Genomic DNA, 72,089 nt, shown 5'->3' with positions numbered 1-72,089 from the left:
AATCATCCAGCTGTTGCTGCTCGCGAAGGAGACGTTTTTCATCCTGGGACATAGAAAGAATTTGAGGGTAATGTACGATTTCAATGATACTTAAAATAGTACTTGCATGGTTTATTGATTACACAAAAAACATGTTAAGGCAGATAAATGAACAACAGTGACCCTTGTTATATAGGATATTTTCATGTTCCTGCATATGTAATGTTTCGGCAAGGCCAAACCGATGTTCACACCCGTATTCCATCGATCTACCTAAGGCATGCGCCGTAAACGGTCCGATTCTGGAGATTTTTAGAATCTGGGTACTCCGATTTTTTGTACTAGAACTTACCATTTAAACCATGGATGGACATTCGTGATAAAACTGTTTTGAAACCACAAATGTACGTCGTGTTCTCAGGCGCTTCAGGGCATTGCGGAAAACTATGAGGCAATCCGAATGTAAAAACGCACAAATATCTTACCTATAGAAGGAAACCTCTGAATTTTGTCCCAGTTGTAAAACATTGAATGGAGACGTACTAATTTCAAAAGATAATAATACATTTTTATCATTTTTTGAGAGTGATCCAACTAGAGACTTAGAACTAGGTTCTTAGAATGACTCCCTGTTAGGATCACTCTACAGTTGCAGACGAAACTAGAAATGTTACCTGCCTCAGACCCGTCATTCAATTGTTTAATGTACGGCTCTTGCTAGATGCTAAAAGACAGTGAATTCCCCCATATCACTGCTCTCCGGCGCCCTGACACTTGTTGTCTAGCAAGCCCGTGGCCCCTTTCCATAGTGTCATGCGACTACGGTTGAAATTGTTGAGGAGGTTTAATATATTTATGCAGAAACCGGAAGGAGAAAGGTTGGAGACATTTCCAAACGTATGAAACTGTCGAAGTTCAGTAGAAATTATCTGACTTGACAAGTTATTTGTACCTGTGGTTTGAAAAGCGGCATTTTCATTGTAACCGTCTGTGACTGTCAATCGGGAAATTTTATTTTCATTGATTTTATTTATCACTGACGGTCATATGAATACGATCAATGAGACGCATCACTGGTTTGCTTGCGAGGGGCCGCTGCTCCCGACAGCTGATTCTCAGCATCTTTGCACCGTTTCGACATAGACTCACGGCTCTATTCTATGCGGCGTGTGACGTGAGACGACTAATCTCATCTCACTCTGCGTGACTTTTCTCACCCAATTCTGAAGTCACTTCGGGTGACGTGAGACGCCCATTTAACAGCAATCTCAGCTCACCCGAGTCGACTCTAATAATCGAGTGAAAAAAGTCACGTAAAGTGAGGTGAGTTTAGTAACCTCACGTCACACGCCGCGCAGAATAAGGCCGTATATGCGGCTGATGAAAAGTTTTAATTCTTATGTATAAAATTTCAGGTTATCGTTTGACTATAGTTATACTAGCCGCTCGAAACGTGTGTAACCGTTTTACCCTAATTCCTCCCATAACTTAGGTATAAAGTTAAACCTAGCTCTACATTTCAGAAAGAGGCTGAATGCGGATGACCAAAAGTAGTATTTCTTATGCAAAAATTTTTGGGGAATCGACTGAAGATAGTTAGAACGGTTGCACGAAACGTGTGTACCCGTTTTACCCCAACTCTTTCCATATCTCAAGTGGAAAGTTAAACCTGGCTGTGCTTCTCGACAAAAAACTGAAGGTGGCTGATGAAAAGTAGTGATTCTTATGAAGAAAAATCCGGTGAATCGGTTAAATATATTTAGAATGACCGCACGAAACGGTTGTATCCATTTTACCCAAATTTTTCACATAATACATGTGTGGAGATATACCTTACTCAACATTTCAGAAAGTAATTCAATCAAAAGTAATTCTTTTATGTAACATAGTCCAGGGAATCGATTGAAGATAGTTCAAATAACCGGACAAAACATGTGTATCCGTTTTACCCCAAATTCTTTCAATAAGTCAAGTGTGAAGTTAAACCTGCCTGTACTTTACCGAAAGAGCCTGAATGCAGTTGATGAAAAGTAGTAATTACGGTTTCGTAAAAAATTCACGCAAACTCCCATATATCAGTAGCTTTTATAGTCATGGAGTCCACATTGCATTGGTGTTACACATTTCTAATGGTGGAATGCCTTCATTCACAGAAATAATATATAACAACTCTTCCAACGGTAGATTTGAAGATAACCTGTAAGACCGACTTCTGAGTTTTTATTGTAAATTTTGTAAATTCGGTGAAGCCGCCCCCTATGAACGGGTGGTTTCAAAATTGTCCAATAAAGGCCGTTCGTTGGACCAACGTTGGACGACGTCCAAATAACCATTCAACAAACGTCCATCGTCGGACTCGTGTTGAACGATTTTGAAACAATTTTTTGGCCTTCTCAACAAAACAACATATCATATGCGGTGATTTCAACCTCTATTGGTATGAATGAATCCTATATTTCATTGGATTGTCTGCTCTAAAGATATCACCAAGGGACCGTTCATAAATGATGTCGCGTATTGACAGTTGGGGAAGAGAGTGACGTAACTGATTTACCGAGATGAAAACTAAAAATGATTTTGAGACTTGCTAGTGGAGCGGGAATAATAAAACCAACAATTTGAAATGTGCTTGGAGGGATGTGTGCTTTGGACTATTCTTTTCTTTTCTACAGGACATGGTATATAAATGGCCCCGAACAAACCCATAACGAATATCACGTAACATCGATGACAGTGCAGTGGGATTAAGGCCAAGTATCCTCTGGGTCGCGCAACACTGTGAGCCAACATCAATTTAGGCACAGAGAACATCCAAAGGTAATTGTGATGTAACCCCCAGAGGTGGTTCTGTCGTTATTCCGTTTAGTACGTGAGCTTTACTGAATCGACAAGGGACCACACAATTTGTGTCCAAGCGACCGTCATAATTATATTGGGATATGCCAGTGTGGTATTCTAGCAAATATTTGTTCAAATGGGTAACAAGTATTTTAAACTTGTTTGTTCGAGCCTGGATGTCCGTTCTTTGTGACTTAGTTGTAACATATTTAATTTTTTAAATTATTTCTGATTATCAAACAAAACAATCATTAATACACACAGGAATAATAACTGGCAGAATAGTTGCAGATAAATCAGTATTCCTGGACATTACTCTTAAGGGACCATTCATAAATTACCTAACGCAAAAATTGCCCAAAATTGACTCCCCCCCCCCATGTAACAAATTGTCACAAAATTGTCCATCCCCCTCCCCTATAACGTAACAAATTCCTGGAATTTTTTTTTCTTCGGTGAAACCATGTTACGTAACGATCTAACTCCCCCTAAAAGCGTTACGTAATTTATGAATGAACCAGCGCTTTCTGATTTACTTAATAGTCGATTTATTCCGCTTTAGACCTAGGGGACCCAAAAGGAGATTAGGAAGAAGACACAAGCGGAATCAATGCGAAGTTTCAATTGCATGACTGACGACTTAGCACGCGTTGTGAGGAATACATTGGACTATACATAATAGAGAACTTGACGTTACACACTTCGAGACAAAAAGGCGCAAAATTTAGTGCTCCTCCCGAGGACCGGTGTTTACTGGGCAAACAGTTGCCACTTCATCCGACTTTGCAAATTTTGTCTCGTGGAACGGAGACGGTATATGCAGGAAGGAATTGACTAAGTAGTACATTAGAAATCTTGAAATAATTACCTTCTTTTTCTGCCGCAGTGTGGCGCTCTGCTTCTTTCGCTCCTTATCAGCCCGAACAATTTCATTACAACGGGACAAAATGGTATCATGGTCGAATTCGGTGATATCTTTTGGCTTCTTCATAGCGATCTTAACGACCTTTTCCATCTCACTATGGGTGGATTCTTCAAGACAGTCATCAACTTCCATAGGTTCAACTTCGGCTGAATCCTCCTTATCCGCTTCGGCTGAAACTTCTTCATCCGCTTCGGCTAAAACTTCTTCAACCGCTTCGGGCACTGCATTCGGTTCTTTCGAAACGGATTTATCGGTTTTTCGTTTCAGCGGCGAACTTACGTCCTTATCCTGCGGCAATTTACTCGGTAGCGATGAACGCTTGTCCGATTTGTTGGCAGATGTGGTTGGATCTAGTGAAAGTCGTTTATTTTTTCTCGCTTGTGCCATTGCTGCCGGATTGGCAACCAATCCAGGGGATTTACGATTAGTTTCCAGTTTTGTAGGTTTCTCTGGTGCCGTATCTTCCGGAATCATTGGATTAATCGTGTTGCGTTTGGCTTTTTTCGACGCAGATGCATAGAAATCAGCGGAAATCAATGCGGGTGTTGGTAAAGATTTGCGCGATTTTGGAGATTCTCCGCTGTGGTTCACATGGTTGTCTGCATTGGATTTTTTGATTACTGGACTTTGGGAAACTGATTTCTCTGGCGAAATTTGAGGCGATTTAACTTCCCCTACTGAATCATTCTCGGAATACTCTGTCGACGAGTTCACTTGTACAGTCGAGACATTATCATTCGAAGCAGTATTTGATTTGTCCAGATTAATATCCGCAGCCTCTTTTCCAGTATCTTGATTTTCGTCGTCACTAGAATCCACTGGTTGAATGATACGTCTTCTTTTGTTTGAACTTACGGGTTCTTCGTTTATCGCTAAATCATCACCCGAACCATCCAGCAAATTTGAATCCTCCTCGTCAGTCACAATGAATGAATCGTTTTCATTTTCTTCTTCCTCACCGTCCTCGTCGATATCAGCACTTTTTTCGCTATCCTGGCTACCAATGCTTTCTCCGTCCACCGGAATTTCATTATCTTCCATTTCAGCTCGAGTTTCGCTATCCAAAGAATCACCTGACTGGTAGCCATCCGCTTCCATTGCTTCATCGTCCACTAAGCTATTCCGCCTAGATGTCTCCGACTCTTCCTCTTCGTCGTGTTCAATTTTCTTTGACGTTTCAAGTGATTTGCGTTTTAATGATTCATTCAACTTATGGGCTTCTTCATCCCGTCGATCTTGTTCCTCCTGCTTTCGTACACTGAAAACATCAATGCCCTGGCCACTGGTTCCCTTTACGGCATGACTCCAAGATTTGGCAAGCTTTGAATCGTTCACCTGATCGTCACATTTGTCCGCCTCAGGTGTTTCGTTGTCTAACGCTTTAGGTGATTCAATGACTTGCAGCGATTTTTTCGGAGATCCCACCAATGGTGAGGGTACCGGTGTGCTGCTAGATCCTTCGCGTAGACGGGGGAAACGAGACTTGGGCTTCTCCGGTTTTCTAGGTGTTTCCAAAATGCTCATCGACAGATCGACCTGTTTCAAATTTTCTTTAACATCGTCCACAATGTTTGCCAACGAAGCATCCACACTAGTATCTAGCTGCTCACCGATTGGATCCTTGGTTACATTCGAAGGCTGTGAGCTTGCAACATTTTCCGATTCTACCTTACGAGTCGTATCCTCCATCGTCGGTGATTCCGTGTCTGTTTCTGCTATCTCAAACATATCTGACGTCTGTGAAATAAAAATGGGTTGCAAAATTTAAAAGTTGCTAGACAAAGGTTACTGGAATAAAAATCATATCAATCGAAGCAAAATAGCGTACTTTGCTAGGTAAGTTTGGTGGGAATTGATTGAATCATTAGATTTGTTCCGATACGCTTGACTCTTGAAGTCAACGGAAACAGGTAAAACTTGCTTCTCTTTACTTCCCACCAGAGGACGAAGAAAAAAGTAATAGTTAATACAGAAACACTTTGCTCCGGAGTAGTCCCGGTTTCTTCGATTACCCGAAGAAATTGGAAGCACTCCTGGTGAAACCAGATATTTTTTTCGCTGAAGGAGGACACTATTCATATGCTTAAATTTATATATCTAAAAATATTCCAGATAAAATATATGAAATGTACAGAATGACCCCAAACGGTTCGAAATTACCAACTTACCGACTTTGGCACCGCCGGGTCATCCCCTGAATCTGCCCTCTTTACGTTAAACCTCAAAGCCTTCTTATCGGCAGCTACGATCGGGGTTTTGGGATACGAACTATGATCTTGACAGTCCGATGTGGTTTGTTCGTCGAATGTGACATTCCTTACGAGCAACTTGTTACTAGATGATGTTACTGTTTGCTGCTGACTGGAATTCGTTCCCTTGATTGGAGTAATTGCCTCATCGGTTCGGTTCAATGTGTCCTTCTGCGCCGAGCTACTGGTGTTATGTGTTTGAACTTCTTCATTAGAAATGTCCGTCACTAAGACTTTGAGTTCCTTGGCCGAAGTGTTACTGTTGATACTAGTTTCATTGTTTTGTGGTGATGCTAGAGTATCCGCAATATCCACGTTTTCCTGTTTAATAGGAGATGTATTGTCATTTTGCGAACTTGTAGACGTGTTCTTGCATGGTGGTGTTATGTTTCTTGGAACCGGCGAGTTAGAAATAGATCTATTCCGCAATTTACGTATGTCCAAATCAGACAAATCTGCCTCTGCGGAACAATTAGCTGTGTCCTCCTTCTCGTCGTCTTCGGCGATTGTTGGCGGAGCAACGCTGAGACGAGATCGTGGAAGGGTTGGAGTAGTAAGAGATGGCAAATCATCGGAGGTAGCACTATTCCGACGGGTGACCCGTCGGTTTGACTGTGGTGCTGTTTTTGGAGTCGCAGCAACATCTTCCGAAGGTCGACGTTGTGGGGTGCGACGAACCTCCATTGATGCGTCTAATAAAGCTAAATTTTCTTCCGACAGTGAAGCAGCACGTGATCTGCGACCAGTTTGTTCCTCTCTATCTCTCACTTTCTGGTTCGTTTTGATTGTCACCGAGGGAGTGTCCTTTCTGCTTCTAGTGGATCTGGTGGTAGTATCGTCATCGGTAACGGAAACAGCTGAACCATTCATTCCTTCTTGTATGGCATCCAGTACTGCTAATTTTTTACCAACTGCCGGCTTCTTAGGAGTACCCGTTCCAGCGGATGTGTCCAGATCAACAGAACGTCGCCGTAGAGCACCGCGGGTGACTACAAAACAGGAAAGCATCGAATTTATCCTATGAGCACCCATTGCCGTAGAAGATATTGTAACGTTTACATACCTCTAGTCGTCCTTTCCTCCTCTTTGTTCATTATTATCGCAATTTACAATAGGTCACTCAAAACAAAACCTCTGAAAAATGTTGCCTTCTCATCGGAATCCACGTTTTTCCTGACGCAAAACAAAACAATGCGCCTTCACGTACGGTGCGGTTAAATTTGACAGACACGCAGAGATGCCAGGTACTTTTTTCAAATGTCTGCGATAATAATTTTAAAAGTCTGGGAAGAACAAAAATGTCAGGAAAGCTAGTGTAACCAAAAGCCTTTATATTCAAAAATCTGCAAATATCTGCAACAAAACTAAAAAATCTGCAAATATCTGCAACCAAACTAGAAAATCTGCAAATATCTGCGTCATCGAAAAAATCTGCAGCTTAAATTAAAAGTCTGCGAATTTGCAGACTTGTCTGCAAATCTGGCATCTCTGCAGACACGAACGGGCGAAATTGCGCATTGAATTTCGCCCCGTTGTGCGCTTAACGTATAATTAACGGATGGAATTTGTAAAGTTAGCACCAGGGATGCCAAGTGTTTTTCCAAAAAATCTGTAATATTTTTTTAAAAAGTCTGGAATTGTCTGGATGACCCAAATTCTTAAGGAAAAGGTGCATTCCTCACCGATGGGCTGTATTTGTTACATTTTAGTAATGAAACATGTTTGTATATTAGTAATTTTATCGGCTTATTAAAAATTCGGTGATTGCACTGCTAATCTGGAAACGCCAGAATCCTTGATTTTCAGTATAGAGTACATTGATTAAATTTGAATCTCAGAGTTTCCAGAATCTTGGACTGCTGGAACTTCTAGCTGATAAAATTCAGCAAAAAATTTGTTGACTTTCAGCGAAAAAACTGTGGTATGTTGTGTTTCCAGTTTTCTTAAAAAGTGGTTTATGTATCAAGGAAGAGTTCTTGAAACTTATGTTGTTATTTTTTAAAATGTCTGGATAAATCTGGACAAATGCCCTGAAATCTGTATCAAACAAAGGTAAATCTGTTTGTCTGGACGAGGCTTGAAAATCTGGATGAATCCAGATAAATCTGGAAGGTTGGCACCCCTGGTTAGCACGTTATTTGAAAAGGGCCAAAAGACAAAGAACTACGGACCGAGCACGGGTGCCATATGTTTTTGTGAAATAGTTGTAAAAAATATTTAAAATGTGTAAATGGTTTAATTATAACGAATACAGTCGTTCCGATTCAGTTGGTAGAAAAATCGGGAGGTTTTGTATGGGGCACTTTCGAACGAATCTCGCATTCGTTGTAAGCAAGAGTTACCTAGTTAAGTTCAGCCAGAAAATGAGCCGGAATGCATACTGGTTCTAATTTGTATTCCTGTTCCAGTGACACAACCGATTCTAGTTTGAATCGGTTGTGTCCCTGGAGCCGGAATACTAATTACGAAAAATCGCATCGAAAGCTGATTTTTATCACATTAGAGCCTCCAAACTAGACAATTAACATAATAATCCTGTAAAGCTCTTCATCACTATCGTCGCATCCAAATACTTATAACATGGTAAACGCACAGACGTCCATCTTCAGCATTCAACTTGTGTAAAAATCTCGAAGGTAGTTGGGATATCCAAACCAGGAGCGCTACTGTCGTCATGTTTTTTTGTGGCTGAGATCGACTGAATTAACAGCGGTTATTCCTCTACCCAGTCAAACTAGTTCGGAACCGGTTCGGACTTCCAGCTCAAATGGATGAACCGATAGAGTCGGAATCGGTTGTTTTCTTTGAGCAAGATTTCATACTGAATTCATTCATGATTTCGTACCGGTTCCGGAATGGATTTGACGGATAGTTGGGATAAGTTGGTTTGGCGGCACTAGTGTTTATCCTATATTAATTCAAATCCTTACACACGTTTTTTTTAAATATGTTTGTTCCATCATGGATTCTGTGGTAAACGCATCCATTTCGATTTTCATGAAGCCAAAAATCTCCCAAGTAACAAGAAAACTCTCGGCATACACTTTGGTAAACAAAATTAGCCACATGGGACAATTAGGCGTAGAACGGCAGTTTAGCACTGCGTCGTATTGAGTGCTTGCTTCTCGAATACACACTGCATTTAGGTTCGTAGACATAAAAGATCTTCCACGTAAAAACAAATCAAATTACGTTCGTCTGTCTATGCGTGTCATATTCTAAGTTATACCACAGACATAACACTATGAGGGAATTCCCTCAAAAAACATCGATCCAGCAATTTTCCCAGAACACTAGCTCCACCTTTTATTCACAGTCCCAAACACTCATTTACTGGTGGGTTACCCATCAGGTTTGCGAACAATTTGTCACTAGTGGTCTATCCCCCATATGCTAGTTCATATGTCAGTGGCGCCATAATTTCAAATGTGGCCACAGTCCCAACTACAAATATATTCAAAATGACATACACTCTGCTGGCTATTCTTCACGAGAGCGAAAAATTCAGTTACTGAAAGGAACATCGCGGATATGGTAACAAAATCGCTCGGAAAGAACCCTGCCGTTGTGAAAAAACTTGTGCCAGACTGGAAAGAAGTAGCTTCGATGCCTTTTATTTCGTTCAAGGTTGGAGTAGATTTAAAACTGAGAAATGCTGCATTGTCACCGTCAACTTGGCCGAGAGGGACTTGCTTTCGGGAATTTCACGAGAAATTTAATGTATGGGAACCTGCTGAATAAGTGTTAATGTATATGTAAGATTGTGTATATGAAATGTAATGTAAATGTGATATGCAGTGACTTGATTATTGCCACGCTGACCGGGACGAGTACACCCGGTCAGCGTGGCAAGCAGAAAGTTAGCAAAAGTCGAGTAAAGCGAAATTGATGCTGGCAGAGTTTCTGCGAGCATTTTGCGCGATTTGTGCGAGAATTCTGGCAACCAATTCGCTCAAATGCAACAACCGTTTCTGACAGAAGCGGTTAAACCAACCGATGCTGCTCACTTTTATTCAGAATCCAGTCAGAAATGTACGGCCAAGATCTCTGTACGCTTTCTGCCACATCTTTGGCAGAGTTTTTGCTCAGTTCGTGCTAAATTCTACCAGGTAGGAATTGCCAGGATCTTTGCACAGTTTATGTCCGAGTTATGCCAGGGTTTTGCTCGGTTCCTGTCAAAATTTGCCAGAAAATGCGAGAGAAACCGAGATCGCCCTAGCTCAACTAACCGACAGGATACGCGCAGAAATCTGACAAGGCTGCCAAACCAAGACTTACAGAAATCTAGCAGAGCGGTCTCTGCCAGAAAATTTGCTCACTGGGCAGAGGCTGTTTTCGCTTTGACGCATGCATCCTTTCTGTATAAGGACTTTGACTAGCGTAGGCCTATTAGGATCTTTTTAATAGGTATTCCTGACTTTATTTCAAGGATGCCAGATAAGCGACCTTTAAGCGGACCCTACACGGTTAAATAAAACAACCTGCAGAATAGGTTCTTTTAACTTACTTTTGAGTAATGCGTCGCTTTCGCACTTCTTCGCAGTGAGCAAATTTTCTGGCAGAGACCGTTCTGCTAGATTTCTGTAAGTCTTGGTTTGGCAGCCCTGTCAGATTTCTGCGCGTATCCTGTCGGGTTAGTTGAGCTAGGGCGAACTCGGTTTCGCTCGCGCAAATTTTGACAGGAACCGAGCTAAACCCTGGCATAACTCGGACATAAACTGTGCAAAGATCCTGGCAATTCCTACCTGGTAGAATTTAGCACGAATCGGACAAAACATCTGACACAGATGTGGCAGGAAGCGTGCAGAGATCTTGGTCGTACATTTCTGGCTCGATTCTGGATAAAAGTGAGCAGCATCGGTTGGTGTAACCGCTTCTGTCAGAAACGGTTGTTGCATTTGAGCGAATTCGTTGCCAGAATTCTCGCACAAATCGCGCAAAATGCTCGCGGAAACTCTGCTAGCATCAATTTCGCTTTGCTAAACTTATGCTAAACTTTCTGCTTGCCACGCTGACCGGGTAGCAGTGACACCATTCAAAGAAAATCAACAGTGAGTATTTCCAGACTTGGTTTTATTTCCTATTTAAGAACTATTCGACATAGATCTTTCATTAGGGCTTAAATCGCAAATGTAAACAAACTGCGTTTTCGCTATTATGACATTATGCGACAAAAATACTACACGATTGAGGTGAAAACTAGTTAAAATGGTTTTTAGTTCGATTTATAATTAAAGAAAACAAAACGGCGAAACATGCATTTTCTTCGAGATTTCGACTTAGGCCCTTCTTCTCATATGGAATATAAAGGCTAAACTTACATTTTTTGACAGAACCGGGCGTACGGTTATTATTCACAAAATTATTCTTTAAACGGCGGTTCTATTATATAAATGATAAGCAATATCTACTAGGATCATGTCTACTCGATAGTTGTTGCACATAAACATTCGAATATTTCGATATTTTCATGAAATTCGAAGAAAAGATGCACGCGCCCTATCATTTACATTGGGTTTCTATGCGCCCATTTGCTGAGCCCTATTAAAAAGTATACTGTCAAGCTCGCCCATTTACCCAGCCCTACCCAGCAAGACAGAGTCAGTTTAGCCCTTTTACCGCGCCCTTCTGAAAATTATGTACACCGTTTAGCCCTTCCGCAAATGGTGGTTGCTGAAGGGCGAAATCACGACTGGGATGCAAATTGGGCGTAAGCATTTTTTTAGTTTCTACCCACTAAAAGCACATAGGAATTAAATTCTTTGTTATATTGTCATAAGGTTTACCCAAAGATGCTTCCGGAAAAACATGATCATAAAGTAATTTATACCTACAATAAAAACTACATTTAGAAAAGCATCGCCGTATATCGAAACTGATTTTTCTCCATTTGAGTACATTGCGACTTTGGCCCTATTGAAAGATCTGTGTCGTATTGTGTTTTTTACATCCTAGATTGCATAATTCACTTCCGGTGAAAATTTCAACGTGTCGACATGTTGGTTTTCACCGAGTGCTAGATAATTCGCTTTTTTCACCTTGATTGGGCGAATTACTCGTGCTGTGGTGGACCAATTTTGTGGCACTGCGAGTTTATCGTCGGTTAGTCACAGAAAGTAAAGTCCATTGGACTATAAACGAAGATTAACTGGCAATATAGCTTTATATGCTGTGCCATTTTGGGCTTTGTTTCACAAACAAGCCAAACAGAAGCGAAGAAGAAGAAGAAGATTGCATAATTCAGTGATCGAAACCCAAAACATCATAAAGTATTTGAAATTATTAAATTAAAATGTTTTTGCTATTGAAATTGACAAAATGATAGTATCGCCCCTTTGGCGATTGTTTACTTTTTTGGTCCCACCTATCAGCATTGAAGTATCGCCCTTACGTTTTTTTACAATAACTACCATTTTACACAACCGATTTCGTCCGGCTTTTTACAATAACGATCATTGTTATTATTTACAGCTGGTATCAGCTTGATAATCCTGAAAAAATACGAAAAAACAGTTTCGCCTCTTAACTGCTAGCAAAAAAAGTATCGCCCTGTTTGTTTGCATGGAGCGTGGAGGGCGAAACTTTAAATAAACAAGCAAAAATACAGTTTCGCCCGTTGTATATTTTGCTGTAGTTTAAGAAAGCAATATCGTAGAATCCAAATTTTTAGGTTAATTTGTTGCGTTTCAAAGCCCTCATTCGCATGTATGAAAAAAGCCTTATGTTTACATTTGTAAGTATCGCCCTTTTCACAAAAAAGCGTTGAATAATTGATCAATATATTGACCCTGTAAGCACATTTTGAAAATATTGAAAAATTCGATCGTTAAAATCGACATTACTGCTCAGTAATGACATTACCAATCAGTAATGACATTACTACCCAGTAAAGTTCAGCCGGAAATGAACTGGAATTCTGTCTGGTTCCAGTTCGTACACGGGCTCCAGTGACACAACCGATTCTAACTAGAATCGGTTATGTCACTGGAGCCGGAATACGAACTGGAACCAGCCAGAATTCCGGTTCATTTCCAGCTGAGCTTAACTGGGCGGCGCCTTGTGTAAGGGGCCCTTTGCACGTTCAATATTTTTGTCAATACTAGGGAGTATTGACAAAATTATTGCATGTGTAAAGCAGTCCCTACACAAGACAAATATTGTCAATATATTGACAAGATCGCTTCAATTCATTTAGCGGACCCTACACGAGCAGAAATATTGACAATAAATCATATCAATATATTGATGGTGTAAGGCCATCTTGAAAATATTCATTCTGTAGAATTTAAATGGGATTGAAGTAGTCTTGTCAATATATTTATTGACAATATTTCTGTCTCGTGTAGGGTCCGCTTTACACCAATATATAATTTATTATCAATATTTCTGATTGTGTAGGGCCGCTATACACAGATTTTCAATGTATGTGCAGATTTTTAAAACTTCCGGTTTTTTGTTTTAATGCACAGGTTAGCAGTTTTCTGTTATAATGCACAGACTAGTACAGATTTCTCAATTTTAATTTATTGAAATATATATGCTTATAGACACCGTTTGGACATTTCGAATGAATTACACATCATTTAATTTTCTCTACTAGCTCATTACTTCGATAAATTCCGCTGGGATGTCGACCTTGCACAGAATATACCCATTCTTAGTTCGAAAGAATACATGTCCGCGTGGGGGTCTTATTTTCAAAATTCTGTATCGAACCGATGTTTTCTCCGGAGGCTGTTCATACATGTGGATATAATGCCGGCCCATCTTTTTCAGCGCATCACCCATAATCAGTGGCAGCGCGTGGTTGTTTGTTGCATGATATAGGAACTCTGGTGGTTGTTGCACAATTTCATAATTTTGACAAAAGTGAATACTGTGTCCATTAACTGCCCGTATTTCTTTATCGCGAACTTCGTAGCGGCCCTTCTGATCGGCAGCTATGAGCTCCTGGATTCGTTCCATATTGGCGCCGCTAATCTGTTTGAGGATGTCGAAGCAAACAAAGCCATCCGGGTCCATGTGCTCGGCGACGGCTGCCGAGTGGCGTAGAAACCAGGATAGTTTCTGTGGCGTTAATTTACGATCGGCTGATTGCCTTGAGTGAGAAATATTTTGGAAGAATACTTTTTCGTTGGGTATCAGTGGGATTTTCGATTTTTCCATTATGTTGAATTCCTGAGTTAAAATGAAGCATTTGTTTCAAGCTATGTGCTAATATTGTGAAATCTTAATGGTGTGGTGCAGCTTTTGCCACTATTTTTTTCCTGAATTGGTCTCACTTTTCATCATATCAGTTTGATCTGGATGGAAAACTACCCTCTTGTTTTTTGCCTCAGAAAAAAAATCTGAAAACTCGACTTCCACGATATCCTTTTCCGGAAAATTTTTACTAGTCGAGACACAAACACTGAAATAGTTTATTTTTTTGTATTCCTTTTTTGACACGCTAACCCACCGTAACCCGATAATGGGTAATAATTTTGTTCATCAACCAGCGCTGCAAGATACATTCATTTTTACGGCTATTTTACCAATTGTTATATTTCGACACAGATTTTTCATTAGGGCCTAAGTCGCAATGTACTCAAATGGAGAAAAATCAGATTGAATATTCTACAATGATTTTCCAAATGTAGTTTTTATTGTAGATATAAATTTATTCCTATGTGTTTTTTTGTTGGTAGAAACTAAAATAATGCATTTGCCAGTCTTGATTTTGCCTTTCAGAATTCGCCGTTTGCGAAAAGGCTAAACTGTGAACATGATTTTCAGAACGGCGCGGTAAATGGGCTAAACTGACTCTGATTTCTCGACAAATATGTCAAATGGTCCTAAGTGCAAATGAGAGCCTCTCTTTGTTTACTTTCTCTTTAGATTATTACGGCGTCAGCATAAAGCTCTTCAATATTGTTTCAGGATATATCGAAAAACGCTGATTTTGACTAGCATGTTATGCTAAGAGTTAATGAGCAAACGTATAAACGGACGAGTTATTAACGAAAAAGAGAGTAAGCAAAGAGAAACTGCCATTTTCACTTAGGACTATTTGACATGTTTGGCTAGATTTACAAGGTAGGGCGAGGTCGACATGATACAGTCGTGATTCGTTGGTTGGACACTAACACAACCGCTTTGTAGTTGGACCTCCGTTAGTTGCACACTCAATTCTGAAACAGCTGCGTGATTAGCAAATTTCGAAATCGATATATCAGTAAACTGAAATTTGTTTGCTGATTTTCAGTCAAGTATTTTTCGAGTCTCAGCTGTCACTTTTATTGGGATCTTAGCAAAAAACTTAGATCTCAGCGTCGTTGTCTCAGCTATCGAGATTTCGGCAAAAGATGCGAACAAACTGAGATACGGCAGAAAAAATTAAGAGTGTGGACCATTGTCCAATTAAAAAGCATCTGAATGCCAAAAGCTCTTGTCAAATTTACTTGGACAATCTATCTATCAATCTTTTACGCTACTATAACGTCTTCTTTGGAGAGTTTTTGTAATTTTTCAGTCGGTCCAACTAGCGAATCAAATTCGTTACTTGGACAAAGGTTTTGGCCCAACCAGCGAACCACGACTGTATTTTAATACGGCTCAGCAAATGGGCACATAGAAACCCACTGCTATCTTGTAGTATATATACTATATATAACTATAGTTAAGTCGCATAATGTCATAATAGCGACAATTCAATTTGTTTATATACGTGATTTAGGCCCTAGTGAAAGATCTATGTCGATTTATATCTTTATTTCGATCGTGTATCGTTTTATACTCTCTGATTGTCTAAAAAGAGTGTAGTGATGAGCATTTTGAAAAATTAAAACGATTTTGCTGCATCGATCTTTTCAATTGGCGATTTGCGGCAAAACCAAAATTAGTCATGCGACACCTATGATTCCGCTCATGAACTGGCAAAGTGATACAGTTTGCTTTTTTTCACCCGCAAGTGAGTCGTAGCTTACAACAAAAACTTCATTTTCTTCTCGGAAAAAGCTTACCACTGCCGAAATATGAATGAAACGAGTAAGAAATTTAGTTTTATTTGAGATTATTCTGAAATTACAGCCATTTGCAACCATTTGGTTCATACACTTCTTCGATTTGTTATCGGGGTATTATTGTGGTTAAAAAAATCGGTTCATAAATGAAGTTCCATCTTGAAACCGACACCCAATCAGTACCAATGTCAAACTCCTTCATATTTTGGACTACGTAGGAGATTCAGTGATGACTATCAGAGAGAAGGATCGGCTGTGTATGATACAAAGCTGACACTTTCCTATTAGCCGGATATATTCTTTCCTCGCGTGATCTGGAGAGTTTCATGAATTTACACCATCTCATGAAGGTTTATCTTAACTTAGGAGGAACGGTAAATGATGTGCGGCAGGTACTGTGCTCAACTAATTGCATTTCGGAACAGCACACATATAGCTCTGCGAATAATATTAGAAACCACTATGTTTTACACGCTTTTCGCAAGATGTTTTCTCATCATCTTATAAAATGATGGTTTTTCATCATTTTCATAAACAATTATAGACAAATTGATCGGTGATTTGGTGTTTAAAAGTTATTTTTTTACCAATGTTTACAGAAAATATATGCACTATGACAGAACAGAATCAAATCAGCAATACTTTGCTTCCAGCGCTATCTGTGAGCGGTTTCAACGTAGAATCGCCAATTAAAAAAACAATGATGTCAAACAACGAACCGGGAAAGATCACAAGGGGAAAGTTTTCGTGATCAAAATCCGGCACAAAATGTTGGCTCCAATTCCGTTATCAAATTCAGAAGGTGAAGTAGTTTTTAGCAAGCAATATGACAATATACTTTGTAGAATTTTCTCGTTTCCATCCACAGATCGATTGTCATTTTGCTGCAAAGCTCAATTACCTGCTGCGACATCTACAGATTAATAGCGTAAACAAGATAAGGGGGATGTTTGTGTGTTTTTCATATCTACGCTAAGTAATTTGATACAATTTTTTGAAAGTTAATGTTAACAGTTTTTGGTATATACACTCAAGCTAAACATAAGAAATCTTCAAAAATATGAATTCTGTACGTCTAGATAAGGGTTCATAACCAATCGATTTAAAATATTTAAACAGCCCATCAAAGCGTAACGAATATAAGTTTACTTTTGGCAACAATTAGCTTTCATTTGGAGCATTCACAACTTTCTGCGAGGTGATTTTATACCGGTTCTGAAAGAAAAAATTAAAAATACGCTACAGTATCCCTCATTTGGGGAAAAAGTCGGTTGCCATCTTGAAGGAAATTAATTTTCTTCCACATTACTTCCAGTTTTTTATACGAATATGGTCAGTTTTATTAAAAAATGCAAAATCTACATAAACTTTTGAAAATTTTCTACCAATTTGACAGTTTATACGCAAAACATCCACCTCAAGCATGTAGCGCCCCCTATATAATTTTCTTGCGTAAATATGCCAATTGAGGTTACAACAGAATCACGGCTCACAGAAACGAGGCTTGCTACTTCGCGAATTGACATTTTTCGGTGACGTCAGAGAAATCGTTGAGATAAACGGGTTTCTCAAAAGTTGAAAATTGACAATATTTAAGCTCTTGCGGTGGAAAAAATTGGCAACGGTTTATTTACATAAATTACGCCATAATTACACTAGAGACAGTGAATAACCATATTGTATGTGATTATTAGCGAAAATTGGAAATTTGGCAACATGCCATAGAAAACAACCGTAACCTATTCTCAGCAAAGGTTTTGGACACCGGCATAGCTTCCTTGTGATCTATCAGGTGCCGATCATTCGTTAGCAGGAAACAATATATGAGTTTCATCTAATTGTTTTCGCCGACAATTTCTATGACGTCCGATCGTCAAATGTTTACACTCCAACGAGCTAGCCTAATATATCTGAGCCATGAACAGAATGACAGAATATTGGTATTCAAACTAAAAAAAGCTTTTCCTATTCCTGTTTGAAATTAAAACTTTATCCTGTTCCCTACATAGCTGGATGCCACTGTTGATTCAAAGGCTTATCTTCAAAACAAATATCGGGGTTTCCACATTCATCGATTATAAAGTGCTATCGCGAAAAGCTTCTTATCGGGTCGTACACTCATAGAATGCTTGGTCATCTGAGAGGTTTCAATACCCACACTACTCATGCTTAGTAATGGTATTTCTTTCTTCGTTATTTCACTTGTTTATATCACTCTATTTTTTCGTTCGTTACCACTGCATTAGTAACAAAAGAGGAGTTAGAATTATTGTTTAAGTTTGTCATTTTTAAACAAGAAAGGTTATTGAATTAAGCAGGGTCGGCTACCCAAAGGGAGTACAGGAGAATTCTGAGAACTAGATATAACTAGATTATTCTTAAAAAAATATGAATATACTTATAAGGGAGATCACAGCTGTCCAGGACATCCTTGGGGAAGACACGTAGCTAGATCATGCTCCCCATGAAAATTGTTGAAAAATCCCCTAAAAACTTTGTATGGTAGCTGGATTTGGTTAAAATTTGGAGCGATCCTTCTTAGTGGGAGTAGGATTCAGCTAAGAATTGGGTCCTGTGTCCACTATGCCTCGTTCTCCTTGACGATTAGTTGTGGAGGAGAGCTTGGCTCGTTTGACTTATCATCTACAGTGGGAACGGTCGGTGAGTTGATTCATTTTCGTTTAGCTGGGGAAGCGAAGCTACTTCTTAACATTTAGCTTAATCCTATTGGCGAATCGACACCGTAGACCTCACGAACGTCCGGACGCGCGCATTTGACTACGTTACGGTGGTGGAACTCTTCTGAAAAAGGAAAAGGTGGTGGTCCGTGACTTTCTTACCTCGATGGTCGCTTTCCAGCCCGACCAAAACAAATCACTAACCGCATGGCCGATGCACAGCAGAATCACCACACATTTAACATCAAGAGGAGAGCGGTTTGCTTTAACTTTGCATCTGTTTGCAAATGAGCTGTCAGGAATCGTAATAACAATACACTCTGCGGTGCAGGTAATTTTCTACCCAGTGCTTAAATGTCACTCTGACAAGCTACAGAACAGACGTATATCTCGAGCGTTTGATTTGTGTGAAAGCTATTCGCGTCATCGAAGGTATGGTGTCGCCATCTACAAAAGTTGTGGCTGTGGGTGATGCAAATGTAAACAAATGATGTTAAATTTTTGGTCAGTTTTCAAATGGACCATTTTCAAATTTACAAGAATATTGAGTTAAGTAAATAAGTTAAAGGGGTTAAAGACTTCCGCTAAACCTTTCTGCTAAGGAACCAAACCTTTCTCAAAGCTTTTTCGCAGAAAATATGGAATAAGAATTTCACGTTTTAGCATAGGTTTTCCTCTTGGTTAATTGCAAATTGTGATTTTTAATATACAAATATATTAAAACGTGATTTTAATGGTATGAGCCAATAGAGCATCAGCCCAATAACGCTTAACGGATATAGTTTGGTAGTTTTTTGCTAGAGAACGTGAAGAAAAGTTCTTATAAACTGGTCGAATTTCACTGAAAGTATAACTATTAAAAACACTCGTGGTATGAAAATTTGGAATTTACCGCATTTTGCTCCTGATGACAAGTGGACACATCTGCCTAGCCAAAAACTACCTTGATAGCGTTCAACTGCTCAAAACCCACCAGTGTTTCTTTCAAGCAAACTATATGCAAGTATATAGTCCTAAAATCTTATTCGCCATTACTGTGATATCCTCTTCGTGGTTAAAGACATCCGTCTGCGTGGATAAAAACTGCAGATAACCTGCACATCAGTATATTTTTCATAGCTCCTGGCGTTATAAATATGACTAACGAAAAATACACATTTCTCTATAACAAATTAATTGTATTGAGAGAAATTTTACCATAAGTTGGATACATATTGCTTTTCAATCTGTAAATAAAATTTTGGGCGAAAAGGTGAATTTTCAATACATTTTATCATTTTGAAAACTTATTTCGACACAGATCTTTCAATAGGGCCAAAGTCGCAATGTACTCAAATGGAGAAAAATCAGTTTCAATATACGGCGATGCTTTTCTAAATGTAGTTTTTATTGTAGGTATAAATTACTTTATGACCATGTTTTTCCGGAAGCATCTATGGTTAAACCTTATGACAATATAACAAAGAATTTAATTCCTATGTGCTTTTAGTGGGTAGAAACTAAAAAAATGCTTACGCCCAATTTGCATCCCAGTCGTGATTTCGCCCTTCAGCAACCACCATTTGCGGAAGGGCTAAACGGTGTACATAATTTTCATAAGAGCGCGGTAAAAGGGCTAAACTGACTCTGTCTTGCTGGGTAGGGCTGGGTAAATGGGCGAGCTTGACAGTATACTTTTTAATAGGGCTCAGCAAATGGGCGCATAGAAACCCAATGTAAATGATAGGGCGCGTGCATCTTTTCTTCGAATTTCATGAAAATATCGAAATATTCGAATGTTTATGTGCAACAACTATCGAGTAGACATGATCCTAGTAGATATTGCTTATCATTTATATAATAGAACCGCCGTTTAAAGAATAATTTTGTGAATAATAACCGTACGCCCGGTTCTGTCAAAAAATGTAAGTTTAGCCTTTATATTCCATATGAGAAGAAGGGCCTAAGTCGAAATCTCGAAGAAAATGCATGTTTCGTTGTTTTGTTTTCTTTAATTATAAATCGAACTAAAAACCATTTTAACTAATTTTCACCTCAATCTTGTAGTATTTTTGTCGCATAATGTTATAATAGTGAAAACGCAGTTTGTTTACATTTGCGATTTAAGCCCTAATGAAAGATCTATGTCAATTTGTTTTTTGCATCACAAAAATGCGTTATGTTGAGGACGCAAAATAAACATGTTCTACGACATTTTTCATCGTTTCTTTATCAAATTAGCTCTTTGATGATTTTTGTTTTGATTGGTACTATCGATTTCATATATTGCGCACTTCCCACCAACCTGGACTCCGCACTTTCAAAGTGCGAGTGATCAAACTGCTACTGAAAACTGCGAGCTGTCAAAACACATGTATTTCAAGTGATAGAGATGGTACTTTCATAGACAGACCAGTCGAACTAACCAGTCTATGAGAAGAATTTAATAGAAGAATAGTAAGTGCGCAGTGCGGTTAGAATCCAGTTTTTAGTGCCACAAACAATATTCATGAAAAAACCGTAGTGGCGAATCAGGCTACCACCCAGTTAAACTCATTCCGGAACCGGTTCGGATTTCTGAATGGAGTCAGTATAGTTTCAAACTCAAATGCGACAACCGATTCCGACTCAATCGGTTGTTGCATTTGAGCTGAAATCTATTGATTCCATTCAGGATTCCGAATCGAATTCCGAAAATCAGTTAAACTCATTCCGGAACCGGTTCGGATTTCTGAAAGGAGTCAGTATGGATTCCAACTCAAATGCAACAACCGATTCCGACTCAATCGGCTTCAGAGTCGGTTGTTGCATTTGAGTTGGAATCCATACTGACTCCATTCAGGATTCCGAATGGTTTGACTGGGCAGGAGCGTAACTGAATTTGACCTGGTTGGGCCACACCTCTGTCCAACTAACGAATTTGATTTGTTAGTTGGACCGACTGACAGAAGTCAAAAAATCTCCAAAGGAGACGTTAGTAGTGTAATTGCATCTATTCACATCTCTAATAATTGTCAGATTGATTGTCAAAGTAAATTTGACATAAGATTTTGACATTCAGATGCTTTTAGTTGGACAATGGTCCAACTAAGCGGAGGTAAAACTAAAAAGCGGTCCAGTTAAAAAGTGTCTAACCAGCGAATCACGACTGTATTGGATAATTTTGAAATATCGATTTCTTAGGTGGGATTCTTCTATCGAACATTGCTCTCAATAAATGGATGGCTGCAACGATCGTATGACTTGTTGCTGCATCAAAAGTCTTCAAAATCTTGTGTAACATTTGAAAGCAAGTTCGAATTTTGGCACTGCGTCGTATCGAAGATTTTGTGCTTGCCTAGAAAAACTCTAGAAAGCGAACTGCGGAGACTCGGGTTTAGTTTTCAAAAAAGGAATCTAATCGAACATCCTTATAACATTGGACGTGTTACTATCGTTACAATACAATGCCAAAAATGGTGTTTTTCTCTCTTTCTAGGGTTTTTCTATGCTTGCCCCTCGCTTGTATACTTATTGGTTCTAGCATGGATGTCTATTACTTGTGATATCCCAGTTCAACTCATTCCGGAACCGGTTCGGATTTCTGAATGGACTCATTATGGATTCCAAATCAAATGCAACAACCGATTCCGACTCAATCGGTTTCAGAATCGGTTGTTGCATTTGATTTGGAATCCATACTGACTCCATTCAGGATTCCGAATCAAATTCCGAATGGTTTGACCGGGATGGAGTCGGTTCTTGGTTTTCTCATGTATTGAAAGTAAAACACTAAAATCATCTTCCATTTTTTGTGTTATATTTTTGAGTGTCGACTTTCCTCGATATACAGCGAAGTACTTATATACTAAAGCTAATTAATAATAATTTCAACATTAACTAAAGAAACAAAAAAAGTTTCTAGATTTTTCGCTGATAAATATTTTTAATTATAATCGTTTTTTTTTCATTTTTACACAAGTTGGTTACCGATATCAATCTCAAACATAAAATAGGATCTTGGAAGTGCTGTTAGCAGCAAGTGCATTTTTAACTTGTGCCATTATTGTACTTGCTTCTTTCACTATGTTCGCGCTCTGGAGCCTACGAAAGACTATGTTAAACTCATTATTAATTTAACAAACAGAAATAACACGATGCAACTCGAAGGCGCAAACATAGTATTGCACGGGTCACTAACAAAATTTCCCTCGAATAATGAAACCAGCGAACAATAGATCATTCTGAAATGGCTTCCGCGAAAAATTTAGTGATAATCTTTAGTTTTGTATATTAAACAAACTTACGAGAAAAGTCACCGCAAATATTTTCGAAAGGATATGTGAGCGTGTTGTTTATGTTTGTTTAGATTGAAAAATTTTGCATTTATTATTGTTCTCATTACCGCTACAATGCAGTTGCTCAATTTACATCAGTGCAGGTAGTTGAAATATTCGGTTCAACTTTAACACAGCCTTTTTCGATAGTAATTTTACAGTTATATTGTCGAGAAAAGAAAAAAAAACACTATGGTTTGGGGCTCCGATGAGTAAAAAAGATTTGATGTTTCTTTGTATTGGTAGGAAAATAACATTAATATGTTAATATTGATCCGAATCCATTGTTGAGTTTATTTTTAGCTCGCTTTTAATTCTACAGTTGCTTTATATTTTAATCTTAGCGTACAGTAACTTAAATAGTAAATGAGACTAGAGTTTGCTTTCTTTATAGTTTTTTTCCAGTTTGAAATAAGAGAAACAAATATGGCGTCGGTGAGTTTCTTTGCGACTGTGATGCTCTCACAAGCTGTGATTGATGCTACCAGTCGCTGTTCTGATGGCGCTAAATGCATCCAAAGATTTAAATTATTTTCTCAACAAACATGCTTTGTAAACAATAGTGATATGGGCGATTCGTTCATCTTGTAAATTTATAGATATATTTCTCCTTTCACGAAAAAAAGTTCAACACACGTTATTTCAATGCATTTTTTTTCAACTAACAGAGGAAAGCCGGTTTCTTACGGGCTACTATTTACACAGGTCGTTTGTTTTATATAAAAGTTCATAAATTAGCTCTCACGTTAAAATATTTTTGTATCACACAAATTTAAGATTACATAATAGAGGGACGAAGAAACTATTTCTAACTAGCTTAAACCTGATCATGAACGGGAACTGGGGTGTGCTGACCGTACACCGGAACTATTGACAGTGCTGCAGGAGGGGAAAGAGCTGGGAGCAATGGTGCTAATGGGCGTCGCCGGAATCGGTGCCGACGATTGAGTGGGTGAGGGCGTCGAGGAAGAGGATGATAGTGAAGAAGGAGAAGATAGTGATGACGGCGATGATGGCGGTGAAGTCGGAAGCTTCAGTGTCAACCGAGGAGGGCACCGGCCGTTGCTAACGTGGCTGATGCTACTTCTGGTAGAGCTGGTGCTACTGCTACTAGCAGTGCTACAACCGCTGTCCCGGTTGTTGTTTTTACTATCATCATCATCGGCGTCCATTTCCTCGTCGTGTGGGATAAACTTACTGCAGTTATTGATGAGAAAAAATGGCGGTTGACTAGGCGCCACTATTGGCGATGGAGGCGGAGGTTCGAGCTTTCCGTCAGCGATCAAAGCTTGTTCCAACTCCAGCAGCTGGCCCATGAAGTTCAGATTGGGTGAGATGATTGGCCGGGCCAGCTTCACTATCTGGTACGCCTCCAGCAGGGAGATGGCTTTGTACCGCATGACATAGGCTATGGCAATCGTGGCACTACGACTGATACCAGCCTGACAGTGCAGCAGCACGGTGGAACCCTTTTTGCGGGCATCCTCTGCAAAGAAAGGAAAATGATACAGATGTTACAAATCTATTGTTGCTATCGATAACGGGTTGTGTTCAGATCTAAAAATGTACATGGTTGATGACTCCTCCGTGGTAGCAGCTGGTAACGCAAGAGTACGACAAAGCAGTATTTTTTTATCTTATCTGTGTTAATTTTAGAAGGCAGGAAATCAAATGGTAGACCAAAAAAATTACGGTATTCGAGTGGATTAATATCGAGTTTAAATATTTTTTTAACGTTCTAAATCAATTTCTATTTCCTTAAATACGTCGAGTCTGCTGTATAAAGACTCAAATATCTTAATTGTTTGTTTACTATGGATTTATCTGTATTCTCGTGTCCGATTGGAATGACAGTGACATATAAATGGTAAACATATAAGTTGGCTTAGAACAAAAGGGGCACACTTTTCTATGTGTGAGTGCAGTTGTCCGATTTTTTCGAACGTAAGGCTTTTCGCAATTCTGTGATGTAAACTTGTTTCAAAAAGACAGGATAATTTTTATTGAGACATTCACCAAAACGTACACGCCACACCAACTGCTTACTAAACGCCGCTCTAAGGTTGTCAGCGACTTTTTTGTATAACTAATACTTGTATTTGATATTTGCAGTAGTAATAAGCCTCCCATTTTGGTTTGAACGAAAAGACAATTTTTAAAACAGAATTTGATTGATAAGTATAGCCAATTAAACCAATTTTATCAATTCTGTAATCTAAAAAGAATAAACAACTCATTCGCCCTTCCTTATGCAAATTTGCAACATTATGACAGATTGGCTAAGCGCGGTGTTTCATGAAGCGCGGCCGTTCCTTTCGATCAGGAAAGCCCGCGTGGAATTTTGGGGAAATGCGCCAATAGCCACCTGTTCTAAATATTGTTTATTTTATTATGTTATTGTTTATCACATTCGTGGCACATATTGTCTTTTCTGCTGTCAGTCGTCACACATACTAATGAAAAATATTTAAAACTGTTCAATTCGTGTTTCAAATTGTAGAAAATTATCGAGCATGTCAAATGGTCCTAAGTGCAAATGACAGTTTCTCTGTTTACTTTCTCTTTCGCCAATAACTCGGCCGTTCATACGTTTGTTCATTAACTCTTAGCATAATAAGCTAGTCGAAATCAGAGTTCTTCGATATATCCTGAAACAATATTGAAAAGTTTTATGATGACGCCGTAATAAGAAAGAAAAGAGAGGCTCTCATTTGCACTTAGGACCATTTGACATATTTGTCGAGATTAGTCGTCTATTCATCTGCTTTTCTCTTGCGCAAGTTCTTACAATAGGAAAACCAGCTATGACTGTGTTGTATAGGATTACGGCTAATGCGTAATCAGGTAACGGATTGCAAAAATACCACACCATATGAGTGGGTGATGCTCATATTTCCCAGCTAAAAAAGGGCGCATGAACCATTCTGGCAGCTACACTTTTTGTCAGTTTAAAAAGTAAGTATATAGGTTTAACTAATTTAAGCATCAGAAAAAAATCTAAGAATAGTATGATACATCTGAAAATATTAATCATTTCAAATTAGAAATATCCTGTAAAACATTTACAACCACAAACATTTGGTTGTTACAATCTTGAACTTATCGATTTAACAAAGATTTGTGCAGCCAGACAAACCCGAGCGTCGCTGTAAACATCATCAACATCAGTGACAATAAGAAAGCAAAACAAATCGAGGGCAGTCAAAGTCGTGCACAGAGAATAGTACACAGGCGAAGCATGATTCATCGCGCGAGTACTTTTTTGGCGTTTGCGAGCTAGTTTTTTTTCATTGTCGTGGCACCACTGCTACGATAATAGTGCTTCTTCCATCGTTGGTTCGCGTTTCTTCATCGCTTATACAGTGCCGCGAGACAGAGGCGAAGGTCGCTGGTTTGGTTGATTGATTCGAGTTTTCTTGATGCTATATGAAATGGACACCAAGGCGAGCCATTGTCAATATTTGATTCTTAATCCAAGTTCCGGCCGTTCCAGCGAGACCGAGAGATGATTAATCGTACAACAATGCGTTTGGTACTCAATGATGTCACTGCCTGGTATGGTGCGGTCAAGAATGCCATACTAATCTTCCATGGCATGGGAAAGATTGTTTTAATTTGTTTGGGCAGTGTCATAAACTGTGCACAGTACTCAGCGTATGGCACGTGATGTGACTACTTTGGCCACTAGCTGGTATGACAGTTCGTGTCAGCTGCGAATGGCAGCCGGATGATTCATCATAATGGGATGATTCATCTCGGCAGGACATCTCATCCGTTTAATTTTTTTTCTGACGATTCGTCCTTTTTTCACCCCTTATAACCAGTGGATGTGTAATAGATATCGCTTACAGAGAGTGTATTAAAAAGCGTAGATTTCAATCTGGCTGTTTCCCTGTTCCCTCCATCCTGTGTACGTTTGTCGACGACGGATCAAATTTCCGGCAATGTTTTCATCCCACGTAGCAGCATACAGCTGTGATTAGTTTTTAATTTTGATCCTGCTGTCATAGCGATTGTAGCGGCAGGGGATAACAACCACTCTTGCACATAACTGAAATCTGAGAAGAGGGATTTTGTATTGTTTGATTCTGGCGTAAGAGCGTCTGTCAAATTCTCCGCGTTGTACGTGGCGACTGAATTTGGTTGGGCCATTAGAGTTTACTCACAGATTTAAGGAGCATTTGATTTCAACGACCGGAAATTGATTAATGATTCGGCGTGTGGTACGGTGCCTGTAAACTGGCTGGCATCACTGTCAGAACACGTCACTAATTACAGCAGCAGAGAAACGAATTGAGATCAGCCGGCGTAGTCGTGTAAACTACGCAGTCCGGAATCTGTTTCAGATGAGGGCCTACTCCGTAGTTAAATTAACTTAAATGCGGGGGTGTTTGTTTGATCTTTCCTTCCTCTGCAGTTGTCAAAACCGTCCAAACAAACCGAACGCGGAATGAATGAGTCATAGTTTAAAAAAGACCGAACGCACAGGCAGACAACCGACCGTCAGGCGTGCTTGATCGCGTACCGGCAGTAGCAATTTTGTTATTAAAACCATTCGACTGTTAAAATAACAATAGGAGGTAAGTGGGTAGCACAAGAAGAACGCGGGAACGAACGAAAGCATGGTGGTGGCCTATCAACTTTTGTGTGCCGTATCGTTGCGCCTTCCAGTGTAGAGTCCGCTGCTAGCATTTCCTGTTGGAAGTCGTCTGCATACACAATTTTTAGGTGACTTCAAGTAGCATAATTCTCACGCGTCGATCAGAGGGCATGAGGGTTCAAAAGAAGGTAGCACGTAGGTATGGTTTGGTTACGCGTGAAATTGCGCTTTCGACTACACATAGTCGATAGAGAGAAAGTATGAGTCATGCTGTGCGCACTTTCACCCTCAGATGCGAATGTTTCCCCTTTCTTCACTGGCTTTGCCCTAAAAGGGATCAATTTTAACATACTGAAAACCCAAAGGGATTTGGCCAAAATAGAATAATAAAAAGCCCATAACCCCGATCGACACGGGAAGAAGACTCACTCTATCAGTGATATATGGAAAAGGGCTTTGAATGTTTTTACGTAGTCACTTTTCTGAGATTGTTGGCTGCTGGAAATGGTTTTTTTTCTGCATTTACTGAGGATTATTTGGTTTAACGATTCGATCCGAACGGGCTTATGTCTGTCTATGCTGTCGATTGTATGCGTTTTGCGGATTTTTCTTCGCATTCAATGGTATAAGGCAAGGAATTTATGTTTATGAAGACGATAGTATAATGTGAAATGAGTTTTCCTAGAGAAGACTACTGTCTTTAGGCATGAGCATACGGGACTAGGGCCAGGAATTTTGGATATATATAAAATCACTTTAGCTTTTTGCACTGGTGGCACCACCATTTAAATCTTTGCTAAATTCAAAACTACAGTAAATGGACAACAGTATAAAGCAGACTATGAACTTCGACTCAACGCACTGGTGGCACCACCATTTAAATCTTTGCTAAATTCAAAACTACAGTAAATGGACAACAGTATAAAGCAGACTATGAACTTCGACTCAACGTGTTTGCTATTACTCTATTCTCGATCTAAAGCTAGATGTAGACCGCAAGATGGCATTAAAGTGCAATGATGATGTTTTTAATTTCATCTGTCAAAACGCATCTAAAAGTAAATTTTGCATTTTATAAACTCAATCAATATTATAATTAAATGTTATTTCGTCTAATAAAAAAGTAAAATTGACGAAGAAAATATATTTTCTACCTCTGAAAAATATTTAGATGATAAATTTATTGTTATTGATTTCGTTCTTCCGGTTTCAGTTTATAATAAAATGAAATTCAGAGATTGAAATCTCGATAAAAACACAATAGTGGGCGAAAATCACTGGATTAAAGAGTGCAGGTGTTGACAGTCGAGGTTATCCACTGATAAATCCAATTTTTAGGTAAACATTTTCCGTATCTAAAATAACCAACCTATCCTCTATAATAGAAAAATAATTCCGGATCTCAAAAATTCGCAATAAAATAACGATTTCAACTGAATATTGTGGTGTCAAACGAAAGAACGAATGTTTTCTTATCACCTGTAATTAAACTTTTTGTGAAACTATGTAATGTTCATCTTAAAACATATGAAATAGAATAACCATCCTATATCATCAATGCAACAAAATACCACAGAGAACAGACATCCATGATCGAACAAAAATATTTAAAAAATGTGTGTAAATTTTGAATTAATATACGAAAAACACTAGCGCCGCCACACCAACCTATCCCAACTATCCGTCAAATCGATTCCGGAACCGGTTAGAAATCCTGGATGGATTCAGCATGGAATCTAGCTCAAAGTAAACAACCGATTCCGACTCTATCGGTTGACGCATTTGAGCTGGAATTCATGCTGGAAGTCCGAATCGGTTCCGGACTAGTTTGACTGGGTAGAGGAATAACCGCTCTCAATTCTGTCGCACTCAGCCACAAAAAAACATGACGACAGTAGCGCACCTGGTTTAGATATCCAAACTACCTTCGAAACCGTTAGAGATTTTACACAAGTTAAATGCTGAAGATGGACGTCTGTTCTCTGTTAAAATACTTTCGTGATCATGTGACTGGTACCAACAATGAAATCTAGTTGGCGCATCGAGAGGATGTTTCACGTTTGAGAGCCAATTGGCCCTTTTCAAAAAATACGCGTTAAGTTCAGCCGGAAATGAGCCGCAATTCCGGCTGGTTCTAGTTAGTATTCCGGCTCCAGTGGCACAGTCGATTCTAACTACGATCAGTTGTGTCATTGGAGCCGGAATACTAACTGGAACCAGCCGGAATTCCAGCTAATTTCCAGCTGAACTTTACTGGGCGCCAGTTTGTTTTTCTTTGCGTATACACACACTGAGAGGCCCAGAAAATTGTTTCAAAATCGTTCAACACGGGTCCAACGATGGACGTTCGTTAAACGGTTATTTGTACGTTGTCCAAATTGGTGCAGCGAACGTCCTTCGTTGGACGATTTTGAAACCAATCGTTCTTAGAGGGCGCTATAGCTCTAATATTATAAACTCTGACTTGCCCAGTTAAGCTCAGCCGGAAATGAACCGGAATTCCGGCTGGATCCAGTTCGCATTCCGGCTCCAGTGACACAACCGATTCTAGTTAGAATCGGTTGTGTCACTGGAGCCGGAATGCGAACTGGAACCAGCCGGAATTCCAGTTCATTTCCGGCTGAACTTTACTGGGTGATTTTGAATTGAGATGTCTAAAACACCACGGAAAGTGTGAACATGGAAATATGAAAAAAAAATCTTCGTATCCAAACAAATTAAACAAACATGCAGGAACGGCTCACACAAAGGCGAATGCGGACAATTCGCACAAATTGACCAATTTCACCAATCGACTGCCAAATGACGCGTTTAATCGCCACTTCGTCCCTAAAATCCCTTATTCAAACACTGCGAACACCCACCCTAGCCCGAAAAAGGACAAAATTTGCCATTCCGAAACAATCGTAAAATTTAATTAAAATCAATGTTCATCGGTTCCCATTCCCGTTTCTGGACCCGAGCCTACGAGGGTTGTTCCCTTTCGAACGGTCCATCGGGGCAGCAGATGGTGTGTTTTATGGCTGCCACTGGCAGCGAATAAATACCGTCAATGAACAACAGCCATGGAAACGGTCCATACTTCCCAGTCTACTGCAGCTGCGTTTGGCACAGCCAAGATGATTCATTCATTTGAAAAACGCTTTTCATTCATTGCTGCCGTTGCCTTTCTGGCATCTCCAACGTCTCGCATGCTTCCGCTGGAGTGCTTCCGCTTCGCACGTTCAGTACAATGGGTGTCTATTTGTGATCTCGGGGCCGGTAAAAAGGGAAACTCTGTGCCTACTACTTCATCCACCGGCATCCATCGGCTAGAACCCGCGAGGACGACCGAAGAAAACCAGGGGTGGGCAAATTTTCACATATGTAGAGTGTAATAAAATGCATTCTTGAAATGATTACAAGCATTGCTGTATCCTGTTTCCCCCCAAGCTTCTTGCGTTCAGGTTCCACTCGTGATGCCACGGACGTAAAAGAGCTAATAAAATAATATTTATTCCCCCTTGTGTTTTTCTCGTTTTCACCGGGTAAATACTATGCGTGGCATGCGGAGAAACGGAACGAAGTAGCGGGAGTCGCATTTATTGAATAACAAGTAAAACATTTCTTCTATATTAGTAGCAGATGCAGAAGTGGTTACGAGCACATTTTCAGGATATTTCGATCCAAAGAGGGGAAAGATGAAAAATCACGATGCTTTTCCCCTTTGCAATGGATGAAAGATCCTGCAGAGCGCAATGACGTTTTGAAAATCGTTGGCGTCACCTGTCAAAAATGTGTTTCATTGTTGGTGTAAATTGAATCTACACGTCATCGATGCGTTAATGTGTGGAAAATCAGTTACGCTACCTGACTGGGGAGAAAAGTTTCCAGATGCACATACAACTCAAGTACAGTAATTTATCAACTGGATGGGTAAGCATTTGCGTGGGTATCGGAGCTGATCAAACGCATGTATAGGATAGAAACCAACAGGAAATTTGATAACGTAAATGACATCATTCCTGTCGCCATCTTCGGTATTGAACCTGAACGTAACGATGAAGAGTTAGTTACGGCAGTCATTAATCTTCCCACTGTTCCGTAAACGGAACTTCTTGTCCTGTGTGAGGTTGACGTAAGGGACCACAGTTGGTTGTGCACAAGCGAGGGTCGGTAAATTCAATAAACGTTGGATTCGCTTCCTTCGGCAGAGCGTTGATGACTGTAATTTTCTTAATTTTTCACGCAGAAGGCGTTGAAATTGTGTTAATTTTTATTGATCTGTTTTTATTTCATTTGAGAGAGGGTCGTTCGGTAGGATACATCGTTTTGTTATTGATGAAGTGTCTAGAGCTATATTTTAAGTTAAAAGAATGCTGGTACTGTTTGAAGCGAGTGCTCAACATAATGCAAAACATGTCAGAACTACGGAGTGGAGGCCAAAATAACTGTCGGTACAACATTCGTTCATTGTATGTGTGTCTATACCTGTACCTAAACAAGCATATCGGCTAAACAAAACTGCTCCGAAAACCAGATTTTCCACCTCAGCAGCAACGGTGAGCTGTGTTGTAGTGAAAGAAAACCTGATCTGTCCGAGTGGCTGAATGCTTGTCGTAGCGTAGCACGGGAAACGAGGCAAACGGGGAAAGACGGCAGAAACATGAAGGAACTCAGGAGAATGGAGAAACTGAAGAAACATGTTAGATGGTTGGCTGGCATGGACAATTTATTGCTACCAGCGGTTTCCTACGGCCTTTGCAGTGACGTCACGATCCAGCAAAGGTCATTCGAATGTGTATGATTTTGCTCCGTTGTTTTAGTGCACGATTCGTCGTCGGTTTCGCTCACACAACAATCTCTTTGATGTCGAGGAATGAGCACGACGTATATCTCGTCGCCGATCCGGCAGACTAGATCGATCGTTTGGTCGATGGGGCCGTTGAGCGCTTGCGTTGCGCACTCCACTATTTTCGCCTGCTGGTAGTGATTGCGATATGACTCATCGTTTCTGCTTCAACGTTCGTTCCGTCCGTCGACACACCCGCGTTGAGGTCACCGAACCATCAAGAAACCAAACCGTGACCCCTTCGAAATAAACAAGATATTGCGACTTATGATCTATGACTCACGTGCCACATTGCGACAGCATTTCGAAGACAACTAAGAGCAGCCGCATGTCAGGAAGCTATTAAATTTGTTCGACGTAACCTTCTCGGGAGACTTTCTGTCGAAGGAAAGTAACGCTCACCCTCCCGTCGGAACCGGAAGCACGCAGTTGCCTACAAGCTGTTATGAATTAGTCATCGCACGGCGAGCTGTCAAACACATTCGATTGCTATTATTTCATTGGAGACATCTTTTAAATGACGATAAAACCATATGTGGTGCGCTACAGTGGCTCTTATCTACATCTGTGCGTACACACAAGGCATCTTTGTTTATGCAATCCACTCGAAACACTCGTAAAACATTTTTTTTTGTCGTTTTAAGATTAAATTCCTCCTTAGCATGTTCTGCGCACTCCATTTGTTTGCTTCCCTCTTGAGGTAAGACATGCAAACACAGACGCCATTGTTTATCTACACCACCGCAGACCGAGCCAGTTACGCACTGGATGTGACGCCTAGTTCAAATTTATCACCGAGGGCTGTTTACTGGAGGTGTCACGGTACGCAAGAAGAACTAATAACCAGGAAACCAGATAACGTTCGATCCCTCGAAAATCCGGTACGAGTTAATCGTTCGGAAACGAAATGCCAATTATGCTGGTGCTCATCCCCGACGTCCAGAGTCATTATCGTAATGCTTTCGCAAGCCGCAAGATGTTCCGATGATATGGCCAGCTCTAATGTAAGATGAATTTGGGGGTATTACATATTACCGGGAGGGATAGATTTTTATTGTTATTCTAATCTTTGCCCTGGGTTTCCGCCGCTTACCAACCGCCACCGCCTCCGGAGCAAAGAGGGAGGTGCACCGAGCCATTAGAGTAATATACCTTTCGGGGTTTCACCCCCTCATTAGTTGCAGCTTTTGGCAGCATCAGCATCGTAAAAAAGCGAGATCTGATACGTTTGTCACCCGCTTCGAAGCCAGGATGAGTCATCGTTTGCGTTTGCCTGGTTTGGCTGGCTGCCGGCCAAAACCGAGGGAATGATCCGAAGGGAGAATACCGCCTGTGGCACTTTCCATCATCAGCACAACGACGCACGGCGGCGACGGTGACGGCTAGGACTAATCTGTGCGTCTGTGCATAGCTCCTCCTTTTTGCGCTGATCTTTGTTTTCCCATAACAAAGGAAAAACTTGAAGGGTTTGGGTTGTTTGTGTTGTTTTGTGGGATTTTACATTGACGGACGACGGTCTGACCTGGGGTGACGGATTCGAGATGCGTTTTTTTCGCACAATGAGGAGGGTTCTGAGAGAGTGATTATTTTACTTGCTTGTCGATCGTGAGCTCGTAGGTTACGTTCTCGGGGTTTGAGTTTTTTCTTTGTAATATATAGTCTAACGTAACATTGGATCTTTGTGCGTTGGAATATGAATGACTTGTTAGCGTTGCAAAGCAGCAATTTTACAATGGAAATAGCCTCGAACCAATATGCTAGAAAAACACACGGCCACACGTCCAATGTTATAAGGAATGGCAATGTTCGATTGGATTCGTTTTTGACAGCTAAACCCGAATCCAATCGATCCAAAATGAAGTCTCTGCAGTTCCCTTTCTAGAGTTTTTCTACAATATACCAATACCAACGTTCAATTCACAAAATAGATTAAAATATTACAAGTGTTTATTTCAGTAAGTGGCTCTCTTCTGAATGAAATGTGATTAACATTTCAATCTTAATTTAACGAAAAACGCCAAAAAGAAGTAAAGAGAACATAAAGAACGCAATTGCATCTGTACAAGATGGCGCCAGTATTCGAAGAGCCTCTAAACAATTCTTGGTTCCGTTCGGAGCATTACGCGCTCGCGTGAAAGGAAAGTGCTCGTCATCAAGGAAAGTGCGTCAGATATGTCGCATGAGTTAAAAATATAATAATTTAAGGTGTTGTTGAAGTAGATAATCGGAAAAAAACATGATCGATAAAGAGAAACAAAAGGAATCCACAAAATGCTCCGAAGCGCAAACATGATCGTTCCACTGCTAAGCACCTATATTAGCCGGAATGTAAAACTTCGATTCCACACTCTGGCGACGACGAGGACACCGAAGAAGTCATTTGCAAGTTCAAAACCAGACGCAGCTGCTGAAAAAATATGTTTTTTCAACATTTCCTTCCGCGGCTTCATGATTTTTTACATCATGTGTATATATTTGCCGCATTTACTTCGTTATAATTATATTTTATGATGCAAATTGCTTTAAGTTCATTTTATGCAAATTAAAATGGTAATCGAAAATGATTGAGTGCGAATAAGAACGAGATTGAAAATTCGGGTTGAAACAGGAAAAAGAAAGTCGCTGTGTTTACTACTTGTTTTCGTAAAATCGGAAGAAGAAAGGGCTGTATCTTTGTTGGCTTGTTCTGTATGTACTACTAACGAAGGAGGTAATGGAAAGACGATTGTTATTTATTTCTTTGTAATACATTTAAAGGTGTAAGTAGTGTTTATACCATCTCTTTTGGGTTCAGATTTATTTTAGCTGGTTGAAGCTTCGTTTATAGGTGGCCAAAATGTTTCTACCAAATATTCGTACCCAAAACAAGGGTAATGAAAAACAAATCCACTTTAGTACAGCTTATTGAAAAATATTCCGCTCTTTGCTAAAATTAAAATTGTACATTCCATTAATCGATCAAAATCGATTAAAAAAGTTAACTTCCTTCAATTTCTGATGGATATTTGCAATTGCTGCTTTGGTAGCCAGTCGGGTCTACATAAAATGAGTTTTTCTTGTGTTAAAGTTTATTGCTCCTGCAGCGTTCCTTAACTGTTGGCTAGAAAGGCATGCTTTGCTTCGTTGTTGGAACTTCCCTAGCGATTGTAATGACAAAGCTACCGCATTGTGCTTCTCAGACGAAGGTTCTATCATGCCTGCTGCACGTTCACTGAGCTTTCATTCTCCTGTAGAGGAGAGCAATGCTCGCTCGAATTATACTCCACAGCGAGAGTGACTGGTGCCCTCTTTGTGATTAACCGGAGAAGTGATATTCTAGATCTAACTAAAATCCACAAAACCGTCCACAAATGCGAAGAATGTACAGCCTAATGTGTACGGTGCAGACCAGTGATAGATATTAGACTTTGCCAAAACAAAGCACATCTCGGGTGAAAACATTTTTTTTTTTTTTATTCCGTTTATTTGACACGGCTCATTGCGTTAGCTTGACCGAGCCATGGGTCTTTTATATATTTATAATAGTATTTAAATATTCAAAAAACGCTAATTTAATGATGGTCTTTTAAATCTCGCGCGTGCAATTTACCATTGCGCGTGGAGATTTTTTTCCTAGGCGGGGAATCTTTAGCAGATGTCTGTGGGTCGCTCAGCTCGCATCCGTCCTCTTCCATTTTGTCATCGCTGTCATTATTTGATACGAGGTAGCAGTGTGTTCCGTTTGAAGCAAGTTTTATTCCTTCTTTGGTTGTTGTAGTCTTGTAATCACTGGATGTTGGTTTCGCAATACTGGATGTATCTGTTGTTTGCTGGCTTTTCGTTGGTTGTTGAGTAGGTTTTTCAGGTTGAGTGCAAGTTTGAGGTTCTACTGATGGTGTTGATGGCATGGATTCTGAATGTTGATTGCTTTCGGGTGCAGTTTTATTTTCTGTTGCTGCCTCTGCACATGACTTTCCGTAATGCACAGTTTGGTGGCAGTATTTGCAAGTAACAATTTGCCCTTCGTATGTGCAAAGTGACTTTTGACTGTGAATAGTACCTTGTGCTAGCTCGACGTATGATGGTATAGGCTTTTTTAGACGCATTCGCACCAGCCAAACTCCATTGTCGATGCCACGAAAGAAATTCTTCCAGGATTCCTTTTTCCCCGAAATCACTTCTCCATACTGTGCCATGTGCGTTTTAATGTATTGGAGTGTAGTGTCCTTCGATAGATCATGTATGCGTACATTGGTTGCTTTGTCATCGAGGTATACGGGGATCGTGTACTTGACGTTCTCGTGTTCGATGACATGTCTTAAATTATTTTTTTCGATGAATCGTGTTGCGTCGGACAATGCTCGAAACGACACAAGAACAACGTCTTTCACGTGTTGAAATTGAATAGTCGTGACCATTCCAAGGTCGATATTCATTTTTTTTAATAACAATTGTTCCACTTCCCGAACAGATGGCCGGATTGAGATACCACTAAAGTCGATCACCACTATGGCCGAAGCAGAATCTTTCCTTTGTTCACTCATTTTGATTGACATACACTATTATACTGCACTAGTGTAATGTGCTATTGTGTCTGTCTGATGGCTTGAGGAGCGACTACAGAAGACGACTTCTCTGGATGAAAGGCAAATACGAACTGGGTGAAAACATTGTCAGCTTAATTGAGCTGCTTGGCATTACTACAATCGGAGACGAATTAAAACCTGCCGGTTGCTTCGTTTGATGTTTTCGGTAGCGTCACTGAATATCGAAGATGAGTGCGGGTAAATGTAATCAATTCCGATTCAATGAATTGGAATATTTGTAACTCTGGTATAAACAACTGCGGCAATCCATCTTTGGGACAGTGCGGAATTTGGGGATGACACTCCGTGATTTGTTAATGAAATGAATTTATAATTTAAAATTCTGATTAGATTGTTAAAGATTGGCATTAATTAGCTCGGAATGGATTCGAATTTCCAACATTACTTGATAATTGTTTGGAATGGCCGAGGATGGTTTGAAATGTGTCGTGAAAAAAGAAATTAAATACTCTAAATTCACGCTTTGACAGTTTCAGTGCTCGATGAAATCAAAACAAAACATTGCCAGGAGCATAACAGCAGGAACAAATCAAAACAAAAACATAAATTTTGTTGCCAGAATTATTGAGTTCTACAAGATGACGACACGAATGAACTCATGATGAATGAAGTTCATGTTTGACAATTCTCGGTGGTTTGTTTACTTTGTCAATTGCGTGAGTGTGAGTGCAACGGGTGCTCATCTGTTACATTCGAACTCATGTAACTTCCATGTAAACAAACCACCGAGAATTGTCAAACGAAGTTCATCCGGCTTATTTTGTGGGGTTATGTCGGATGGTGTAAAACCTAATTGAAAAATTAAAAAAAGAAGCATGCAGAGTTGCCAGTTACATCAAATCGCTAGGAATTCGAGCAAAATTGGATTGAGATTGAATAAATTTGCTGTAATTTTTTTGAATCTTTTTAGCAATACTCGATTTGATAGAAAATTGTTTAAATTTACTAAAATTACAGAAAAAATACAAATTCATGCAAAATCGAACGAAGTATAACAATTATTCTGAAGTGACGTTCCCCTCGCCCACACCAGTTGTAGTCACGTCAAGGAAATTGGGTCAACTGAATCAGAAGCGTCCCTGCCTGTTCCACTTGGCTCGTGGTGTTTGTTTGTTCGTGAGTGCGTCAAGTTAATCGAACGCTCCCGCACGGAAAAGCTGCCTTGGTATTTTTCCGATGACGAATACCTTTATGTACACCGCATGCACGACCTGCTTTTTCTACCATTACTGCATTGATGCGCGCAGACAAAATAAGGACTCAGTCAGCGTAGATTCCCGCCTTCTACGATTTTTACCACAGTGACGTGTTTGTTACAAAGAAAGGAATGTTTTTATTCATACCAAACATTTTTTCACCACACACAAGTGACAAGTGTCAGGCGAAAATGGGTGAATAGCGTGCGGGACTGCATTCGAAACATTCCCCAAACGGGTATACCGCCTACTCCAAATAATCAGATGGACATTTCGAAGTAGCTGTGCGTGTTACTTCACCCTTGTTCGGGTATCATGAAAGCTGTTCTAGTTATAGCCCTTTTATTATAAGAGCTCAGAGAGCAAACTTTCCTTTTCGATCACATAAATATAAAATACTTCTGTTAACATTTCTCGACAAGCATGTGATTAGGGCGTATAAGCCAACTGTCAAAATTTCGCACAAACCGGTACTCACTAAACACAGATGCTAGTAGTAAACAAAAGATTACATTAACTGCTGCGAATTGTGTTCGTGTGTGCAGAACGTGTGAAACACAGATAAATCTGTGCACCTGGCATCCCTGCCTACAGACTATCGAAGTATCAAAAAATGCAGCCAAAATGAACTGTCAAATAGTGCAGCCAAACGAGTATGTGTTGCAGGTTTTGACATAAATCGAACGCTCGTTAGAGCAAAATCTGGTCTGCAGAAATGCAGTTACGTTCAAGGAAATTAACATATTGAGAATCATTTTCCACATATTAATTTTTCATCCCTGCGCTTAATTGCGTGGCAAAAAATATTTACCTTAACAACAGGTGCTTTCTTAACTGTCAATGTTGATCTACGCTATGCGTAAATTGCTTTTATTATTGTTCGACGACGGAAAATCGGTTGGCGTGCGGGTTATCAAGCTGACCACGCCGCGGCAGCAGCATAGATATTTCGACGAAAATCGATTTTTCGATGACTCATGTTCTCATATTTGAAATGGAATGGCTCTGTGTCGTAATGTTGCCGGTGCGGTGGGTTGGCTAGCTTCTTGGAGGGTTTCAACTTTTCTTCATCAGTGAGTATCGGCTGAATGTAAACATTGGCTGGGTAAAAATAGCGTGGAAGAAAAAGCACGGTTCGTTCCGTGGTTCGTGATTTAGTGCAATGATGAAAGTAACGAAGCAGTAAACGTGTGCTTCGGCGCGAACTTTCGCAATCGCATGGTTGTTCGTACTCATTTTTTCAGATCTGGTTAGAGTTGGATTGAAAACCATTGAATTGGATGGAGAAACTAATTCGTTACACGTAACTAGCTTATCGGTCGATTTGCAGACAGTTGCTTAAGGTTGTGCACGCGGACGACTATCTGCTCGGAGGGAGCGCTAACACGTGTCATCGTTTCCAGTGGTGTCTCCGGTGGCACGACCGTCACGTGTCGGGAGCCGTTTTTTCAAATAAATTGAATTCTCGTTTATTCGTTCGGGTAAATTTGTCCTGAATGGCATGCTGCGAGCGAATCTTATCTTGACAGCTCTTTGTGGTTTCTTTTCGTGTGTGGTTGTAAAATACAATACACAAAAAAGGAAAATATGTCTGAATTCAGTGGTAATAATGGCTTGATTGAAATGTGGCCCTTCATAGCCGAGTGGGTTTAACACGAGTTACAATTGGGAGGCAGTAAAGCATCCGATTGCGAAAGAAGCGCTCTAGCGATAATGACTTTGTTTCAGGAACAGTGAACGAAAGTGTTTTGCAACCGACGTTGATTGATTTGCGGCAATCAGCTACCGCTTGTCAGTTCTTGCAACGAATGAGTACCAAAATCACAACGCGTATGCGTCATCATCGCCGAGATAGTCATTAGAGGGTTGGGTGTTGTCAAACCGATATTTTGACAGCTCTTCTCGAAAAGGCCTGACGATGGTTTCGTTTATTTCGGTTTGTTTGTTCCAACTGGTACCAACTGTTGGATGATTGCATACCGTCCCCGTTCAAGCTGAAGATAAGAGCTGTGTAAACACAAATAGACGTTCCGGGTGCGCAGGTTGTATTGTTTATCTTTCAGCATGAATTTATGTTGTTCGAATCCACCCTTCTCGCATCAGGAAAGGATAACTCGTTCCTGCACCCTCGCGACTTCCTTTTCACATTAGCAGCGGAGCGTTAGGGAGGAGTATCATAAAATACAGTTAATTTCCTGAAACTCCCACATCCTGCATCAAAAACTTCTTCGTCATTGTCTGGTCGAAGGATTTATAACCCCTGCTGAACGAATAGCGTGTGCCTTCGTTTAAAGTTTGTTTGAATATCTAAATATTTATCTAAAATGTATCTAAATTTGTTGGGCTTAGGAGCACGCTGGCTACATCCAACTACATTATGCATGCAAAACAAGTCGGTTTAGGTCCAGCTCCCTTCGGGACCTCTGCTAGCTTCAGATTAGGCAAGATTTGCTCTCCCGTTGTTTCATCCCGTATATTGGTTCCTGGGGGGGGGAGCGAACGTAATTATGTATCCGAGCTGAACAGGGGTGAAATGGTGCTCCTAATGAACCGTCCACTGGCAAGTGCCACTTGATGCGGTTAGTTCGAGTTTGGGTTCAGAAACGAAGAAACACTAATTAGTACCACGCAATTCTTGTGAGTCGTGTTCTTCACGCTACATGCTAATTGAATGTAGAAACCTATGTGTAAGAAGTAAAAAAACACTAATTCGTTCGTCTGACGCATCGTTGATGACTAAAGTTCACCATTGAGCCGAAAAGGGCATAACGGCAGTCAACATAGTAAATCCATTTCAAACCTGTGTTTATGCCCTTTTCAACTAGACGTCTAAAATTTCCACAGGTTAAGGAAGGCCTTGAAGTACCGATGCAGGATTATGCCGGTCGGTTTCGTGCCGACTAAAAGTGAATAGTTTTACTTGCATTCGTCATGCGGGGAGCTAGGAAACTGTTGCAAGTTAAAGACCACAATGCCGAGCTATAGAAAAACCGTACCACACAGCGTATAATATATTGATTGATTGCGGTCTGCCTGCTACAGCTACTGTTACCACTACCACCGCCACTGCTCGGTGTCGAAAATCTATGATTCACCGTCTGCTGGATGAGGTAGGTATCGTACGTAGCACGGCGATGGCCTCCGCTTCTTACTTCTATTGTTTCGCCTTATCGCCTGCCGTTTCTTGGCCGTTGCATTAGTGCAAAAGTCAGCAAGGTTGTTGGTCTTCTTTGAACGCACTCGGCAGTAAATTAAGGGTCTACAGCTCTAACAAAAAACATGCAATGGTAACTGTTTGTATATTAACACTTTTCACTTTTTGCATGCAACAATGGCGGCCAATTTAGTCTTGCTCGTGAAATTCCTACAATTTGTTTATTTTAGATCGTAAATAGGGCTCACGGTGGATGTAAGTGACTATTGCTAAAATAAAGGCTGTAAATGTATTATGAACGAGATGATGTTGGCTGTCCCTATGACAGGTGAAAATAAACGAAAGGAAATACGTTACCATCACTGTCACTATCAAATCAAGGTGTTTGGCTTTTATGGTCCAACTTTCTTTATGACCATATATGGTGCTGCACTTGTGTCTCATTCAGAAGTGGTAATTAAGAGTCGTGTGTAAACCATCTTATCACGGCAAACTGGTCGCTGATAATGGAGGCTTACACACACAAATACACATACACAACCACAGACCGCTATCGCAAAACAATTGCGCGCAGTGAGTGAGTCATTGTTATTCAATAACAATCAAGCACACTCTGACTTGCTTGCGCGCCTTACGGGCTGATAAGGGCCGCACACAGAAATGATACCCGTGGCGTTAGAAGGTGCGGGAGCGCAGGGTAGAAGCAGCCATTGATAATAGGGACTCCATAAATAGAGCATTGTGCCATTATATAAAAGAGCGATGATAGCTGAGCGATTTCTTTTCAGCACAACAGCGACCCTGGTTTCTGGTCGAAGCTGCAGCAACAGAATATACCCCACAAGGTGAGGGATGGTTGCAAGTGCATCAGCGAATTTCAATCATGAATAGGATGACTCATACGGTTAAAATCTGCACGACGCTGCAGTGGTATAAACAATCCTAATCTGTTATTGTTTTGTTTATTCGAGACAGCGAAAATTTGAACACTGTTTGTGATGTTGGGCAACAGCATAAACACAAGTGAATGACCTCTGCTGGTCTGATGGTCGACGGACGTGCAGCAAGTTAGTATGGTTAGGTAAACACATGATTATAAATATTATTCTTTTGCTTGGCTTTCCGTGTGTAGTGGACCACGTTTCAAGTTGCACGGAAAGGCTGGTAATGGAAATTTACCATAACTGCGTCTCTGAATGTACAATCCACGGAGTAAATACAGTCGTGATTCGTTGGTTGGGCCACAGTCTATGTCCAACTAACGAATTTAATTCGCTAGTTGGACCGACTGACAAATGTCAAAAGCTCTCCAAAGAAGACATTAGTAGTCTAAAAGATTGTTAGATAGATTGTCAAAGTCAGTTTGACATGAGATTTTGACGTTCAGATGCTTTTTAGTTGGACAATGGTCCAACTAGCGGATGTCCAACTAAGAAGCAGTCCAGTTAAAAAGTGTCCAACCAGCCAATCACGATTGTATTCAAAAATCTTCCACTCAAAATAAAAAAAGAGATGAGCGAGCTCAATTTATCCTAAAGGCAATGGAAGGTCATATACTACGAAAATGGGAAAATTCATTTATTGAGTATTACCCGAAAAAAAGCAGAGTCGGGTAACACAATTATTGCTTGAATCGAAAATTTGATTGGAAATCAAATTAAAATCAATGGGGGTGAGCGTAGCGTAGTTGGTAAATCGATTGCCTTGTATGCAGCGCACCTGGGTTTGAGTCCCAACCCCGCACATAGGGTTAGAAATTTTCATGAGAGATTTTTCTAACCCGAAGAGGCGAATGACCTAAAGGTTAAAACCTCTATAATCGAAATTAAAAAAATTAAAATCTACGCACATAATTAGAACATTAATAACATATGATTTTACACTTTTATTTATATGATATTATACGTTATATACTGCAATTTTTATTCAGCGTGTAAAATTATAACAAAATTCACGTGTAATTACGGAGGGATTTAATTCTATTTTCATGCTCCAAATATGTACATGAAAATTAATATAAAATTACAAAACAAACTGTCTGAGTTAACCTTCCAAATCTCACTGACCGGAAGTGGTATTATGAAAACAAAGTTTTCTGCATATGGTCCACTCCCTCCGCGCATACAACTTGATCTCGGGACGTAGTAGGTGTTAGTTCTACCGATTTTCCAATGACCCATTTTAGAATGACAGTGACCTACCGATACTTTTCGAGATTATCAGCCCCGTCAGCATTCCCCGCCCCATTATAATAAGAAGTGCGCATGAAATCGATGTATGATGCTATACAATTTTATTCGATAGGTTTTTAGGCTGGACGAAAGCAAAGAGCGTCCAAGCGATTCGGGAGTGTTGCCATTTTTTCAAGTTTATTTATAAATGCACCAGAAAATGCGCAAAAATGCATTAATTTGCAAAAATTTTCAAAGAAATGAATTTTATAGGAATTATTGGTTTGTACAGCAATTTTTGATTTCTCACATAATTTTAATAATTTATAATTTTTCCCAAAAAGGAAAACTTGTAACTTTTTATATGATTGGAATGAAAAATATGTGGACTTATTTTCGATACAGTCCATACCTAGAAATGTCAAAAATTTGATGAGACTTGAAGACAACTAGCAACTAAAGATGCTACGGTGATGACACAACCCATTCTCTCATCAAACAATTCAAGATAAAACACAGGGCTCTGATGTGGTTTAATGTAAACAAACTGATGCCACCTTGAATAGTTTGCCACACGGCTTAGCGACAATGAGAATGATACTGGTTGTGATGACGGAGCTTTTTCAATTAATACGGAGTTGAATGAAACTTAAATGTTTCCAACTCGCTGTGTACGTGTTGACACTGATGACGGCGGCGGCGGCTATTGGTACAGATGGTGGCGAAGCAGCGACCGCGGTTTGAGCATTTTAAATAAGCTTTATTTATTTATATTTACATTTGTGAACGTACTGCGCTGCGGTGTGTGACCACGTAAGATTTAATTTTAACCCAAAACCATCGCCGGTTTTGATCGCCCTGGCGGACTGGGTTGGCCCGGACCGCGCCAGGCAGCACGTCGGTGAATTGTACCGGTTCATCGTTTCTCCTGCCTCTGCCTGTCTGGCTGCCCATTTAGTGCTGCTGGTCGCTCAAATATAGCAGTGACATCAGCCGGTCCGTGTTGCAGTGGTAGGTAGCACCGACAAACCGACGTGCCGCGTTGGGTTTCAAATTTGTCAAGAGATGGTTCAACAGGGAGATTTTAAATTACGCTCTGTCAAAGGTAAATGTCAAATCATCAAAGCTGTTTCGTTTAGTGTCACTCTAGAACAAAAAATGGAACAAGAGAAAATTAGATGAATCTTTCGTAGACACAATTTCAAATATTTTCTGCATTGAAATTATAGCAAGTTAAGAAATATCAGCAAAACAAAAGTTTGTTTACAAACCTGATTATTTAAAAAAGTTAATATTGCTTATGGCAATGGATAAGAGATTCAAACCGCCCTGCGCCTTTAACATTCTTCGTTTAAATTCTTCTCATAGACTGGTTAGTTCGACTGGTCTGTCTATGAAACTATCATCTCTATCACTTGAAATATATGTGTTTTGACATCTCACAGTTTTAAGATCACTCGCACTTTGAAATTGCGGAGGTTCAGGTGGTGGGAAGAGCGCAATATTAAAATTAATAAACTATATGATGACGTCGCTTTTTTTTGCTGAATTATCACGACCACACCTTCCATTGGACTACCTTGATCCCTGTCCTTTTGCTGAGATAACTGTCAAAAATACTAACCCATGTGGCTAAATTCAATGTCAAGGAAGATCGATAGTGTCAAACGAGAACGTGTATACATTTTTTGAAAATCAACTAAAAATCATTCTGAAGTTTTTAAGGTTCAACATAAATCTTATTATATTTAGAGAGATGAGCTCAATTTTTGACGGTTCGCTTGTACTGTTTACATAGACTTAGAAAAATTCTTTGTAATTTGTTTCGAGCGAATCTAGCAGTTTACAAAAAATTTCTAAGTCCATGTATACAGTACTAGTGAACTGTCAAGAAATGTGAGGTCATTTAAATTTGCGCGAGAAGGCGACACGTCCCCTATACATTCGTTGGTTTCGTTACCAGACCTGACCAGACTACACAGTGAAACCGCACCACAACCGGAAGACGCTGTTTATTTAGCTCGGCGTAGCTGGTCATATCAGAGATAAGTCACATATCGACCTCGATCGGTGCGTGAGAACATTTATTTGACTTCTGCGTCGCTTCCTGCTGTGTGATTGTGACGTGCACAGCATTCAAAGTGACAGCTGTTACCACTACAACCAACATTGCCATCGCACAAACCAACGGCGTACCAGCAGAGCACGACTGCGTCTAGTAACAGTCGAAATATGCAAATCTGATATCCCGTTTGTGGTTGTGGTTGCTGAAAATGGTACTTGGTCGAGATAGTGTGAGATAAATGAATTGAATTGATAGGGTAAACATTGGCGAAAACGGTATACGTTTTGACAGCTGTTTTCGTTAAAAACTCAGCGCAAAAACGAAGCCACGTGACGTTTCAAGATATGTATTATCAATCGACGATAGCTGAAAGATAAGTACCAACCATTTTCGATTAGTTATTGTAGTGATTTCGCTCTCTCATCGTGAAACAGCAGCGACTTTTGAAATTCCCAAAAACGCCAATCTGTCAGCAATTATCGATTAGCTCGCTGGCTGAGGAGTGTACAAAAAGCTCCTTTATTTCAAATATCAAATCGGCTACCAAGGTAGGCACTGGCTTCCACGAAGACAGAACACGAACGCGAGAGTTGCAATGATGAGTCATGCATTTAAAACACTCGTCGCGAGTACACACTACTCGCCTGGTGTTGTATTACCAACACCGATAAAAGCCAGTAGGCAGCGATAGTGCAAATCAACAACACAGACAGCGCGAAGCGATTATGAATGATGCTTCGTTGAGTGTGCCTACCTACTAGTTGTTTCCCCTCGAGCCTCACAGCGTCTGTAGGGTCGCTTGAAGGTTGTCCTGGACCACCGTTGATTGCATGGTCGGAGAAGTGAAACTGGCAAGAATGCAGTTTTTCAGCCAAAACCTGTCCACTGTGCAGCACGCTAGATCAACGTTTGGTCGCTGTTGCTGTAACGCGCGTTGCGTAAGTTCTGGTTTTATGACAGCAACAGCTACAATCGGAAACTCGCGACTCAGCTGCTACACACTTTGATTTATATTTTTCGCAGATTTTTCATAAATTATAATTAGAGCACCAAACGCGCTGGTGTCGCTGAAATATGAGGAATGCTGATTGGACAGCGGGTTGCTATTCCGCTGCTGCTAAGTCATCAACCTTTTGCTCGATAAATTTCGTTCATTAAATATTTTCCAAGTACTTACCAATGAAATCGAAGGCCTCCTGGAAGTACTGCTTGATATTTTGATGGGGTGTATCGCTGGCAGGAATCTGTTTGTACTCGAGTCCCGCTTTTAGCTGACTACCCGCTGGCTGCTGGCAGGTCACATTTAGAACACAGTTTGCTCCCACAGTTGACGGATCGATGGCGTCCCGGCCATTGCCGAGCAGTAGGTGTGGAAACACAGGCGATGCGGGATGCGTTTCAATGTCTGTATTTTGGGGAAGAGATAGAGAAAGAGAGTTAGAGGAGGAAATTGTATTAATTGAATCGAATTTGTATGAGTCATTGATATCGATTGGCGGCTGATTCCTGCAGTTGGCCAAGCACTTGGTAATAAATTCCCAACAAATTAATATAAACACTTGCCTTCCCGCAGGGTCCCTCTGGGTAGTCGAACTCGCACAGCACATCAAAGGGCGATAACAGAATACATCAATAAACCATTGGCTGAGCACACGGACGTGTACGCGCGCAGTGGTTCTGGTTTTAGTGCTTCAGTAGTTGAGAAACAAAGTACTGAGAGGGGGATGTGTGATTAAAATTGACGGCCACAGTGGCGAGGGGTGAGTGTGAGAAATGAGTCACTGTTTGACACTTTGGCTGTTGCTGGGGCTGGTACACACGGTGTCAGCAGGCGATAAGAGACCGAACTACGAGTAGGCGATGTTTATTGTAACATGATATTGAGCTCGATATTTGGGCAGGGGTTGGTGCTGTAATCTACTCGATTGATTGGGTAACGATCGGCGGTGATTTTCTTCGCAAACTACTTCACAGCTAAAGAATTGGACAAAAAAAAAACAAAGTGAAGCATTGCTACTGTTACTCGTTGAAGTACTTCAACATTTATTTCTGCAGACTTCACAGCGATTCAAGAACTACAGTGTAATTAAATGGCTATTCCTATCATACACGCTTATTCAATACTGTTCCCTATTCTCGGTTGATCCAAGTTTAAACAATTGGTTTTCTTCAATAAAAGGTGCCTTCACTCGTATCACCGAAGATTGATAGCTTTATAAGACAAGCGTTTTATCTTATGTTTTACCAGATTAGAGTTGAAAAATACTCAAATCATTGGGCAATTGGTTCAACTCTCGGTAAGGTTTTTTTTTGCGCAGGTTTAAAAGTAACGACCAATTTTGAAAAATTTTGCTTCGGAATTCGTGTCCCTCTAGTGAAAATTGTAGTTTCTTCGTAAGCTAGAGGAGTCAAAAATAGTTAAGTCAGTATCTCTCATAAATGTGTACCATATGCCAACTATTTTATCGAACGTGAGCCAATTTCACGAAAATTGACCTGAATGCTCAAATTAGATAGATTAGGTGTTATAGAAGACTCAAACCAATATTTGAAGTGAAGTGTTTTTGAAAATGAAAGCTTATTTTCCATCACTTGTTTTGTCATTTGGTTAAAAGAACAAGTCGTGGAATAACGTTAAATTCGTCGTTTATATCTCGCCTAAAAACAACCCTAATAAACATCTTATCATTCAAGAGCCTAACGACCTGTTCAGGGTATCATCCAAACAATATATGGAATCGTTGGACTATATGGGTTAAAGTTCGTGTATAATATTTTTTTATCAGAGAATGCATGAACAAGCCGAGCTACTTATGATTACCATGATCTGTAGATAACCGATGTACATAGAAAGCAAAATTTTAATAAAAATTAGTGCAGTAGACAATCTTTATGAACCAAATCACGATATCCAGAGAGAATAGTGAAAATCAGTCAAAACGGCAACACTCCCTGTATGATGATTTCAACACTAGCATTTTGGCAACCGCTCCCACAGGCTGCACTTTAATAAATGACTCCTATTATATTTTAAAAACAGATTGTATGGATGTAAATGGAGTGCATTTTGAACAAAGAGATGAAATAATTCTAAATATTGTTTTTATTAATACATATGTTCTAGAGTGATCCTTACAATCACGATTTAACAAATATCTGACGAAAATTTGAATTACTTTTTTGATGAATGTACAATACTCTTTTCCTTCAACTCAGGCATGAGTAATGTTTATTTAAATTGCACGATTGGTCTGCTCAATTAGGCAATCCATTAGACGTTTGTTTGACAATTCAGCGGTGGGTTCTGTCAACAAGTCTACTCCTGCGAACAGAAAAACTTGTCCGACAACCGTCTTTCGTTAGTCCGATTCGTTTGATGTTGGATCGAATTAACGATATTGTCGTACGTCGCACCCCTCGGAGTAACGTCAGAAAAAGTAAACAAGAGATAATCAGCTGATCAGAAACGTCTCATGGATCGCCTATAATAAGCTATTTTTTGCTTCACACTATTCGTCTCTCTCCCTATTCTCTCTGACGGAATCTTTGATTATGACAACCACTTACAGACAACCCTTTAGTACACGGTAAAAAATCCTCACGTTGATTTATGTAAAGTGATTTACTGCTAGAACTAGTGATGTCTGATTTTTGCAAATAATCGATTATCCGTTAATCGAATAATTTTTTAGAGCTTAATTAATTCATTCGAATAATCGACCAAGATAAACGATTAAAATCAATAATCGATTACTTAGTAAATCCTAGTTTGTCAACCAAAAAAAAAAGGTCGCTCGACACATTTTGAAAAATTTGGAGAAGTCTGGTCATATTTTTTTGCTCTGCGACTTTCATTTTCAATGCCACCCTTCATTAATTATGCTCTCGATTAATTGATAGCAGCTACTCGATTTGCTCGAATATACCGAAAGCTTGTAATCGATTATTGATTATTTTAGAAATTAATCGATTATTTGCGTTAATCGAATAAAAAAGACATCACTAACTAAAACTTCAGTTGGTAACTAACCAATTTTGCACACCTAGACCTTTCGTTTACGTTGAAAAAGATGTATTTGTTTATTATTATACTAACTCGTTCTTATTGCTGGGCAGCTTTAAAATTAAGTATACATGGCAGAGTATCATAAGCAATTCAATGATTGCAAAAACATCTCATCAATAATGATACATTTTAAGGATTAAGCAGAAGGCTAATTGTTACTTTATTATTTTAAGAAATTGTTTGGTCTTGGATGATTTTCATAGCCCTTATGTACCCGGAACATGATGGTGGATGTTGGAATGCCGTACGGTCGGCAAGCAGTTTCAATTGCCATATCATTGCTGACTGCATACCAGATATTTTGAGTAACTTCTTCGTGCGGGACAGTAGACACTTTTCCTTGTGATTCCTATTCCAAATCAACTGACAAACAAAAATGTTAGCACAAGCCCCCCAAATGTTCGGATAGTACTTAAAAAGTACACCCAGAAATTGACGTACAGGTTTTGAAGAACTTTCAAACTGAAATGGAACTGGAAAGCTGATTAAACTGCTATTATAACTTCATACAATTTGGAAAATTACTTAAAACAGTATGTTTAAGCAGCTCTCATATATATGAACACTTGGACGCTTGGGAGCACTCTGCGAAAACTTCGTTTATAGTTAGCAAATGCTTAGTAACGGCAGTGTTAGGAAAATCCCTTAATCAAAACAGTCGAATTTTACTTTTTGCCCGAGAAACATAAACAAGCATTTAATTGCCGTGGTTTGCATTGACTCGCCAATGATTTGAGACGAAATCCAAATATAGTCTGTATTTGACCTGGCGTTACTTGATTTTTTTACATTTTGGTTATTCTAACCTGACAAACAAATTGCTATTAAGAAAGCAAATCTAGCGGTGTTTAAAATCATTTGGTACTAATTTTTTGATCACATTTTTAAGACACTATTTATTTTTTACTTCTAAGTATTTTTACAAAGGATCGATTTCACATACATAAAATGCATAATCCAAAGAGAGTCAAAATTATTAGATAATTGAAAAACAATTAAATCGTACATCTAATACCAATTCGAAAATGCATCACCCCTCCCAATTTCTCTTGGCAACCGCGAGATTTTAAATTTTCGATCACATTTTTGTAAAATTAGTAGCAATTAGAGATGATCTTATTACTTTGTTACAGGCTATTCGCCGTAACTAACCGGCTGCTGGGAAAATAATTTTCAAAAAAGGAAAAGAAATGTTTTTTTTTTCAAATTTGATATACATTTCTAATCCCAAACAAGATTATCTACTCGATTGAATAAGTCAAAGTTAAAAAAGACTTTTACTGGAGTTGGCTTGAATCTATATATAGACATGAATCAGCCATAATACCTAATTATATTGGATGAATTTGATAGAGTAGAAACACTTTCTGAAAAAACAAAACAAACACGGAAAGCCTCAAATCAGAAATATTTCGAAAATCTACAAGATCTATTCATAAAATGATGCTACTAAAAAAACAAAACTGATAATAAATAATACAAATATAATATAATATCTAACGCTGCCTAACTGCCCAAATCGATTCCAGCGTGCTTATCAGTTTAGAAGCTTCGGTTCCATCGAACTGATAATGTGTCAATAACGCCACCATCATCACGATCGTGTAACTTGCGGTCAACCAAGCGGACCATGATTTCAAAGTTCAAAATTGTATTTTAGTATGACTTCATCGAAAACTGTCGCGTAACGAAACGGCAGGTTGGCCAGTTTGCTTCATCGGCATTCCCGTCGACTGACAATCAGCAAAATTTTTAGTTTGTCTTGGTAAAATAAAAACCGATCGTTTTGAATGAGTAATGTGGGGCAGACTATGTACCGACTGTAGATATCGTTATTTGTTCAGCGCGTAGCTGATGGGCTGCTAAGTGCGAGCATATTGCTAGACTTCTATTATGAATCCCAAATCAGGAATGAATGGTTACGCGATTCGTTCGGCTCTAATTGATTTTGATCGTCTCTGGTGGGTTCTGATTTCACAGTACGCAGCCGCTGGATGCGCAATTCTATTGACAATCTTCTCCCCGCGTCTGTCGCATCGAGCAAACATGAGTCATTTGATTTATAATCTAAATAAAGAATGTTACTTCGTTAGCGAAAGATCATACGTGCAATTCACACATTTTTGTTGCTTTGTTATTCTCGTGATCATCCGTTTTCTTTTTCTTTTTTTGTGTTCGAACGAGATCAGTGTCATGTGATGGCGAACGCGGCCTACTTGTGTGATCACCGTACGAGTCAACGGGGTATTAAAGTTCAGATGTACGCATCGTCTCCTTGCTCGTTGCTGATGATGATGCTTGGATAAATTGCTGCCAATTGTGCAAATTATCACAACCACTTGTCTCCCCGCCACCTTCCCCGCCTCACTCGGTAAAGTTAAAAATAGTATAACGAAACACGTGCTGGTCGCCATATTAAAAAAGTATTACCCAGTTTATGTTATGGCACTTCAATGAGCGACGATCGAGTAAATGGTGCTGAATTTATTTAATGGATCTGGTTACTTTGATTGCATTTCACCGTGGAAGCGTTGTATTTGCTTATAGTCGCTCGTTTTCTGATTACAGTGTGTACACAGATGATTTTGCCGGCGCAGTGTACCGCGTCACGCGGTGCCATTTCAACTTTTGACAGTTCGATCATCTCGCGCGTTTATTCCGTATGTACATGTACAGACAGACAACAGGGAGTTGTTTGACAATGTCGGTTTCCATAATAGGTCGCGGGTTGCTGCTACCGTTCCGTCGTTCGGATCCGCATACTATCGCATTGCAAGTGGAGGAGGGTGTGTTTGCGGAACTCTTCACTGCTGTGTGAAGCAATCGGAATTCCTCAACGAACCGATCATCGTGCACGGTCCCGCGCTGCAAACATGGTGTCGTGAGTGGGAGTGGATGTGAATTGCGAACCCACATCGGGCAAAATAAAAACTTAAAAATGCAGAGAATAATCGACTACAGTTTGTTTGGTTTTGGTTTCGTGCTTCTTGCGCAGCGCTACTCAGATGACCGCCGAGCCCAGCCTAACCTGTTGCGCTGGCTGATGGTACTACCCCCTCCCTTCCCACCGCCTCACAAGAACGGGACCGACATGAAACGACCGTTGGACGAAACAGGTTTCGTGGCTGTTTTCTTGTTGTTGCTGTTGTTTTGGGGCGGGCAGTCAATTATTGGCCTAACGCCAGGACGATTGACTGGTTTTTTTTGTGCGGTGATGAATAATACTTTACAGGGGCTTTGTTTTTGTTGGTGGTGAAGACATTAGACATAAAAACGCATTCAGCTGGGAATTTTAACGTTACAGATTTGTTGAATCATATAGTCTAAAGGAATCCTGTTGCTAATTAGCTGTTTGGTAAAACCGCGGCAGTACGTGTTTCTGTTGTAAAAAAGTTGTTGGGAACAAAAGAAGATCTTTGTCTAGGGGTAAGGGTTTGTTGATGAACTTCAATTTTCCTGATACGATGGCCAGCTTCTTAGTAGGCGGCATTTTGTTGTATCGGCAGCATCTTCATTGTAAAATTCGTAACAAGCAAAAAATTTGAATAAAAACATATGGTTGGTGGATGCAATCTTAAAACAGTTTGGTCGTTTTAGTAAGATGTAAAATTTCACTTCCCCGCCAGCAGCAGCAACCCTCGCTGTGGAGAATAAGCTGAACAAGTAATGCTCTCATCCACAGCTTGAAAGTCAAGGAGAGTAAAGGAAAACAATGGTATCTTCCTGGATGTTTACAAGGAGTGAACATTGTCGGTAGGGAGGTTCCACCAAAGGAGCAGTTAAGTACAGTTAAGGAATGTTGTTGATTCGATTGATCGGAAGCGATTACCCGCATTTCCGTCAGGCAACAGATAAGTAACTGGGTTTTTTTGGTAAAAGAAAAAAAGAATAAAGTTAATTTGTTTTTTATTTTCCTTTCTGTAGCTTACTAAATCCAAAATACTTGGTAGACGCATGTTCGCTGCCTTGAAATGGAAGGTTAGTCGGTTTAAAATTAATTCTAATGCAAGTAGTGGTAAAAGTTCTACTTACACTTTTTATACATATTGCAAAGTTCAATTAAGTTTAACTCAGAGGCAAACCGAAGTTTATAACGTAGTTGAACCAGCCTTAAAATGAGCCAAAATTCTGGTTGATTTTTGCCACAATTCCAACGGTAGCCAGAATTCAGAATCGCTTTCAGGATAGGTTTCATTACGATAGAACTTCAATTTTTCCATACAACTGCTCAAACAAATCCGTCCAACTTTAGACCCTCATTGGGCGATTCAGAAACAGCCGTTTCATAGCGGGTTCTGCTAAAAATTACACGGAAAAACAAATCTTGGTAAAATTATAAAAGAACTCTCTGGAACGAACCAAACCAGGTTTCAATTTCAAATGCGTAAATTTGCATTGAATTCCGGCGACCGGGCAAGTTGCCTGACCGTCCTTGAAACCGGATGAATCAGCTTGTTGGCGTACCCAAGAAAGAAAGAGAAGCCGCAGATCTCTTTCTTCTATTTATAGGGCAGCGAAAAAAAAAACCCAAAAGAAGCATCAAGGAAAAAAAATGTTGCTTTTAATTTCTTTCGAAACGAGATGCCTACGGGTCGACTGACTGGCTGGCTGGTACGTATGTGAACGGCTGTTGATTATCAACAGGTGAAATTTTCGTTCGTTGATTCCATCGGTGTGCCTTCATCTATTGTCCGTCGTTTTCCCCTGCCAGCAGCTGCAGGCGCAGATTATTTCATATTTGATCATCACTTCATGCGATACAGAGAGAGACGAAGAAATGTTACAATAATAACAATAATAATGTTTGACAGGTTTTCGATAACTAATCTTCTTATTCAACGTTGCGCAGATTTGCCGTAGCCAAATACTCGAACAGACACAGCTCTCTCCCTTGGTGCTCGAGCTCGGTCTTGAAGTGTGGAATATTTTTGTAAATGACATCATTTTGCGCTTGACCACCGCTCAGAAACGAAGAAAGACGCCGCGAAACGATGAGTTCATATTCTTTTTCACAGCTACCCGTCAAAAGAAAACCAATAGACTATTGGCATCCGCGGTGTGGGGGAAGGGACAAGACATGTTAGCCGGGTGTGTAATTTGTGTGCGCTATTTACTCTCGTGCAAGGGTAGCCCCGTTTCTAATTGAAATCGCAGACCCTTGTGTTTCGGTATGTTTGAATTGTGGAAAATGGAAGGTAGCTGTCAAAAATATCATTTCATGACGGCTTCGGGCAATGGAAATACCGAAAGCGCCTTGCCATAGCTTTTAGGCTTTAGGCAGTTTCGTGATCAAAAATATTCCATTTGTAAAACATAGCAACTCTATTCACACAAATTGAACCGAGTCACTGACTGTTTACACTGCCATAACCCATCCAGCAAATAGAAGCAACTGTGTGACACAATCGAACGCAAACCTGGTGCTCCGTTCTGTCTCAATTTGCACGTTTGATTGTCTTACGTAAGCGGAATGCGCGCGTGCGACAATCGAAGCATCACGCAGGAGGCCATAGTGTCTGTCAAAACTTTGCGATGAAGTTCAAATTGACAGCAGTGCTGCCGAATGTGGAATTGATAACCTACAACTGTACAGGTCAATCTTGTTATCGCGAGTTCCATGTTTGTTTTTCGCCATTCATCATCATCATCGCGGCGGTATTGTACGGGATATACCGCTTACATATGTGCTATATTTACGCTTACACAACATGCTTTGGATCGTTCCATCTTTTGTGGTGGAGTGGTTTTTTTTGTTGTTGAATGAAATTCAATCCTGCAGTGCTGTTCCATTGAACGCAACGAGAGGAAGCCGCGAATGTGAGGGAAAAACAATAAAATTGAATAATGAATAACCGCATGTGTTATGAATGAAAGTGGCAAGGGTTTCTCTTCTTGTTATTTTTCTCACGACGGAGTGCTTTAGCGAGTACGGAACGGACGGTAGCTACACGTGTCAACTGGGAACGATCGTGCGCTTTGGGTAACATTTGTACGGTTCAATGTTTACATCGTCGTTATGCGGCTACAATTTACATCTGTCAAACGTGTAAGCCGAATCGTAAACAAAACATCCAATCCCATCATGTCTCACATGACTGGATATCTGTGACAGTGCTCGTAATGACAACAAACTATGCGCGGGAACGTGATATTAATGAATTACGACAGCGAGAGTCAGATGATTGTTGTGGTACGCGTGCTAGAGAGGACACACCCACGCGCGTTAATTTCCGGCTTGTTCGAAATTATATGGAACTCGACTATCGACTGATGAATAGCTTTCGCCCTACACAGCGAAACATTGAAACCGCGGACTCAAATAGCTTTTGATAGGCTAGACGCCGTAAGTGAGTGCTGTGTGTGTAGCTGTCTAATCGAGTGATATTATAAACTTCCTCTTTTTTTGCTGCAGCAATTTGTGCTAGTGTGTCCGAAAATGAGGCAAACCGAAGCTACGGCTTCGGGGGAAGCTTCGTTTGAATGGAATTACTCACTTGTAAAACGTGACTGGTGCAGTCCATTATCAGAATGTTAAAATAGTACAAATTTTAATACACAGTTCCATTAGCGTAGGAATGTCACTAAGCCGAACTAGAGTCTCAACAGAAAAATAAAACAACCCAAAGAATGCGTTCTTTACAATCAAAAATTATGTAGTTTTGAGCTTTGCGTCTAACTAACGGTAACTTCAACTCAAACTTGAGTATATACTTAGACTAAGATTGAGTATAAACAATGAGTGGCTTTTGCCGTGCTTAAATAGAAACTACTTCAATGTGGTTTGCCTAAATTTAAAATTCAAAAGTAATCAATTTTAAGTAGATTTTTGTATGCGTGTATATACCCTGCGAGTCCCGTATAGAGGAATACGTACCACGGCATAAAATGTTGGCTATTTATTTGTTTCTAATAACCAATTTTTATTGCAACATTTTGATACCGATTTATACGATAAATTTATGCAGAGCGAAATAAAACAAGCATTGTCCGTATCTAAAGCTACCAACCTAACCTTAAAAATAAAAAAAATAATTCCGAGTCTCAGTGTTTTCAAGACCCACCACACTTTGCCTTCCTTCAATGTGGTCGGTTTTATCCGCGGAAATGGTATTATTTTTATTTCTCTATTAAAAAATACAATTTCGTTTGCAAAAATAGACCAAAAGAAATAAATAATTAACCGAATATTGCATTTCTCTCCGCTTCTTGGGTTAATTTTCTTTCTTGGTGGTGTGCAATGGTTACGTTTACCCTCCATCGCCTACTTCGTCGCTTATGTTTGTGTCCTTGTCGTCGTCGCTAGAGCTTTGATTTCCGCTGTTACATGTTTGGTGCTTTTTGTGTTTTTGAGTGACTCTGGTATAGCCGTCTTCTTTCTTGTTTATTTCTTCCCTAGGTATGTGCACTATTGGCTTGATGATACCGTGGAATATTGTTTGTCCCGTATTTGATTTTTATCCGGCTGTCTGGTTTATCAGTAGATGTCGAAAGCTGTTTGATGGTGTTTGTTGTGGCTTACTGTAGTGTGCCGTCTGTGCCGTTTACAGAACGGACGCCTTCCCAGAATGTGTGCATGGAGTTCATTGTATGTAGTTAACACCTTGAGATGATCTGCCCTCGAAAGTCAAGTAAGACGGTATAAGTTGATTTAGCCGCATTCGGACCACCCGAACACCGTTGAATGCCAGGGAAAAAGTTTCTCCAAGCGTTGTTAGAGGCGGATTTCACTTCTCCATACTTCGACATGAATCTTTTAATAGAATCCGTTCTAGTACGAAGTGCCAAATCATGTAGGCGAATTTTTGTTATATCAGGGTCTATTTACAGGGTATTTGGTTATGACGTTTTCATATTCGCCGTTGTGTTGCATGTTGTTTCTTCTCGACGAAGCTTCCTGCTTCGGTTAAGGAGTTGAACGTTATTAGTATTACTTGTCCCGTATGATGAAGCTGTATATGTGGAACTTGTGCAAGAACAAGTCGCATTTTCACCTTGATCAACTGTTCCATCTCGCGCATTGTAATTTATTTTATTTTTTTGTGGTTCACTCATTTCACTCGCAGTTGGGGGTAACGGAACTTTCCTCTGTCTGTATGTTACAGGTATACGTTAGAGCGGCATGGCACGGGTAGTATTGTTTAAATACTGTTCGCGAGCAGTGTGCTTTTCGACTTCTGATCAATACGAGATGAGGAAGCAGTTGTTTGTTGAGGTTTGAACCATTGTGGCAGCCGAAATATCTTCAATTCTGTCTCTAAAACAAGTCGATGTTTCAGTTGTCCTTTTCTACGATGCAGTGTCCGTTATAAGTTCTTCGAAGCTGTGCTGGATCTCCGGTCATTAGGGCATCGAAGGAAACAAAAAGGCCGATCAATTTGCTGCACTCGATCGGACTGAAATACTGTCAAAACTCTCTGTCAGGAGGATTTTTGCGAATGATCCGATAAACAACACGCTGGATTCTACAACCGAACATAACTGGATCCAAGTCAAGCCAGTGTACAGGGTTACATAATCGGTTCCTTGAAGAAGAGAGCTCTCCAAATGACTCGGCAAGAACGTTCCTAACGAAAACCGCTACCAACAATCGAACACATAACCTAACCGGGCCTTCCATATCTATTAGCTTCAGATGCAGTGCCAAGTTGGATCCAACCGATTTTCTTCGGTTAAATTCTTATCTGGAGGACCGTCAAATGAGCCAGATCACAAAAGGGACCTATTATTTTCTTTTTATATATTAATGGCGTTAATTATTCTGTTACCAGCTTAAGTCCCGCAGTTTATGAACGAAGACGAAATTCGACGAGGTTTGTTTCAACTATATTTGGCAAGTTATGATAGTGTATTGTAGTTAAAAGACGGGAAAGGATCTTTTTTTTCAACTTAAGTATAATAATGTAGACAGGGACTGTAAGTTACTATACTATTATGTTAGTACTATGTTGTTACTTACCATAGGATACAGCCGGACTGGAACAGCTACGCGCCAAAGGGATCCGCGTCCCGGGCGTGATCGACGAATCGTCGCAGGTATCTTTGTGTCGCTTGTGAGGATTGTGAATCGCTGAAAGAGAACAAAATAAACGGTGAAACAGCGGTGAGTATTGGAAATTATTAGAATTACAAACAAAACGGCCAGTTCACGCAGCATAAACTACGACGTGACGTGACCCTTTTGTATAGTGAGTATAGACTACTACGGAGGGGCCTGGAAAGCTAGACGACGACTGATTAGATTCATTAATTCCCATACGATTGTGCGAGTAACGCGTTGCACAACTTTTCAATGGAATTGCATTTGCATAGTAGGTAGTTGTTTTTGTTTGTTCGTTTGGTAGCCCTTCATGGCCCCGAGAAATCGAAAGAGCGTCTGGACGTGGCAGCCATGTCGGCCAAACTGAAAATGATCTCATCAACCTTTTAGCGACCCTTTGTTTACCTTTCTGCTGTTGCTGAAGCATGGGGATAAAAATGCGCCGTTCACCCCACAGAGGCCAGTTTATATGAGCACACTGCTTGATCTGTGGGCTCCGAAGCGAGAATAACTTGTTTATTACGTGTTTACTGGCTGCGCTGCAGTGCAGCCACTAGCCACGAAACAAACTTGGAAAGGTCGAATCTGGATTTTTTCGCTCTCCCTCAAACTACAGCTTGCCTATCTAGTGGAGTAAGGTGCAGAGTGCGGAAAAACGGGTTAGCAGTTTTGTTGGCACCAGCCGTCGCGTCATACCGCTTAGCAAGCCTTGCTCTCGTTAGCATGCACTGGGGCCGATTGGTAGTGTTGTGATCGGCAGAAAATGGTTACTTTGTTGAGGGTTACTCGTCGTGTGATCTCTTCCTGGTTTGCAGTGAAGTTTTCGGGGAAAGATAAATTTCCGGGATTGCGCTCACATGTCCATATAAACCTTAGAGCGAAGAACATTTAGTATGGTTAGCTGATGGTTGGGGGTTTGTTTATGATTTGACCATCAAAGTAGAGCAATAAAATCGAAAAGTATTTACCGATGGGTTGCGAAAGAACATTTTGTTTACACATTAGTCTGCCAGACATGCACGATTTACGATATGGTCCCGTTGTGCTTCTTATGACTCACTGTGGATCGATCTGCGCATAGATCTGAATCCACCAAATAAATGTTTTATTGCACCACTTCAGCTCGTTATTAGAGACCAGATTGAGCGTAAATCAGTGTGATTTATGTGCGAGAGCGTTCGGCAAATGTAAGTTTCACAGTCCACCGCGGCCCAAAGTGTTACGTCTAGACCTGTCATACAGCGGCAATGTCTGGCCAGCATCTTTCACAAAAACGATCGAACAAAACGGCACGAAAGGCAATCAATGTGTTGGCTGAATGTTTCCTGCCAGTCTCATCGGTGCCGCAAATACCTACTTGAAGCAACTTAAATCTCTCACGCAACATGCAAGGCCGTTTTCGTTCAGGCCGTGCAGGTTCAACCTGTGTATCGGGGCATGTGATTCGAACCGACAGCGCAACACGTTGCGTCCTTACCCCTCTCGATCATCAACGCATCACTCCGCCGAAATCCACTGTGTAATTAAACGTACTCTTTTATAAACAGACTGGCTGCTTTGCGATGGTTTCCTCTGAACAAGAGCTTCTCCTCTCGGCTCCTCTACTGCTGTGTTCGTACTGTGATGACTCAGATGTTTATAGAGGATTTAATTTAAAAATAATACATCCATTTCGGATTAACCGTACGATGGCGGCTGCGAAGCGGTTGCACTCGATCTTCGCCGCCTTTGCAGACCGACTGGGCATCGGCAGACCCCCAAGACTGCTCCCCGCATCATCATCAGCAGCAGCATATCATCGAAGTGTGCGACGAGTCGGCATGCGAGGGGAGGATTATTTTCATTTTCTTTCCTGCTTCGGGTTTTCTCCACTCTTTACCCATTCGCAGTCGGGTTGCTGCTGTTTTCACATTTTTTGAAACTAAACTCGCTTGCTATACCGCATCGAACCTCTTGGTTAGCGGATTGGCCGTGCTGTTGTTGTTGTTGTTGTGTTTCAGTTCAGACGACTCAGAGTTATGACTCATCCATCACGTACAACGATTGCGAATGAGGCGAAGAGCTGCTGCTGATGGCAGGCTAGGTCGACGGGAGATGGGTTTGGTTTCGGGGGTACGCGGAATCACACCAGCATGGCAAGCGGGATGAAGCAAATGACCGAGATCTCCTCCTGCTCAGTCGTGGCAAGCAGATGCGACATGCAAGTATAGGTAACTTTTTAGCGATGGGAAGGTCGTTTTTTGGCCGTTGAGGCTAGTGTTTCTTTCAGATTGCATGCTGATAGAAACTCAGAGAATATATAGTATATCTGTTGTCTTGTAACTCCAGATAATGTTTCTAGTCTTACAAAGAAACCGGTAACAACTGCAACGCTCTTGCCACGCAAGATTGCCACTAGGATACCGGGAATTGATCTGTTCGCATACCTTCGCTCCGGCATGAGCTCAATAGTGCTGTGGTGGAATCGGCAAACCGCATATTATAACACGGCACACAGTCGGTCTAGACGACATTCATCATCGACGGGCGATGCAGAAAATTCCCGGACTTGACGATCTCTGCTCCGCAAGCAAGTCGGCGGTTTGTGTGGTGGCTCCATAAAACTTCCCGGAATCATTCCCTGCTGGTGCGGCTGGTGGTTTGCGCACTGGACTTTGGCTGTAAGGCGACGGATGATTCATTGGAGTTCAGTGGCTGTTAGTCGTTTCAGGGAAACTACATTCATTATGATTTTTAGTTCGAACTTAGTGGGCCAACGATGACGCAAGCTCAGCGATCAATAGAACCATTCCGATTCTGACAGTATACAGCACGGCCGGCAGGTGATGTCAGCCGCGGATAATTGGGGGTGATTGCATTATAGATGATCCATGGGAGTTTCTTGGAAGTGACGTGAAATGATGCAAGACACGACCGGTTCACTATGAGCTATTGACGTTTCATGTGCAGGCGAATTTTAAGAATTCAAGACTGAGGATGAGTGCTGCTGAGTTTGCTTCCCGATGGTGGTGGTATCCCAATAAACAACGAAAACTGAAAAAGCCTTTGATAGAAGAGAATAAGCTGAACAGGAGCTGTTCAAGCAATTATCCAGCTAAATTGTTTGTTGAGATTACTCAGAACATCCAAGACTTTTTTTAATCGTGAACATCCAAGACATGTTACGTTTTAGATTTAGAGTCTATTATAATTGGTTCCCAAGACGGTGCTAGTTACTGATGAGATGAATTCGAAATGCCAAACGTCGGTAATGCAGATGTGTCTTTTTCTCAAAAAGGTGGTATATTTGTCAAACGTCGATCTAATTTTAAAAAAACTGCAGTGAAAACTGCGTCCTTGCGAAGGTTTTGAAACATTTGAAGTTAAATTGTCAATTAAGTGAAAGTAACGTATTATGTCTAGGGTTTCTAGTGCCGTCTCTTTTGGCCGAGAAGCGGTAACACGTTACTGACACTCTCAGTACCGGTTAAATACCGCTTAACGAAATTTGTATTTTAATTAGCGTGAAGTGCTCCATAGTGAATCTGAACTTTCAAATTCCTAATTTTATAGCTAATCTCGAGCATAATTCAGTACAATTTTCTTCACAACAACCTAATGCAACAGTTTACAGTATGGTTTGCCTGATCCTGCCTTGCAATACATGGCTCCTTCCTGTTTTGTACCTCATGTCTTCTGGCTGGTTACTGGCTTTTTCACTAGTCAGTAATTTACATTTCTCGCCTTTTTTGCCGATGCCAAATTCAAAATAATTATTATTACCTAATAAACCGATGTAGCTTTTTATAGTTAAACAGCAAACTGAAAATAGACACAAACTAATTATGTCGGCACACAGCGAATAATAAGGAACTAATCAGAGCTTCGCTTATGCAACATTTTCAAAAATTAATGTTTTCCGAATGAATTCAGCGTATAGTTCAAATCTTCCGTTTAGTACGACGGGATTTATACAAAACCCTTTAACTTTTTGAAATGGGTCCCAATATTAAATGGTTTGACCAGTGGTGAAATATGTCTCCATCAAAGAGTAAAACGGGGCGGTAAAGTTATGTCACTTGGTAACGTTCGAGTTTTCATCTACACGCTACAATGGCATGCAGGGAGAGCGAGAGAGAGAGGGAGAGAGAGCACACACAACTGAACAAACAATTTTCCGCTAAAATTATCAGTTTCTAAAAGGCGAAGCAATCATTACAGGGAAAAAACATGTTCCCAAGATCGTGAATAACGTGCCATGAATTCTGAAACAGTCACTTTTTTACGTTACAAAAATGGTATCATGAACAAAAATCATGTGTTTTACAATTATGTTCCATTTTCATTCAGTAACGCCTTTATAACGCTTTTATTAGTGGAGATATTTGCTTTTGTTTTGTGAACTTCTGTCACGGTTTCCGCCATTCTATTACCAAATCAATTTTCTGTACGTGAACTAGTTCACAACTTTATTATCATTATTCATAAAACCAAACGTTGAGCCGTGATTTTATTCATAGTTTTTAGAACATTATTCAGGGTCTGAACTGATTCATGATTTGTTACATCTTAAACATGATCTGGTTCTCGTGGTTGTGAAATAGTTCACAAAATCAAAACATATTTTCTTGTGAACTACTTCACGAAACCCAGAATCTCATTCATAAATCCTTTCAATGATTGTGGACTAATTCATGATTCCTCCAAGGGATCATCCATAAATGACGTAGCATTATATGGGGGACGGGGGATTTTTGCATTTTGTGATGATGTGTGACGGCAGGGGGGGTAGGGGGTCATGTGATACTACGTAGCTTTTTTAAAAGGGAATAATTAACATCGTTCTTCATTTTTTTTAAATTTTACGGGGACAAGGTGGGGGTGAATTACCGCCAAGCTACGTAATTACCAGGAGGGGGGGGGGTATTTAGAGGTTTGTGACAAAATGCTACGATGGGGGAGGGGGGTGTTAAAAATCACTCAAAAAATGCTACGTCATTTATGGATCGTCCCCAATATTAGTCACTATTGAATATCCGTTTTCGTGAAATAGTTCACAAAATCATAAAATGTCACAGCTCACCTACCATACTCATGCTCATGAAATAGTTCACAATTTTGAAAAATATTATTCATGTATACCTGAATTGATGCATATTTCCTAGCGACTGACCATTTATGCTTGTGAAATAGTTCATAAATCGCGACTAAGCTTCTGAAATCATGATCCAGTGTATCCCCAAACTATGAACAAGAGTTATGACAAAAAACTAAGCATGTCCAGGGAACAACAACAGTGACCCAACCAAAAATTTGGCCATGTACATTTTTGCGTGAACTGTTTTTTTTAAATACCCATAGTTTCATGAATACGAGGATTATTTTTGTTCATGAATTTATGAAAGGATTTTTTTCAGTGCAGAACAAATATCATGAATCAACCATACTTTTGTGATCCAGTTAATATTGTCGTTTCGCGTAATAATTCGATGGTAAACAAAAAATAACATATCGTGATAAGGCGAAGTGAAATTACGAATGCCATGACAAATCTGCTGATATCGTGAACATGAGTCACACCACTCAACATGTCAAATTCTCAAGAATCAAATATCACGACAACGTGCGTACAAATTACGAAAATTTATGATCATGAACACTCGTGACAACAATATCCAAAATCGTGATTAAGATCCTGAAATCATGAACATAAATCACTCTACCAGTGACTAAAACATCACGATAACGTGAATAGGAATTACGGAAATTGTGGCAAACATACTGAAATCATTTTTTTTAAAATTTTGATTATTGAAGTTCAACCTTATGCTCATTTACCTCTTTTAGGGTTAGAAAAATCTCTAACCGTATGTGGCGAGGTTGGGAATCGAACTCGAACCCAGGTGAGCTGCGTACAAGGCAATAGATTCACAAACTACGCTATGTCCGCCCTCGTTCAGTAATCATGAACATAAATACTATTACTCGTGATTAAAATATCAAACATTGTGACAATGATCCTAAAGTCATGAACATGAATCACTCCACTCATGACTAAAATATCATAATGACGTGTATAGAAAATATGAAAATAGTGACTAAGACCCTGAAATCATGCACATAAATCATGTCATTTTGACAGAAAAATCCGACAATAGGCTTATGATGGTAATGTGACAAAAATCGCGAATATTTCTGTCTATTTCCTAATTATGAACCGAAATCATAACAAAAACAAAACATGTCAAGGGAATAACCACAGTAACTCAACCAAACATTTGTATGTAACGCCATGTATACATTCGGAAAGAGCTTACACAAATAGCTTCATGAATACGAGGTTTATTATTCATAATTTCAGGCACTAGGTCATGGTTTTCGTAAATCTTTCAGTTCACGAAATCGTGATCTTTTTTAATGATTTTATGAATGTTTTTTTTCATGAAGAGTCGCATCTCTAGACACCGCAGTGTCTGCCCATCTTAACGTCTATTGATCAAGAAGTCCTTTTGTAAGCGCTAATTTCGCCACATTCGCAAATCGCATGCAAGCTAACAATTTTCTTGGTCAATAAATCTGACGCTTGAAACACGTTTAACAAACGTTTGTAGGTGGCGCAGTGATCGATGCAATGCAGTTGGAGTGCAGCTGTCAAACAGGTGTAGCATACAGTTGCGTAGATAGGTTAGGTTCTCAAATAAATGTCTGTTATCTGCGGTAAAACCAAACAAAATAAAATAACATAGGATATCGTTGCAAAGGTCTGTGTTTGTTTTCTCCAGAACTAATCCCAAATTGAAAATCGACCAACAAATCACAACGTAGCCAATTTTTTAGGACGAAAGTCCCAATTAATTATTAATTTATATAAGACAAGGTCTTGAGGGTATATTTAATTGATCAAATGTTGTTTGATGTAGTATACCAGCAAACCTACAACCTACATCAGATCACTTGAAAAATAAATTTAAAATATTTTTTTAAATTTTGTAGCACTATTTTACCTGCATCAAAATCACCACAATGCGGTGTTATTTGACCGATAAGATATTGCACTATGCTATATTTTTCTTGAGTGGATTTGGTAAAAACTATTTTTCTCTAATAATGAGAAAATTGTTCAAAGCCATCTTTGCGCGCAAAGAGCACAAAACCTATAACTAAATCGGTCATGGAATTTGCGTTTCGACTTCGTCTCATCAGAATCCGACACTAACTTAGTGACAGGACTAAGCTAGCGCACGATTGCCGCTAATTCTAAAAAATGGAGACACAATTTGTGTTCTTGAGTAAACCCCGAGTCAAGCGCGATGTCCCGCAATAAAAGGAGCTCGTTTTAAGCTGACTAGAACTAATCAAAACCTTAGTCCTGTCACTAAGTTAGTGTCGGATTCTGATGAGACGAAGTCGAAACGCAAATTCCATAACTAATTAAGATATTGCAGACTGGCAAGTTCTGATTGAGACAGACACTACAAAGTACGGAACGTTGGTTTCGTAACCCTTACGGCGGATCTGTTTGACGGACCAGTGCGAATCCTATCCACCTTAATAAGAAATCAGGAATTAGACCTATTCTCTTGAATCACTGATCGGGTAATAGACTAGCACGAACACCGTGGCGATAGTGTCAGTCAGGACCGCCGCTAGTTTAACCGAACCTGCCCGCAATTCACAGTGCGTGATAAATAACGATCAACTTCCCGCCGTACGACCAAACACGTTCATCCACCGCCGAGATTTCTTGAAAAGAAAAAAAACCTTCAGCGCATCGAACCTACCGGAAGCCATTCCAACTCTTCAGCGTCTCCTTTTAGGATGCCAACGCGGTCCGGTCTGTCGACGACACTCGGGGGCTGGAGCAGGGCTGATCGGCGAATGATGGTTGTAGCACAAACAGTACGGCGCGCGGAGACACGGACGCGGACACTTGTCTTTGGTATTTTAGCCGGGGCGAGACTAATTTCCCACGGATGCTCAGGAGACACTTTGTCGGCGTGCGCGCTTCGGGATCGACGCGGGGATTTTGCGTCGCGCGCGCGGTCGAACGAGTCTAATTATAAAAATATAAATTCGTTGTTCGTGCCGCGCGCGGTGTTCTATGGCGCGGCAGCGGCGGGTACGGAGTGGAATGTACCGATCGGGTGGGTTGCGAGATTTCGGTGAATGACTCACGGTGACCGAAGGAGTGCTTGGCGGAAGACTCATTGCTGAAACATGTGGTCTACTTTCTCCCGAACCGTAGGCGATCGTTGAGGATCAAAAATAGAACTTGAAGGTGTGGAGGTAGTCGGGGAAGTCGAATGCGTGAGTGTGGGTCATGTTCGGGGCGAGGAATGAGAACTTTAGTCCGATCAATATACGTACCGAGCTTGGTCGTGGGCATCAGGCGTAGTCCGAGGCAGGTTGATTCGCGCTTTATCCTCATCTTGGTGGACGTTGTGGCGGATCCGGCGTTCACCGATACTGCTGGCGACGATGGTGGTTTGGAGGAGCACGAGGCAACCGACGACGATGATGATTGATTGGTGATAATTTTGACAATTGACGTGTTGTGTGCTGGACAGTTGTTGTTAATGAAACGATGGTTGCTATTTATAACAGAATCAGGGCAGGCGTGGGTGATCCAATCGGAAAACTATTTTTCGCGCGTTTGCTGTGTTTATAGTCTTTCGGTTTAGAAATGATCTCACTCGATTCACACCAGTACAAATCTTCGTGTTTTTTAGCCCTTCTCTTGACAAGATCACTTTACAGTTGCAATTAGTATTGTAATACACACAGAACTCGCTATTATGAATCACTTCTATTCACTTTTACATTATGCAAGCGGCTTACAGCTGTCGGAAGATTAGGACCAAATTAATTTGCTCCTTTGCTTTTGTGTGCACTATATTAGGTATATTCCTTTCCGTCGTACAAATGCTGCGGCTCAATTTATTCGCACTTGTTACACTTATATTTGAATTGCTTCTATCTGCACAACCTTTTTACTTGAATACAAAAACCACCACGTTGCTGTGTGTATGTGTTGATTTGTTGGTCACTGAAGTAAAAGCACTTGATTTCGCTTTGTATTACTCGATTTTAGCATATCTGCTGTGTTTCCAATTTCATACAGGTAGGTTCAGTTAAGTTCGCAAACCTTGACGGGGGGTAATCCTATGTTTGGTCCTGCTACTGGCGTCGGAACGATCGCGCGTTTTTCGACAGTTATTCAAGAATGGACGCTGCTAGAGTTTCAGTAAACTGACACAGCGGTAAACTAGTAGAGGTTCTTACAAAACTGAAGGAATTGCTTCGGGTCAAAACGTAAGGATAGAACCAAAATTTGCAGCTGGAGAACCGCGAAAATAATGAACGGGTCAGTGTAGTAAGCACACACCGAAACAGGATATACACGCGCGTGTGCTGTTCAACCGACGGTAGAAGTACGAATGATTGCTGACGGTTGACTAGTGGCTCGGATTCGCTCACCATTCAACCACATTCCTGATAGTCGGTTGACACCACTACCGCGATAGCGTGGTTCGGTCACGATGGCACTCACACTGGCACACGGTGTGGATGACGTCACACGGAAATGAGTTTTAAAAGCTCGGCACTTACTGATACGGGGGCTGGATGCACGTGGCCTGGTTTTGTGAGTGTGTTTTATGACACAGGGTAGCCATTTTGTATTTTTTATAAAAATATATAAACATACCTAATAACGTCTAAATTTTGCATTAAATGTATGCACGGAAAATATGAAAATTTAGGTTTTGTTCGTACTACATACTTTTCTAGCACCCTGTAAGCAAATTTTCTAGTCATGTGAAGATATTTAGAGACCTCTGCACAATTTTCTCGGTGACGAGTGCGACAAACAGTGAAATCTGTAAACTCTTCAACCAGGTTTAGATATATATTCAAATTAACTTCGAACATTCAACTAGAATGTTATCTTCTGACATGTAAATTACGCAAAAACTTGCCTTACAAAAGCCGTTCTATTTTCGGAAAATGGTGGCGTTTCATCAACGCGAAGGTACTCCGCGATGCGTTATGTTTGAGCCTCCGCTGTCGTTTGCTTTGCGAGTGGCAATTGCACAAAAACATACAACCAAACAGAATCCAGTTGGCTTAATGGCGCTTAAAAATCTGCGATGTGGGTAAGTGACGGTAGGTGGCCCTTCGCTCGGTTGTCCGCTGAAGGTCCGTCTCTTCAATAGCGATGAATTTTTCCTGCTCCTAACGATTTTCGGTGGAAAATTACTTCAAATTTGAAATTGTCAATGTGTCAGTGTTAAGACAACACTAGCCTGCATCAACTACGATCACGGCAAAATGACAGGCCGTGGATCGTTAGTGTTTTAAGCGATTTCGAGAATGGAATCAAACAGTTCATCAGTGATTTTTGCGCTTTCGAAATTTTCCGTTACTATCATGATCGATCAATGTGTTAACGAGACATGTAAAGCGCGAGTAAACAGCAGTTGAATTATAACATCAAATAATTACGGTCGCACCTTCTTGACCGAAACTACATCCCCAAGCAGGCCTTGACTGATGATTGATGGGGTTTTAGAACCAGTTCGAGGGTATAGCGGACCCTACACGAGCAGAAATATTGACAATAAATCATTTATTGATCAATATATTGATGGTGTAAGGTCATCTTAAAAATATTGATCCTGTAGAATTTAAATGGGATTGATGGATTGAAGCAGTCTTGTCAATAAATTTATTGACAATATTTCTGTCTCGTGTAGGGTCCGCTTATGTTCTCTCTGTGGTCAAACTGACAGCTTGAAAAATTTTCCGGAATCGAACTCACCACCTGCAGCGACCTTACACACATAATCATCGAAGCCAAAAGCTACTTTGTCTCTCTCACACACACACCTTCATGCTGCCTGGCGTACTTGAATATAGGTACCAGTTGTGAGTGATGTTGTGTTTATATTTCTTCTTCTCGGTGTTTCCTCGCCGTCGCCCTACCCCGATGCTGCACATATAGAAAAGTATGACTCATCCTAAATGATTATACTTTTGCGACCTCTCCGCTTTCCCGCTATGCTGTAGAGCACCACCCGCCGACCTTCGTTCTCTTTCTCTGCTTTGATGTTTGCTTCCTCGCATAACAGAATGGTGTGCCGAAGCGGTACGGGTTTCGTTTCGACTGTTGCCTGCGAGTGCGACTGCCTACGTTGATGATTGTAATTTGGTCGTTATAAAGACTCTCTCGGTTCGGCTTGGCACTAACTGATTTACCAACGTTTGTGTTCGAATTTTCTTTAGCTGGGTACCTGAAAATGTGCTGTTTACTTTTGATTACCCCGGGTGAGGGGGGAATGGGGTATGTTGTAAACCGTTTAACGAAATACGACATGTCGACATGTCTGAGAATCCGTGGTTTCATTCCCGGAGAAAGTCCAGCTTTAAGCAGGTTAAGCCGCGGGGAGAGGTGTGGACAGAAAGCGTACCCTGTTTATTTCGATTGTACCTCATAGCATATTAGACTGGACACAGCCGAATGGTTGCATTGGCAGACAAGCAGGCGAGTGCATATGTTTTTGAGGTCGTGCAGAAATGTTTCTACATAGGTATATGCATTAGCGAGCAACAAAATTTCATAGTTTCACAGTCGGCTGAGTAGGCGTACCTTGGGCAATGAAATGTGACCGCCTACGAGTGCTGCGTCTGTGTATGGATCGGTATGAATCATCGGTTGAGTCCTTGAGCAAGGTAACAATTGTGATCTCTGGTCATTGACTTGATCACATTTCTGTTAAGTTTTTATTTTGGGACAAAAAGTTTGAGACGCACCATTTTGCCAAGAAGCAAATATTTCATCAGCTTCTAATTCTATATTTCTTGCCTAGAACTATGAACTTTGATGAAGTGCCCTTGAAAGTTGAATTAAATTCGAAGAGTCAATTCGGAAATTGGCATATTAAACATAACTTACACGAGCATACATGCTTACCAACACCCAATGCCACATGTTCAAATGTAGCCCTCTGGTAATCGTGACTGGGCAAAAATCTTGTGTGACGTACACTTCCGCGCGTAATGAGTGCTAATAAAGTGCTCGTAAACGGCATTCATCCTCGGTTTGCAATTAATGTTGTAGCGTCATTCATTGTTTTTGTTTATCTTAGCGCAGTGGTCCGCTAGGGTAAAGGAGCTCAGATTCATCTCAGTCTACATATTTATTCTATAACCCATTAGTTTGAGTTAGAGCAACGTCTACTTACTCATAATTTTAACACTAGAACGAAACAAATATATCTCCAGAAAGTTTTCAATAGGACCTAAGCACATTGAGAGTCTATTTTTTACTTGCTCATTCGATTACACCGGTGTCACTGTACAGCTTCCCACAAATTTTCTGGTCCATATTGAAAGACGATGGTTTTGTCTAGCATATTTGTCTATGAAGAGTTAAGCGATCGAATTATCAACAGAAGAGAAGGTAAACAAAGAGAAGCTCTCCATGTACACTCAAGTTTTTTTTTTACGCGGTTTTTTTTGCGCGGTATTTTTTTACGCGGATTTTGAAATTTACGCGGTTTTCATTTACGCGGATTTTGAAATTTACGCGGTTTTCATTTACGCGGATTTTGAAATTTACGCGGTTTTCATTTACGCGGTTTTTGAAATTTACGCGGTTTTCATTTACTCGGATTTTGGAATTTACGCGGTATCCATCAATGAGGTTCCCTTTATCGCGGATTCTTAAATTTATGTGGTCTTCATTTACGCGGATTTTGAAATTTACACGGTTTTCATTTACGCGGATTTTGAAATTTACGCGGTTTTCATTTACGCGGATTTTGAAATTTACGCGGTTTTCATTTACGCGGATTTTGAAATTTACGCGGTTTTCATTTACGCGGATTTTGAAATTTACGCGGTTTTCATTTACGCGGTTTTCATTTACGCGGCTCGTATCCCCCGCGTAAAAAAAAACCTGAGTGTACTTAGGTCCTTTGAAAATTTTCTCGAGATATACACCGAGGAAAAATAACTTTTGAAATCCATAAGAACTACTAATGATTTTTCGCCACAAGTTTCCCATGTGGAAATCATAAGTTTTACTTATGACTGGAGGAAATATTGGCCACCAAGCCGCTATTGAATTTCAATAGCGGTACTTATGAAATTTTTAGACTTTTATTATGACTTTCATATGATTTTACTTATGTATATCATGGTATTTTAATATGAATTTAATGTGTTAGTTTTTATGAAATTCATAACAATATTATATAAAATTGAGTCACATAAATATGTTTTATTTTCCATGTTTTCAATATTCATAGAAAATAGAAATAACATTACATAATCTGTTATTTTACTGGGTTCAGGATTGTCTACAGAAAACTCGATACTTCGAAAAGCGGCTATGTGGAAGCTATGCTTCTAATGCGTCTCAATATTTGTGTAACTGC

General features: G+C 40.2%; 4 protein-coding genes across 5 annotated transcripts in view; all 4 read right to left on the bottom strand.

The window, feature by feature from the left end:
• LOC131677562 (protein slender lobes-like) overlaps positions 1–7,215 on the bottom strand; it is an 8,830-nt gene extending 1,615 nt beyond the window's left edge. Inside the window, exons 1-4 of the mRNA XM_058957442.1 lie at positions 7,055–7,215; positions 5,911–6,980; positions 3,686–5,479; positions 1–43 (exon numbers count right to left, since the gene is read on the bottom strand). The exon at positions 1–43 is cut by the window's left edge and continues 1,615 nt beyond it. Of these exons, the coding sequence (XP_058813425.1) occupies positions 1–43; positions 3,686–5,479; positions 5,911–6,980; positions 7,055–7,085 (2,938 nt within the window). The 5' untranslated portion in view covers positions 7,086–7,215. The remainder of the gene's footprint in view (positions 44–3,685; positions 5,480–5,910; positions 6,981–7,054) is intronic.
• A 6,280-nt stretch (positions 7,216–13,495) lies between these two features.
• LOC131677561 (probable RNA 2'-phosphotransferase) lies at positions 13,496–14,465 on the bottom strand. The gene is made up of 2 exons (XM_058957441.1): positions 14,274–14,465; positions 13,496–14,169 (listed from the first exon to the last, which is right to left on the bottom strand). The coding sequence occupies exon 2, from the start codon at positions 14,155–14,157 to the stop codon at positions 13,588–13,590; it is 570 nt and encodes a 189-aa protein (XP_058813424.1). The 5' UTR covers positions 14,158–14,169; positions 14,274–14,465; the 3' UTR covers positions 13,496–13,587.
• Positions 14,466–23,229: 8,764 nt separating this feature from the next.
• LOC131677559 (dual specificity protein phosphatase 10-like) lies at positions 23,230–68,088 on the bottom strand. 2 transcript variants are annotated; one of them, XM_058957438.1, is made up of 4 exons: positions 67,018–68,088; positions 58,591–58,701; positions 46,746–46,973; positions 23,230–24,451 (listed from the first exon to the last, which is right to left on the bottom strand). In XM_058957438.1, exons 1-4 carry the CDS (start codon positions 67,076–67,078, stop codon positions 23,793–23,795), a joined length of 1,059 nt encoding a protein of 352 aa, XP_058813421.1. In that variant the 5' UTR covers positions 67,079–68,088; the 3' UTR covers positions 23,230–23,792. The 2 variants fall into 2 exon arrangements, with proteins under 2 accessions (XP_058813421.1, XP_058813422.1); XM_058957439.1 differs by lacking the exon at positions 67,018–68,088 and adding an exon at positions 66,432–66,598.
• Positions 35,846–37,033, bottom strand: LOC131677560 (uncharacterized). The gene has a single exon (XM_058957440.1). The coding sequence runs from the start codon at positions 36,929–36,931 to the stop codon at positions 35,948–35,950; it is 984 nt and encodes a 327-aa protein (XP_058813423.1). The 5' UTR covers positions 36,932–37,033; the 3' UTR covers positions 35,846–35,947.
• Positions 68,089–72,089: the final 4,001 nt, after the last annotated feature.

This window comes from Topomyia yanbarensis, chromosome 1, assembly GCF_030247195.1.
Source record: "Topomyia yanbarensis strain Yona2022 chromosome 1, ASM3024719v1, whole genome shotgun sequence".
NCBI classification, from domain to species: domain Eukaryota; kingdom Metazoa; phylum Arthropoda; class Insecta; order Diptera; family Culicidae; genus Topomyia; species Topomyia yanbarensis.
Note: the sequence above shows the minus strand (reverse complement) of the source record. Positions and strands in the feature narration are given on the sequence as shown.

Excerpts from the sequence above, each read along its gene's own strand:
- LOC131677561 (XM_058957441.1), bottom strand. The coding sequence starts at position 14,157 with ATGGAAAAATCGAAAATCCCACTGATACCCAACGAAAAAGTATTCTTC.
- LOC131677560 (XM_058957440.1), bottom strand. The coding sequence starts at position 36,931 with ATGTCAATCAAAATGAGTGAACAAAGGAAAGATTCTGCTTCGGCCATA.
- LOC131677559 (XM_058957438.1), bottom strand. The coding sequence starts at position 67,078 with ATGAGGATAAAGCGCGAATCAACCTGCCTCGGACTACGCCTGATGCCC. Across the intron at positions 46,974-58,590 it reads CAGTCCGGCTGTATCCTATG|ACATTGAAACGCATCCCGCA; the intron begins GTAAGTAACAAC and ends CCCAAAATACAG. Across the intron at positions 24,452-46,745 it reads GGAGGCCTTCGATTTCATTG|AGGATGCCCGCAAAAAGGGT; the intron begins GTAAGTACTTGG and ends CTTTCTTTGCAG.